The 57,099-nt window shown below is 38.4% G+C and overlaps 5 protein-coding genes and 2 long non-coding RNA genes across 12 annotated transcripts; 4 read left to right on the top strand and 3 right to left on the bottom strand.

The window, feature by feature from the left end:
* Positions 1 to 5,749: 5,749 nt before the first annotated feature.
* On the top strand, positions 5,750 to 15,579 carry LOC110713605. Of its 4 annotated transcripts, none has more exons than XM_021892055.1 (8): positions 5,750 to 6,106; positions 6,195 to 6,290; positions 11,335 to 11,636; positions 11,711 to 11,947; positions 12,063 to 12,362; positions 12,456 to 12,629; positions 15,072 to 15,341; positions 15,418 to 15,579. In XM_021892055.1, the coding sequence occupies exons 3-6, from the start codon at positions 11,361 to 11,363 to the stop codon at positions 12,567 to 12,569; spliced, it is 927 nt and encodes a 308-aa protein (XP_021747747.1). In that variant the 5' UTR covers positions 5,750 to 6,106; positions 6,195 to 6,290; positions 11,335 to 11,360; the 3' UTR covers positions 12,570 to 12,629; positions 15,072 to 15,341; positions 15,418 to 15,579. The 4 variants fall into 4 exon arrangements, with proteins under 4 accessions (XP_021747747.1, XP_021747746.1, XP_021747744.1 ...); XM_021892054.1 differs by having other exon boundaries at positions 12,452 to 12,629; XM_021892052.1 differs by having other exon boundaries at positions 5,753 to 6,106; positions 12,452 to 12,858.
* Positions 7,724 to 9,527, top strand: LOC110713796. Its single transcript, XM_021892239.1, has 2 exons — positions 7,724 to 8,503; positions 8,553 to 9,527. The coding sequence occupies exons 1-2, from the start codon at positions 7,724 to 7,726 to the stop codon at positions 9,525 to 9,527; spliced, it is 1,755 nt and encodes a 584-aa protein (XP_021747931.1).
* Positions 15,580 to 16,568: 989 nt separating the features above from the next.
* LOC110713603 lies at positions 16,569 to 17,080 on the top strand. Its single transcript, XR_002510008.1, has 2 exons — positions 16,569 to 16,622; positions 16,707 to 17,080. It is a non-coding gene; the product is annotated as an uncharacterized LOC110713603 (long non-coding RNA).
* A 4,795-nt stretch (positions 17,081 to 21,875) lies between these two features.
* LOC110713831 (tetraspanin-2-like) lies at positions 21,876 to 25,787 on the top strand. The gene is made up of 2 exons (XM_021892270.1): positions 21,876 to 22,853; positions 25,280 to 25,787. Exons 1-2 carry the CDS (start codon positions 22,344 to 22,346, stop codon positions 25,562 to 25,564), a joined length of 795 nt encoding a protein of 264 aa, XP_021747962.1. The 5' UTR covers positions 21,876 to 22,343; the 3' UTR covers positions 25,565 to 25,787.
* A 1,170-nt stretch (positions 25,788 to 26,957) lies between these two features.
* On the bottom strand, positions 26,958 to 41,845 carry LOC110713842 (tetraspanin-8-like). Its single transcript, XM_021892277.1, has 2 exons — positions 41,245 to 41,845; positions 26,958 to 27,337 (listed from the first exon to the last, which is right to left on the bottom strand). The coding sequence occupies exons 1-2, from the start codon at positions 41,749 to 41,751 to the stop codon at positions 27,080 to 27,082; spliced, it is 765 nt and encodes a 254-aa protein (XP_021747969.1). The 5' UTR covers positions 41,752 to 41,845; the 3' UTR covers positions 26,958 to 27,079.
* Positions 41,846 to 48,115: 6,270 nt separating this feature from the next.
* On the bottom strand, positions 48,116 to 49,404 carry LOC110713795 (tetraspanin-7-like). The gene is made up of 2 exons (XM_021892238.1): positions 48,892 to 49,404; positions 48,116 to 48,421 (listed from the first exon to the last, which is right to left on the bottom strand). Exons 1-2 carry the CDS (start codon positions 49,402 to 49,404, stop codon positions 48,116 to 48,118), a joined length of 819 nt encoding a protein of 272 aa, XP_021747930.1.
* Positions 49,405 to 50,062: 658 nt separating this feature from the next.
* LOC110713678 lies at positions 50,063 to 51,628 on the bottom strand. 3 transcript variants are annotated; one of them, XR_002510031.1, is made up of 3 exons: positions 51,424 to 51,628; positions 51,280 to 51,344; positions 50,063 to 50,264 (listed from the first exon to the last, which is right to left on the bottom strand). It is a non-coding gene; the product is annotated as an uncharacterized LOC110713678 (long non-coding RNA). The 3 variants fall into 3 exon arrangements; XR_002510030.1 differs by having other exon boundaries at positions 50,063 to 50,257; XR_002510032.1 differs by lacking the exon at positions 50,063 to 50,264 and adding an exon at positions 50,371 to 50,438.
* Positions 51,629 to 57,099: the final 5,471 nt, after the last annotated feature.

Raw genomic sequence — 57,099 nt, 5'->3', positions numbered from 1 at the left:
ACCAGGCCACCAAAGCCAACCTTGTCCTCGTTCCACCATACCCCAACCGTCAAATTCTCTATCCTCTGCCAACACAACCCCCATCTCCTCTTGCCTCCAAAAACAGAGCAACCTCGCATCGCAACTGTTGAAATCGATGCCTCCTCCCTTCCCACACCACCTATATTGGCCTTCCCTCCCTTGCTCCAACCCAGAAATCAACCGCTTCTCTTCCTCCAAGTTCCAAATCGATCCTAATGAGTCAGATGGGAGTGGTTTAAAGGGAAAGGGTTTAAGGTTTGGATGATTCGACGGTGGATCTGGGGAGAGGAGGTGGGTCATTTTAAGTTGGGTGGTCGGAGAAGGAGGTGGTTTAGGTGGGTTGCAGTAGTCAGCGCCAGGTTAGCGATGGTGATTGGGGTGGCTGTTTGGCTTAGTTAGTCTTTCTTCATTTTTTTAAATTTTTTCACCAATCACGTTGTGACACATTTATAACAACCTATAACTGAAGGTTATTGAAAGTTGACCGGTTTGAGATTGATAAAAGAAAATGGAGGCGAAAGTTGAGATTATTGTAGAATAATCGACGATTGGGATTATTTAAAGTAAATTAGCCGAATTAATGTTGAAATTAATAAAGTGTATTTTTTCTAAAAAAAAGTAAAAATATAATAAGAGGGGACCATTAGTGGAAAGGAAAATAGAAAGCATTGTTAAATGTTTTCAAAACAAGGAAATGGAGCAAAATAAAATACAACTACAAAAGAAAAGTGAAGCAAGTATGGTTTACACAAATTATTATATGGTTAGTCATTATAGGGCTTTCTTCGTTAATATAATAGAAGTTACTTGGTTAGTGTTACAAGAGTTACTTCGTTAGTGTTATAGGGCTACTCAGTCACTGTTATATATGGGTTACTCAATCAGTATTACAAGGGTTACTTGGTCAGTGTTATAGGGTTTACTTTGTTTTTTATAAGTGGCCACACGATGTGACAGCCACACACAAAATAGGCTGGTAATTTTAATAGCTTTCATTCAATCTTAATTATTGCCACTTGTTAGATCACCTTATCATCTTCTTATCATATAAAAATATTGACATTCCAATCAGCTTATGTAATGTCCTTTACAAATGCATTACAAAGTGTATTTTGAATCGACTTAGAAAGGTTTTACCTTCGGTGGTTTCGAAATTTCAGAATGCTTTCGAACCTGATCGACTAATGGTGGATAATTTTCTCATTGCACATGAAATGTTTTTCTATACGAATAATTCTAGGGGACAAACTTTTTCAGCAGCCTTAAAACTTGATATGAATGGAGCATATGATAGGGTCAATTGAGAATTTATGTGGCAATTTTTTCGGGCCTTTAGTTTCCCTCCATACGGGATTCATATCATTCAGCAATATGTTTCAACGGTCTCCTATCAGATTTTGGTTAATGGCAATCCTACATAGATTTTCAGGTCGATTCGGGGTGACATAGAGATGCTCTTTATTCCTACTTGTTTGTCCTCAACATGGAGATATTTTCGGCTATGACCCGTAAAGCCGAAAGGGATAACTTATTTCAAGGTGTTAAGATTTCTAGGAATGCTTCTTCTATTACACATCTTTTCTTTGCGGATGACTCTCTACTTTTCTTCCGATCCAGCCTTCTCCTTCGACATGTGAAGAAATTCTGCATGTAATTGTGACATTTAAATACAAATGATTAACCAGCAAAAATCTTTTGTTCGATTCAAACCTAATATTCCTAACGGTTATAGAGAATATTTGGCTTCTGTTTTATGAATAAAAGTCATCTATCTTTGGGTTCGTACTTGGGTCTTCCGGTGGATATTAGAAAAAGTAAATGTAAACAATTTTCACCCCTAGTGGATAAAGTTGCAAGTCAGTTAAGAAACTTTGCCTCCCTTCATCTCTCAACGACTGCAAAATTGTTAATTCTTAATTCGATTATGGTTCCTTCCCTCAACCATTTTCTTTTGGATTTCAAGATCCATCCTCGATTTGCTACAAAATAAGTAATATGAGGATCTGGTTTTGGTGGAAATCTAATCCTCGATCTAAAGGAATTGCAGCGGCATCCTCCGCTCTCCTCTTTATTCCTAAAGGGATGGGACGCCTGGGTCTTAGACATTTAGGTCTCTTTAATTTAATTCAGCCTTTATTGGCTAAGCAATCGTGGAGAACAACAAAGAATTCCCAGCTTTTGATCTCATGCATTTATCAGGGCAGATACCCTTCGCTGCTACACTGTCATTCTCTAGTTCGCACTTCCTGACCTTCTTGGGGCTGTAGAGGTTTATTGGAAGGTGTTAAAACTCTTTAGTGTCTTAAGTGGAAAATAGGAAATGGTTCTTAGGTTCCCATTCTTCAGGATTCTTAGGTGCTAGAGACATCTGTGCAGTTCAAGGATACTGTGGCTGGGTTGATTCATCTTAATATAGTGTCTTCTCTTCTTGATCCATGCACTTATGGGACGCTACTTTGGTCCATTATTTATTTCCTTCTTCCACAACAGTGAAGATTTTGGCCCTTGAAAGGCCTGCGCAGCCTATGGATGAGTTTGTATATTGGAAATTAATTAAGGATGGAACCTTTTCAACAAAGACGGTCTACACATGTTTAATTCAAAACTATGTTCTCCCTCACTCATCAAGCCTTCCTGTTTCTTCGGTTTGGTGGAAAAAGCTCTCGGCTTTACCTGTTTTGCCAAAACAAAAGCTTTTTGGGTGAAATTGCTGGATGATGCGCTCCGTATTGCAACAAAATTACATTCCAAAGGTATACCCATCAACCATATGTGCTCCTTTTATCATTCTAGTCTTGAGACAGTTGGCCACCTCTTCTTGTATTGTTCGTTCTTGCGTTATCTCTAGGTATGTGGTCCTCTAGGTATTCGGATTCCTGATGATAATCATCTTCCTTTCCCAAGTTGGTTTTCTTCTTTATTTACTTTTATGACTGCTCTTGGGGAGAGTTTGGCCTTGGATTCGATCCTATCCTTCACTTGGGCTATTTGGGTTTCCGGAAATTAACAACATCTGATTTCGAGACTCTTCTTGCTCCTCGTCAGAAGTTTTTCAAATTACAAATGACTTGCTTTGGCGTTGTGTTGCGACGAAGGATTTCAGCTTCCATTAGACAATGTTATTCCCCCTGGGTTTGGAGCTCAACTATCGTCCCTCTCCCTTCGGAGTTGTGGGGAGGAATTATTATACCTACATTGGTTCTTACTGTGGATGGTGCCCAGCTAGTGTTAAGATATATATTTATCATATATATCTTTGACCTTGTAAATATATTGTTTCCTAGATTAGTGCTAGATTAATGCCTAGAATATTTCCTATATAGCTATTCCTAGTTTGTAGCATTAGTTAGTGGCTGAACTTAAGCCCTTGTATTTTGTATAAATTGACAGTGAATGCAAAGCTATACTCACGGATTAAATTTCTTCATGGTATCAGTTGCTTAGGGTTAATTCCGATGCACCCTAACTCCTTGTTCCGCCTTCTCTTCTCTTCTCTTCTACCCATCCTCTTCTCTTCTTCATCACAGTACTATGTCGGACTCTAAGAGTTCCTTTCACCCGGCTTTTACTGTTTCTAATATCAAAAGTAACATCCCCATAACCCTTGAAATGGAGAATGTTTATTATTCTACTTGGGCGGAACTGTTTAAGGTACACGCTCGATCTCACAAGGTTCTTAACCATATCATTGCTCCGAAGAAGAAGGTCGCTGCCCCTTCAACCGATGAGGAAAAGGAGCTTTGGGTGACATCGGATGCGATGGTTCTTGGGTGGATTTATTCCACAATTTCTAAGGACCTGTTAAACACCATTATTGAACCTGATTCCACGGCCATCGAAGCTTGGGATCGCTTGCATGACATTTTTCAAGACAATCAGATTTCCCGTGATGTGGCTCTTGAACATGAGTTTTCTAATACTTATATGGAGGATTTTCCTAACACTTCGGCGTATTGTCAAAGGCTTAAAACTCTCTCCGATCTATTGAAGAATGTAGGAGCTCCGGTGGACAACAATCGGCTTGTTCTTCAATTGGTTTCCCCCTTCTCCTTGGCAGAATCAATTTCCACCTTGGGGGTGGGTTCCTCAATGGACCAATCCTCCTTGTCCATACCCAACCCAAGGGTGGGCCAAACCTCAAGTCCCAATGAAGCAGCAGTCCATTGTAATAATAGGCCCTCATCCTCAACATGCTTATGCAGTTTCACAACAGTCTTATGTTTCGACAGATATCGAATCGGCTATGCACACCATGACATTGAGCCAACCCGATCCCTCGTGGTATATGGACACCAGTGCAACTTCGCACATGACATCCTCCAATGGTAATCTCTTGTCTTATTTTAATTTGAGCAATCATCATAATAGTATTGTTGTTGGTAATGGTCATTCAATTCCAATTCGTGGTTGTGGTCATACTACTTTGCCGTCCCCGAACCCACCCTTGTCCCTTTCTAATGTCCTTCATGCACTTAAATTAATCAAAAATCTAATTTCTGTTAGGAAATCTACGACTGATAATTATGTGTCTGTTGAGTTTGGCCCTTACGGTTTTTCTGTGAAGGTTTATTGGACGGGGATGCTAATAATGATATGTGATAGTCAAGATGATCTATACCCACTCACTTCCACCTCTTCACACTCCTCTACATCGACCTTTATGGCTTTAGCTTCCTCTCTTTGGCATGATCGATTGGGACATCCGGGGTCTTCCATTTTAAAGTTTCTTAAAAGTAATAAAAATATTGAATGTACTCATTCATCTAGTTCTAGTATTTGTCAATCTTGTGTACTCGGAAAGCACATTAAGTTACCGTTTATTTCTTCTAATTCAAGTACTACTTTACCTTTTGATATTGTTCACAGTGATCTATGGTCTTCCCCTGTTTTGAGTTCTTCAGGTCATCGATATTATATGCTTATCTTGGATGATTTTTCTAAGTTTTTATGGACTTTTCCTTTAGCTAGAAAATTTGATGTTTTTGATAAGGTCTCAGCCTTTCAAACTTTTGTTCGCACACAATTTGATCGACCTATTAAAAATTTCCAATGTGATAACGGGCGGGAATATGATAACCGACCTTTTTGGGCTATGTGTGAGTCTAATGGCATGTCTTTTCGTCTTTCTTGTCCACATACGTCATCACAAAATGGAAAAGAAGAGAGAAAAATTAGATTATTGAACAATATTATCTGTACTCTTCTTGCACATGCATCCCTTCCACCATCATTTTGGCACCATGCATTGCAAATGGCAACTTATTTGCATAATATTCTACCGAGTAAGCTGCTTGAGTACAAATCCCCTCTCCAAATTCTCTATCAAAAAGAACCATCTTATTCTCATATCCGTGTTTTTGGGTGTTTGTCATTAGTAGAAAAAATGCTATTTGTAAGGCCCTATTAGTAACTGGCGTATATTATGCTAGTTACAAAAGCATCAATAGTAATCGACTAAGATAATGCTAGTTACTAATTTCGTGACATTAGTAACTGGCATAGTAAATGTCAGTTACTAATATGTAGTTTATCATTGTTTGAAGTATTATCTGTAACAGACTAAATAAATGCCAGTTACAAATATTAAGTCAAAGAAATTTTGACCCAAACGTTTGTAACTAGCTTACAAACGCCAGTTACAAATATTAAGTCCAAGAAACTTTGACCAAGACATTTGTAACTAGCTTGCAAACGCCAGTTACAAATATTAAGTCATAGAAACTTTGACGAGAAGTTTGAAACTAGCTTACAAACGTCAGTTACAAATATTATAACAATTCTCCTAGTAATATTAATAAAAGACTTAATTTTTTTTAAACAAAAAGACTTAAATATTAAAACAATTCTCCTATTAATACAAACAAAATAATTATTGCATCAAAAAAAAAAAAAGACTTAAATTTTTTTTGAAATAAAAAGACTTAAATTTTTTTTCCTTTGTTTTATCAGTTTCGCTCCAAGTTCTCACGCAGCTTTCAGTTTCGCTCCTCCTTCATCCCACAGTTTCGTGATTTTGCTCCAACAAATTCCATTTAGTTTGCATAATTTTTGAATTTGGGTTCAGCTTTATTGGTTCTATATCAAGGTATGTAATTTTTCAAATTAGGGTTCTTGTAATTTTCCCTTTCTTAAAATCAGCCCTAAAAATCGCATTAAACTTTATTGTTGATCAGTTAGCTGAGTAATTTCGATTGTGATTGTGTACTCCTCCATCAACAAAGAGCGTCTTCTTCTCAACTTTGATCTCCAACGTTTTAAGAGCCCTAAAGGTATGTAATTTTCGAATTAAGGTTATTGTAATTATCCCTTTTCTTAATTCAATAAGAGCCCTAAAATTCGAATTGAATTTCATAATTTTGACCTTGTTGTTGTGGTTGATAATTTTGATTTGATTAGGAGGTGCGGTATTTGCTTGTGTGCTGCCGATTTTATGTTTATTTTGCTTATTCTTGTTAATGGTATTACTTTGCATTATATGGGTAGGATTACTCTGTAATTATTTTGTTTGTTTTTGTTGTGAAACTTAATATGCAGTATTAGTTTACATAATGTCGGTCTGTGTGATTACCTAGTTGAACTTAATGTGCTTTGTTTATAGATATTTTGATTTGTACTATAGAATTTTTTTTTAAAGCATACCTATACCTATCTTTATTCTGAAACTATTCAATAATTGTAGCTACATACTTAGTTATTAATTAATTTTCTTGATAAAAGACTGCATTAGAAACTAGGGTGTAGTTAGTGCGATACATTGCTAAAGGTCTGCAAACATTTATCTGTGTTCGATCTGGTTCGTAATGTACATGTCATCACCTCCAGGTTTAAGAGTTGTTCCTGAGTATATTGCAGTCAAGTCTGAACATAGGATTGTGAATTGAGATAGAGCATGATGAGGGTTGAGGTTGTGGCAGAGTAGTGTCAGTTGAACAAATTTTGTTTGTGGGAAACTGGTCATTTGATGAAAGGATGTCGTGTATATCTGAATTTGGCTCTACTTTTTATTCTTATTGTATCTGCCTTCTTTAGTAAATTTCGTAAGGGGTTTTTTCCTTCCTAGTTAGTAGTAAAATGCCCTCTTTTATTGTATGAAAAATAATTTCAGCATTGTTTGTTCTATCTAATACATTAATTTTTCTTGAAAAATTAATTTAGATTAGTTTTGGTTAGGCCCAAGAAGCATGAGTCGATATTCTGAATTATTATCAAATAGGCAGAGACTATATTATATACTATCATATTTGATTAAGTAAAGCTCAAATAGTTTAATAAAGGGGGAGGGAATGAGAGCTAAAATTCAGAACTGAAATCAGAAATGAAATGCAAAACTGAAATCAGAGCTGAATTTCAGTTCTGAAATCAGAAGCTGAATTTGAGTTCTGAAATCAGAAGCTGAATTTCAGTTCCAAAATCAGAATGAAGCTGAATTTCAATTCTGAAATCAGAGCTGAATTTCAGTTCCGAAGTTCAGAACTTAAATCAGAGCTGAAATTCAGAACTGAAATCAGAGCTGATAATTCAGAGCTGAAATTCTGCTGTAATTGTATTTTGGATGGTAGTTGTTATATTTAGAGCTGAAATTCAGAATATAATGTCTAGTAGTTGTTTATGGCTGTTGTCCTATTGTAATTGTCTTTGTTTGTTTCTAATGTACTTGTTCTAATAGTTATATGCTTGCTTTTTCTATAATTTGTAGTAAGAAATGAATCGTGATTGGATGTATGTTGAAAATCGAACTCAACCCGAGTTCTTGAACGGGATTGAGGAATTTTGTAGAACTGCTATTGAACACCAAAGGACTACTATAGGAGAAAGAATCTTTTTCCCTTGTCGTGATTGCAACAATGTGAAGAAGTGGAAGGAAATTAGTGTGGTTGAAAACCATTTATTTCGCCGTGGGTTCATGGAAAATTATACCATTTGGTATTGGCACGGTGAGAAAATAATTCCTACAACTAGTAGGTCATCAATCAATGACGCTGATATGGAGAATAGAGAACAATATGATGATAATGAAAGGGATACCGATGATTTTTTCGAGGAGGATCACATTCCTGAGATGATGGATGGTTTGGGTGATCATGTGAACGAAGAATCTCGTATGTTTGAAAATGTGTCAAAGGCCGCCGAGACACCTTTATATCCAGGATGTGCAAAGTACTCTAAGCTTTCAGGGGTTTTAACATTATTTAACTTGAAAGCAAAGAACGGTTGGACCGATACAAGTTTCAATTCGTTGTTAGAAGCTTTATCAGACATGCTTCCTGAAGGGAATGACATTCCTAAGTCTACCTACTATCCAAAGAAGCTATTGTGTCCCTTAGGTCTTGAGTACACAAAGATCGATGCATGTCCTAATGATTGTGTACTTTTTCGAAATGAGTATGAAAACCTTGATGCTTGTCCAAAGTGCGGTGTTGATCGCTACAAGCGCGAGGGTTCAAACCCCAATCGCAAGAAGTGGCCACCAGAAGGTGTTATGGTATCTGCCTATAATTCCGAGGTTTAAACGACTTTTTTCTATCAATAAGGATGCAAAAAACTTGGTGTGGCATGCACAAGAGAGAAAGAAAGATAGGTACATTAGGCATCCCGCTGATTCGAAGCAATGGAAACATATTGATGATACATTTCCGGAGTTTGGTAAAGAGGCTAGGAACCTGAGACTTGAATTAAGTACCGACGGGATGAATCCTTACGGTACCCTTAGCTCTCAACACAGCACATGGCCGGTGCTTTTGTCAATTTATAACTTACCTCCTTGGCTATGCATGAAACGTAAGTACATCATGTTGTCGCTTCTAATATCGGGTCCCAAACAACCCGGTAATGACATAGATGTCTACTTGGAGCCTCTCTTGGAGGATTTGAGACTATTATGGGATAAAGGTGTTCCAATGTTCGATGCCCATACAAGTACAAATTTTACTTTGCGGGCCATGATTTTTTGCATTGTAAGTGATTTCCCGGCTTATAGGAACTTGTCTGGTTACAAAGTCAGAGGGAAAAAACCATGCCCCATTTGTGAGGACAAAATGGAACCAACACGCCTCAAGAATTTTGGAAAGGATGTTTATATGCATACTAGACGACTGCTTCGTCGAGATCACCCTTATCGTACGAAAAAAGCTGAATTCAATGGGTTCCCAGAGAAACAGTGGTTGCGTGAGCCACTTAGTGGTATAGAGTTGTGGGAGAGAATCAAAGATGTTGAGACAATTTTCGGGAAAGTTGGTAAACATACCTCTATTACGGGTCTTTGGAAAAAGGTGTCTACATTTTGGACTCTTCCTTATTGGAAACACTTGTCTGTTAGACATTGTCTTGATGTTATGCATATTGAAAAAAATGTATGCGATTCAATCATCGGGACATTATTAAATATACCTAACAAGACAAAGGATACTAAAGATGTCCGAAAAGACATGAAGCTTGCAAATATTCGACCAAAGTTATGGCCCGTGGAAAATGACGAAACAAAAAAGACATTTTTGCCTCGAGCTTGATACACATTGTCTAGAGAGGAGAAAAAATATTTTGTGAGTGTTTGTACGGCATCAAAGTACCTACAGGGTATTCGTCGAACATTAAGCGTCTAGTTTCAATGGCCGATAAGAGATTAATTGGTATGAAATCCCATGATTGCCATGTCATGATGCAAGTGATGTTGCCTATTGCACTTCGAGGTCTTTTGCCAAAACATGTTAGGCACACTATTGTTAAACTTTGCCTATTTTTTAATGCCATATGTAACAAGGTGATTGATCCAGATAAACTTGATGAAATGCAAACTGATGTTGTAGAAACATTATGCAAATTTGAGATGTATTTTCCTCCTTCATTTTTTGACATAATGGTTCATTTGGTTGTCCATCTAGTACGAGAAATCAAGGAATGTGGCCCGGTTTTTTTGAGATGGATGTACCCTTATGAGAGATACATGGGAACTTTGAAAGAAAAGGCGACCAACAAAGCACATCCAGAAGGTAGTATTGTTGGAGGTATTATTGCAGAGGAGGCTAGTAACTTTTGTTCCGTGTTCTTAACTATGGCTAAAGAAATTGGAGTTCCAACATCTCGTCATGAAGGCAGACTTCAAGGGTAAGGGACGATCGGTCGTCAGTTTGTGAAGCCTCCATCAGATAGAATCCAGAAAGCTCATCGTTATGTTCTTCAAAACCTTTCAGAAGTCCATCCTTATATAGAAAATCATCTCAATTATTTGAAAAGAATGAATCCAAGAATAGGTACATATGCTTTGATGCAAAAACATAATCATTCTTTTGTTGAATGGTTTCAAAACCAAGTGAAGTGTGAGTTAGGGCAACCAAATAATAATGTATCTGATACGATCAGATGGCTTTCACGGGGTCCTCAATTGTTTGTGAACACTTATGAAGGCTATGACATCAATGGGGATTGTTTCTACACTAGTCGCCAAGATGATAAGAGTGTACATCAAAATAGTGGTGTTATGGTTGTCGCATCTTCTACGGAATACTCAAGCTCTAAGGATGCTAGGCCTATTAATGCAACACAGTCATATTATGGGGTCATTCAAGAGATATGGGAGCTGAATTATGTTGATTTTGTAGTTCCTGTTTTCCGATGCAGGTGGGCTGACAACCGGCGAGGCAAAAAGATAGATGAACTATTTGGTTTTACTGTAGTGGATTCAAGTTGATTTGTTGATGGGGAGGAGCCCTTTGTTTTAGCTTCACAAGCAAAACAAATTTTCTATATTAGGGATAACATTGATCATAACTGGCAGGTTGTTGTTCAAGGAAAGAGAATAATTGTTGGTGTCGAAAATGTTGTCGATGAGGAAGAGTATGACCTATTTGATGATACACCGCCTCTATCTATTGGGGTTCAACCCCTAAGAGAGGGGGAAGACATTTTCGCTGATGAAGAGTATGCCCATGAGGAGGGAGAATATGTTGATACCTAGGCTTCATTTTTTATCAATCTGTAGTTCTTTTTAATTCTTTGATTAATTTGTAACTATAGTGCTAGACAATAATGTTAGATGACTATAAAACCTCCAGTTTCACTTGGATTTTAGTCTTTTGAGCTTTGACATATTAAATGGAATTTTACATAGTTCTTATATATGCGTCACAAGCTTGACTGTTTTTATTGGTATTATAACTTCAGGAATTGAAAAATAATGTCTCTGCAGGTTGCTTTTATTATTTATATTTGCTTGCTTTGTTACTTACTTGTAGGTAGAAACCTTTTATAATCTGTAAAAATATAGCTATGTTCATGTGATATTTAATTCTATTAGTTTTTGTATTTTGTTTTATGCAGACACTTCTAGATCAAGGAGCATAAATATGGCCATTCAACAAAGTCAAGAGCAAACTTCCTCAAGCCAAGATGTTGCTTTGCAAGCCATATCATCTAAGAAGAGGAGTAGGGGGCCATCAAAGGCAATACAATCAAGTAAGCCTATGGTGCTTGAACTCAATGATTATGACTTGCCTACTGGTGAATGGGAACCCGTTTATGGAAAACAAATTGGTGCATGTTCTAAGAGATTAGACATCACTGTGAATGAGTATGCAAAAATAGATAAAGTGGATCGGGAAAATATATGGGAGGAGACAAAGGTATAAACTATTCACTTACTAGTTAGTCATGTTGCTATTCAAAATATTAGTTAACTTTTTTTTTTAATCCACAGCGAATGTTCCACATTGAGGATCCAAGTGGAGAAAGGCAAAAAAGGTTTCATAGTGCTGTGGCTTCGCGATTCAGCTGTCACAAGTCGAATTTAAGGGCACGATTCATCACTTTTAAAAACCCATACCCGGCCACTTCTCCTAAAGCAAATATGAAGCCATGGGAAGTGTATGAAGGTTACTTTACAGAGGAGAAATGGAAGAGGTTCAAAATATATAGTAAATCAGCAGAATTCAAGGTAACTACATATTCACATGCACTGTTAATTAATCAAACAAAAACTGATTGTGAAGAATATGATAATGTTTAACTCTCTTTTCTTTTCTTTTTTTTTTTTAAAAACAAAAAAACAGGAAAAGAGTGAAAAGGGGAAGGAAAATGCAAAGCTAAACAAATGTCGCCATCACTTGGGTCGAAATAGTTTTCAAAGAGCTCGGATAATTTGGAATAAGCAAAAGAGACTTGAAAATAGATTTCCTGCTCTGGCAGAATCTTCAACTACTGGCAACACTTCCCAGAGCAGTACATCAACTGGTTCTATTTTTGATCGTCGGGCTCTTGAGTGGGTTTTAGCTCATGAAAAGCGGTTGCCAGATGGAACATGGGGCATCGACCCAAAAGATACGGAGACTATTCGAATTGCCAATATAGTTGTATGTCATAGTTTATCAAAACAAAGAAATCTACTGGAATTACAGATTTCTGGTCATCTAATTAACTTTTTCTATGTTTTTTCAAACAGGAAGAGAACTTGCAAAAACAAGCAAAGGAATCTGAGGAAGGAGAGTGTAAACAATCAGAGCGAGGCGTTGATGCCCTTACTTTGGCATTTGGGAAAAAGGACCATCGTGGATTTGTGAAAGGACTTGGTGGATGTGGGATTGGTGTCGGCTATAGAAAAGCATTTGGCCCGGTAAAAGGTAAAAACATGTCTAAAAGTGGTTGCTCATTACAAGAACTAGATGAATTTAAAGAGAACTTAACTCGGGAATTTGAAGAAAAATTAAAGGAAGGCATTGCAGCAGCTGTAAATTCTTATCTTTCTGATTTCATACCACACATTACTGCAATGATTTGCAAGTAAATGATGCTCAACCTTCCCCATCTTCCTCAACCAATCCAACAGAGCTAAGTCCTCGCTTGTTAGAGGTAAACCTTCATTTGATTGAGATTGAACTCTTAATTATTATCACATGAGATGAATGCAGAATTGATAATCAGAACTGAATTCAAAGTCGAATTTCAGAACTGAATGCAGAATTGATAATCAGAACTGAATTTAAAGTCGAATTTCAGAACTAAATGCAGAATTGATAATCAGAACTGAATTCAAAGCCGAATTACAGAACTAAATTCAGAACTGAAAATCACAACTGAATTTAGAGCCGACTTCTAGAACTGAATTCAGAACTGAAAATCAGACCTGAATTCAGAGCTGAAAATCAGACCTGAATTCAGAGCTGAAAAACAGAACTGAATTCAGAGCTGAAAATCAGACCTGAATTCAGAGCTGAAAATCAGACCTGAATTCAGAGCTGAAAATGAAAATTGAATTCAGAACTGAAAATCAAAACTGATTTCAGAGCTGAAATTCAGAACTGATTTCAGTGCTGAAACTCAAAACTGATTTCAGTGCTGAAATTCAAAACTGATTTCAGTTCTGAGTTACTGATTTCAGTGCTGAAACTCAGAACTGATTTCAGTGCTGAAATTCAAAACTGATTTCAGAGCTGAAATTCAGAACTGATTTCAGAGCTGAAACTCAGAACTGATTTCAGTGCTGAAATTCAAAACTGATTTCAGAGCTGAAATTCAGAACTGAAAATCAGAACGCAATTCAGAGCTGACTTTCAGAAGTGAATTCAGAACTGAGTTAAGATGGATAGTTTGTTCACCATTGTTTAGTCTTCTTAATTTTAGGTTTGTGGAGCTGGTTGGTATTGTTTGCAGAATTTGCTGTTGGAGTGGTATTCTTTTTCTTGCTATTTGATGTATTTATTGAAGATAAAAGTTAGTATTGACCTTTTGTTGTTCATACAATGGATTGTATCTAAGCTTCTTAATTTTGTATCTAAGCTTTTTCATTCATATATGTGAGAATTTAACTTGACATGTGTTAAAACAACAAAATGATTTATGATTTCACTCATTCATATCTGGAATGATGCTATTTAGCCTACAAGAAATGCAACACAAAACACAAACTAGTAGATACCACTAATGATTGCAGTAGCACAGTCCTTTTCTGGCAGTCAACTTATTGCAAAGTATATAAAATTTATCCTCTAAAATTAACAAATCTATTACAAGATCAGTAGTGGAGCCAGAATAGCATTCAAGATATTCTAATCCTTTAATAAAGTCAGCTTTTAAAAAACTCACAGTAGCATAATCTTGTAAGCATAATCTCAGTTTCATATTCATATATGGAGAGTTGGAGATTGTAGCAGGTCTAATAGATTGGATTAGGGTGCTAGTGTTTGTTAATGTTACGAGTAATTTCAACTTAATTCCTGAGTTTTATTATTAATTTGAACCAAGAAGGATGACTTTGATAAATTAAACATATGAGGTGTGACAGGGTTTTTGGAGTCTATCAGATTGGAGGTGGAACAGGGTCCAATGGATTTAATTAGGGTGCTAATGTTTGTTATTTATGAGTAATTTCAATGTAAATCCGAGAGAAATATTATTATCTGGTACCAAGAAGAATGACAAGGATATATTATGCACATGAGGTGTGAAAGTGTGTTTGGATTCTTGTTAGGTGTTGGAAGATCAGATATCATGCAAGATACCGCTCTCATATAATTAAAAGGCACATTCAAGAGCTGTCAGATTCTCAGATAGACCATATCAACATGGAGTAGGTTTGGTGTATTCTTGTGATGATTTAGCATTAAAACCTGAGACATATTAGCAACAATTTTGACATGAGCTTGTCATTGTTGCTCATTGTTGCTTCTCACAGATGCTCATTGCTGCTTCTCACAATTTACCCTTGGTGTATTCATGCTGGTTTGCCATTTCATGATGAGGGTATTTTAAGTTTGGCATGATATTAGCCAGCTTAGATTCTTTTTTTCCTTAGTTCGAAGTTCCTCTTGCTTTGTGATATATATATATTCTGCAAATACATCATACTGTGAATTTTGCGGAGGTTGTCCATTAAGTACCCCTGCCCCCTTCCCCCCTGCCTGACCCATATGTTCCTTCCAAAACCCATTTGCCAGAGGTCAATTTAACAAAACATCAGTTTTAGTACAAAGAATCTTACTTGCTTTTATTTCTCATACTTAGCTTATTAGTTGTTAACTGTAGATTATGCTTTCATGTTTCTTACGACATGATGAATTATGTAGGTCCCAACTAAATGTCGTCTTGCTTTAGTTGATGAGTTCAGTGGGAACTCAGTGATTGTGGCCGATGGAACGGCAAAACCTTGTCCTAGTGGAGTGATTCATAACAAGAAAATGAACCGTGACATTTATAGAGTTAGTGTTGACCATGTTTACAGTGATTATTCTAACCTAAATCTCCCAGAAGAGACCGATGACGGTATCACCAAGTTGGGTGAGGCGAAAGGTTATTTTTTGGGGTGGCCGGCAGATTTAGTCTTCTTTACCGATGAGGTAATTCATTGATATTCTATGTAATGATCTAAGATATTTGTAACTAAATTATATTAATATTTATCTTTTCTTGAAGGTTATGAATTTGGCAAAAAAGACGGATAATGAATTGGTGCAAACCAAAGAGAAAGTTGATAGTTGCGGGCCTATCAACTCAGAGCATTCAACTATTAAAGGCAAAGGCATAACTATTCCGGAAAATATTGTTGAGAGTCTTGGTGAACAGTGTTCTATGTTGTATTATTGCATGACTTCAGGAAGTGGAGATTATGATACTATGACAATTCCATTGAAGGCTCCATTGTTTTATCAAAAGGAAGACACACAAATTTATGTTACTAGTGATGATGTCTCTGAATTGCTACGAGGAGCATGGGCTAATATTTCATTAATCCATGTCTACATATTGTAAATACTAACATTCATTTAAGTTATTTAAATTTTTTTTACTATGAAATATATTTTATTAGATCCATTTATTATACTAATTATTTATTTTTTCTGTAAAATGCTGGTACTTAATTGAAGAGCATATCTCATTATTTCAGAAGACTAGAATCAAATTCTTGTGCCCCCAAAAAATTTCTGCAGCTAAAATTAAGAAAGATTTCCTTGAAGTCCAAATGTATTTGAAAAATGCTTTTCTTACTGAATTAAGGAAAAAGGATGCACAATGTAAATTCATTTTGGCTCCATATATGGAAGCGTATGTACTACTGATCCTTGAAATCTTTACTTTTTCATAATTTTATTATTTTAATTATGTGAATAATACGAACAAGTTTATTAAAATGTAGGAATCATTGGGTACTCTATGTGATTGATTTGCGTATGAGTCTTGTGTATGAGTTTGATTCTGTGAATAATCCGAACGCTCGAAACTCAGAGTTGTCCAAAGTAATGAAGATGTTAGTACACAACATTCGTAGTACTATGTATTCATATGCATGTGATTAAAATTTATTTTTTATTCGTTTAATCTAATGATTTTTATGATTTTTTTTTAGACCTTACAATGTATATAGGTCACACCTTAAAGGAAATGCTTTCAAAACGAGTAAGCCACAATTACTACACATAAGAATGGAGGTAAGCGTATAATTTTTGCCTTTTTGTTCTATTAGTAATGAAAGTATTATTTAATATATTAAATAATTGTACTATATTAATTTGAATTAGTGTGCTCAACAATGTGGTGGTACCGAATGTGCTTATTATATGATGAGATATATGTATGAGATAGTATCTTTCCATAGTGATTGCAAGGGTAATTTGAAAGAGGTTAGTGATGAGATATATTACGAGTTTTGGTTGATGTTTTATTTTTATAAAGTATAATATATATACACGTATTTTTTTTTTCAGGAGTATTTGGCAAGACTTGCAGCCTACAACGATGTAGAATTGGATGAGATTCGAGAACAATGGGCTAAGTTTTTTAGGCTTAATTTTTTGTTGAAAGACTAGTTATCTTATTAATCGATGTTATGATTTATCGCATTTAGCTTAATAAAATGATATAACACATTTTTATATATCTACTATAATTTTATTTAGCCTATTGGTTATTGTTATTACATTTCTAAATTATAAATCAATGCTTTTTTAATTCAAGTTTAATTGTTTTTTTGGAAATTACAGTATAATTAATTTTTTTGTATTGTATTGGTTATGGATGAATAATTCGAGTTGCGCGGAACTATTTAGAGTGTTTGTATTGTATGGAAGTATTCGTAGTACGTGTTTTGTTGGTTGAATTGTAACAGGTTATAACCCATTTGACGATAGGTCATTTGGTAGGATATACTACCATTTTTGTATTCGAATCAAATATTTAAAAAAATATATATATTTATTAGTAACTGGCATAATCTAGTGCTAGTTACTAATAGTATTTTTTTTTTTAAAAAATAAAAAATATATTCGTAACCGGCGTTATGATTTGCCAGTTATTAATAATACCCTTATTGTAACCGACGTAACTTAATGCCAGTTACAAATAGTGTACTGTTTTACTTGGAAAAATAGACTTTTTGTAACTGACGTTGGGTGATGCTAGTTACGAATGTACCCTTATTGTAACGGATGTAACTTAATGGCAGTTACAAATAGTGTGATTTCTTACCTGGAAAATAGACTTTTTGTAACTGGCGTTGGGTTATTCCAGTTACGAATAATACATTATTTGTAACTAACATGAGCCGGTTACGAATAATTTTCACTAGTTGTAACGGTGGCATTCGCAACCAACAATGCCAGTTACAAAAAGTCAATTTCGCCAGTTACAAATAGCACTTTTTCTACTAGTGTGTGTTATCCCTTTATTCCGTCCACCACTATCAATAAGCTTCAACCCCGTTCCACACCATGTGTATATTTAGGTTATCCACCAAATCATAGAGGTTACAAATGTTATGACTTATCTTCTAATAGGATCATAATTAGCCGGCATGTTGTGTTTGATGAAACGATTTTTCCTTTTGCTAAATTACACACACCAACTACACATACATATAATTTTTTGGATGATGGTTTGAATTCTTATGTGATTAATCACATGGGCAAGCCTGAGCAGCCCATTTCTTCACCCACGACCCAACACGGGTCTTCTCCCATTTCTGCTCACAGCAACCCACTCCCTTCCCCTCAATTTCTGACTGGGCCGCACACTATTTCTCCTCCCAGCAGCCCACTCTCTTCTCCTCACAATCGGACTGGGCCGTATACTCCTTCACCTCCCAGCAACCCAGTCACGTTTCCTTCCTCTCCTAACACCCAACCTGCTGGTGGGCAGAATAGGCCACAAGAGGACCATGGGCCTGCGCAGACAACCACGACCCACTCAGGGCCTACCCAACCAGTTGGGCACGGTGTTGCTCCTCCCCCACCACCTCCAATTCTCACTTCACACCCAACCATGGTCACTCGTAGTAGAAACGGTATCACTAAGCCTAACCCGAAATATCATAATTTAAATACCATGGTGTCCCCGGTTACGAAATCCCCTCTTCCTCGTAACCTAGTTTCTGCTTTACGTGACCCGAATTGGAAAATGGCTATGGATGATGAATTTAATGCTCTTATTAATAATAAGACGTGGGAGTTGGTGCCCCGTCCACCTGATGTTAATGTTATTCGTTCTATGTGGATTTTTACTCATAAGGTGAAATCTGACGGTTCTTTTGAGAGGCATAAAGCCCATCTTGTAGGTGATGGCAAAACACAACAGGTTGGCATTGATTGTGGGGAGACTTTTAGCTCGGTGGTCAAACCGGCTACCATCCGTACTGTGCTTAGCTTGGCGCTGTCCAAGCTTGGCAAATTCATCAGCTTGATGTTAAGAATGCTTTTTTGCATGGTGAGCTTAATGAGACTGTCTATATGCATCAACCTCAAGGTTTCCGTGATAAAAATCATCCTGATTATGTATGTTTGCTGCGGAAATCATTATATGGTCTAAAACATGCACCCAGGGCTTGGTATAAGCGATTTGTTGATTTTGTTACTTCTATTGGTTTTACTAATAGCAAGAGTGACAATTCTCTCTTTATTTATTGTGATGGCTCGAATGTGGCTTATTTGTTGCTATATGTTGATGATATTATTTTTACAGCTTCCTCTAATGCTCTAAGGCGTTCTATTATTGCTCTTCTTAGCAAGGAATTTGCTATGAAGGATTTGAGTCTTCTAAATTATTTTCTTGGCATTGTTGTGACAAGGCATAAGGGTGGATTATTTTTGTCACAGCGTACGTATGCTGAGGAGATTATTGACAGGGCTGGGATGAGTTTGTGCAAGCCTTCGGCCACTCCTGTTGAGGCTAAGCCGAAAGTAAGTGCTTAGGGCTCTCCGTTTGCAGATCCCACCTTGTATCGTAGCCTTGCTGGGGCACTACAGTATCTTACATTTTTACAAGGCCGGATATTTCATATGTTGTGCAACAGGTATGCTTACATATGCATGATCCGAAAGAAACTCATATGGCTGATCTGAAACGCATCGGTACGTACAAGGTACTCTTGACCATGGATTGCATTTTTATCCATCATCTATTTCTACACTTGTATCATTTACAGATGCTGATTGGGGGTGGGTGTCCCGATACGAGACGTTCCACATCTGGATATTGTGTGTTTTTAGGTGATAATTTGATATCTTGGTCATCTAAACGACATGCTACTCTCTCCAAGTCTAGTTGTGAAGCAGAGTATAGAGGAGTGGCCAATGTGGTTTCGGAGTCATATTGGCTTCATAATTTGTTGTTGGAGTTACATTTCCCGATTAAAAAGGCAACCTTGCATTGGTTTATTGTGATAATGTGAGTGCTATTTATCTTTTGGGTAATCCAGTGCAACATCAGCGTACCAAGCATATTGAGATGTACATTCTTTTCGTTCGTGAAAAGGTGGCTAGAGGTGAAGTGCGAGTCCTCCATGTTCCATCTAGGCACCAAATTGCGGACATCTTTACAAAAGGACTACCCGGGTGTTATTTGAAGATTTAAGAGATAATCTAAGTGTCCGTCCTCCTTCCGCTTTGACTAAGGGGGTGTGTTAAGATATATATTTATCATATATATCTTTGACCTTGCAAATATATTGTTTCCTAGATTAGTGCCTAGAATATTTCGTATATAGCTATTCTTAGTTTGTAGCATTAGTTAGTGGCTGAACTTAAGCCCTTGTATTTTGTATAAATTGACAGTGAATGCAAAGCTATACTCACGGATTAAATTCCTTCGCCTAGGACTCTAAGGACTGTAATGCTGGTATCGGTTGGTGTTTTTCTTTGATTGACATTGATAGCTGCTTAGGGGGTGGCTCTCGAGCTTGCTTTGCTCTTTCAGCTTTTCAAGAAGACTTGCTCGCCTATCTTTTTGCTTTACGAATAGCGCTTAGCCGTGGTTTTACCCTTCTGCAAATTCACACTGACTGTGTGGCCATTCTTTATGCTCTTGGGGACAATCATACTGGAGAGATCTCGTCTGTGTGGCTCCATTAACAACCAGAGACATTCTTCCTTCCTTTACTGTGTCTGTCATCTAAAGAAGGTTTCTCGCGATGTTGTATTCCCTACCCACCTGTTAGCGACTTCAGCTAGGAAGCGTCAGTTTATTTATTATCGTTTTGTCTGTTTTCTTTGAAGTGAAACTTTGTAAATAAAAAAATATATTGACATTTTTATACAAGGTAGGCGGTTAAAAAGAATGTTTAAATTAGACCACCATGAATGAAATGGGAATCTAATGATTGTTTAAGATCTTAAGAAATTATTGCCTATATATAAAAAGTCAGACGGTAAATTATAAGAGTATGTTCAGATTAAACCATGTGAGAGAAACAATGCAAATGTCTGAAGACCTATTACCTCCATTTCTTATTAGTTGCAACTTTGGGGTATTATTTGTGAGATATAAAATATTTTAAAGTTGCAAATAATAAGAAACGGAGGTATTATTTAAGTTCTTTTCAACTTTTTGAACATTATGAGATGGAAAAATAAATCTAATGAAGTATCAATACGTTTATAGTTCGATAACAATTGTCAAACGACTCAAACTGGTGACACTATTTTAGCAAGTATGGTGGGCTTGATTGTGGGATGGACTTAATAGCAAACCTTATGAAACTAGCTGTTAGGGTCTATTCCGATTTATTGAAATTAACTGAACTGAACTGAATTGATTGGGGCTGAACTGAACTAAACTGAATTGAATAGAGTTTAAATAAATTGTTTTTAAGAGAAGGAAATTAGGAACTGAACTGAAGTGATTGGAGCTAAATTAAACTGAACTGAAATTAAGGTGAACAGAAGACCTTCATTATTATACACATAATACTTACAAAGTAATTATTTCATACTACAAATTTCCTTTAGTAAATACTTATTTTTGTCAAAACTTGTAAAAATCATAAGTTATTAAAAAAACACACTTGATTACTTGTATAAGGGTTATTATTTCACTTAACAAATAGTCTACTTTTACTAGTCCAATTCCCCGCCCCCTATACCCTTCCATCCACTAGCTAAGATCAAGGAGTATTACTTAATTGGTTAATCGTGAAGTTAATTATAGTACAAATGTACAATACTAATTTATTTAGGTTCTTAGATTAGTTGAGATAGAGTCATAAGAAAAAGACATTGGAATCAATTCATCCACACTCTTTTAGTATTATACTCCTTAATCTTGCAATATTATATTTAGTAGGTATTTTATATTGGTTGTATCAAGACTATACAGTTTGCTCCCTCATGAATCATGTTAAAATCTTCGACAAGTTGGATTAAATTATTATGGATGAAAACTCCCGCAAATGATTGTTGTCGACCACTCATTTGTTCCTTAATTATTTATGCTTAGATAACTCGACTAATTAATTCTCATTAACATAAAATAAAGAAAAAATTTCATGTACGGACATGGAAAGGGTCATAATGACACTTAAATCCATGATATAATCTTTAAAGATAAGAACTCTAGCAAAGTTTAATTCTTAATTAGGACGTGTTTCATGAAAGATGCTGCGACAATAAACCATCATATCTAAGTAAATAGTAGTAATAGTATAAATTAACGGGATGTGGGATAAAGTTTACTACACAAAAGATAATCACATAGATTTCCTTCAATCAAAGCTAAAACAAGTTCGTTCTTTTTTTTTTTTTTTTAATTATTATTCAATTTGTTTTTTTTTTTTTTTTAAATTATCGCTCTTGGATTTTTCAGAAGTTAAAAAGAGACTTTTTGCTTAATTTATATGTAATTTTTTGGGAGTAATTTGTCCGTCGTTCTACCTTTGTCATTCTTTTGGTGTATATGTATATGTATATGTATAGCCTACGATGATCATAAAACAAACCTCACAATAATATATATATAGAGAAACAACACCTATTTCAATTCACCACCTCCCTTCTCAACTCTCTTTCTCGTAACTTCGCAAGTGTGTGGTACACAATAATCTCCTACTAGCAATTTAACAAGAAGAGTAGAAAATTATGAATAAATGGATAATCAGTGGACTGATTACCTTAAGTGTAACTACTGCAATGATCACGATTGTGTCGACGGGGTTTTGGCTATTGAACCAGCCAAGCGACATGTGCCTAGGCATCAACACGAATGCGACGTATGATGGGCGTGGAGAATTCACGTCAATTGTCTACGTTGGTGCAGGATTCGGCCTAATCGTTACGGTCTTGTGCCTGTTTGTTATGCCAATGCGCCACAATTTGAAAAACGGCGAGTCTGGTAACAAGCGTGTGATCATTGCCGTTACTTGCTTTGGGCTACAGCTTGTCCTCCTTATATTGTTTGCTAGCCTCTATGCTCTTACACAAAGCACCGTCGGTTTCGCCGAGCTTGAGAAGTGGATTTCTAGCCCCGAAAGATGGATGAACATCAAACATTGCCTTTACCAAGATAGCAATGTATGCGGTCATTTACGGCAAAAGTTTGCTGATGATACTCAAGATCAATTTTTTGCTAGAAAGTTGACTCCTATTGAGGTACGTACGTATTTGTTACACGTGATTAAGAGTTTTTTTTTTTTTTTTTTTTTTTATTATTTTTTTTTATTTTTAAATTAATTAATTAATTTATTTTTCACTTACAATACTATACTATGATTTTACGAGTGATTTCATTGATTTCCATCAATATTGTTAGAAAAGTTATAAATTTCCAAGATTGCTAGTTTTTATAGATATTCCCTATATACCATTCATGTCTTAATTTTTTTTTTAAGTAAAACCGCTAATTTTTGGCATCATTTATGGTTTTCAGTTTCCTATTTTTTTGAAAACTAAAAATCAAAAACAGAAAACAAGACAAAGATGTTTCCACTTTTCAGTTGTCAGTTTTCAAAATTATCATGATTTTAACAAGTCTAAATAATTTTTGATTCATTATGTGACATATATAATATACTTTTAAAAAACCAAAAAACAGAAAACCACAGTGATGCCAAACGAACACTAAATTAGCGGTTTACTTACTTCAAATTGATGTATACAAAACAAAATAATAGAAACCGCTAATTCAATTAGGGGTTTTCCTTTGATAAAACCGCTAATTGAATTAGCGGTTTTGTTGTAAACTAGTAAAAAAATTAAAAAATAAAACTATTGATGACGTGAACATTATGTAGGGAATATTAGCAAAAAGTGACATATTCTTAGAATTTATAACTTTTCTAAACATTTCTATAGAAATCACCCTCATTTTACTCACTTATAGATCTTTATATGTGGACAAAGGAATTACACTAATTACATGACTTGTGTAAAAGTTTAGTTGTTGTAATCCTTATTAAAAAATAAGAGGATTAATGTTGCTTTTTCAAATGGATTGGGGTTTAGGTAGGGAGTCTATTATCTTAACTTGAGCCCAATTATTATTGGAAACGATTTGGACTTAGTCACACGCAAATTTTTGGCTGAGGTCGCGCTCAGCCAGCGCTGGTTGAGGTCACGTCCAGCAAATGAACATTTACTAGAAAAAAATGATCATTTATCTCTGAACATTGAATTATATAAAAACGAACATTTATAATATAAGAGTATATAAGAGTAAAATAAATAGACTATGAAACTTAAAAAAAAAATTGTACATTTAATATTATATAACTAAACATTACAGTTATAATAAATAAACATACGGTGTTATTGCTTATTCATCAATAGTTTTTTAAGCTTCAAGTTAAATACCTTGATTTGTTCTATTCTCTTGAATGGATATCTTACAATTGAGCTATATGATTTAATACCCATTAAATAAATCAACAATATGTCTTTTTAGTAATGAACAACATGCTAATGTCTAACATTATTAATGCTAATGTTAATTGAACATACTTTATTATAAAAGCGAACAAATTTTTTTTTTGAGTAAAATAAAAGCGAACATTTTTTTTTTTGAGTAAAATAAAAGCGAACATTTTTTTTTGAGTAAAATAAAAGCGAACATTTAATACAACTGAACATACACAAAAATTTGTACGTAGTATTAATTAATAAATAAAATGAAATTTTTTTATAAGAATGAACACCATACGATATAAAAATAAACATTTATTTTATAAGAATGAATATCATACAACATGAAAATGAACATTTGCTTATTGAGAAATACAAATTTTTTGTAAAATATGTTCAGTTAGAAATGTTTATTTTTGTGATATTAAATGTTCAATTTTGACGGCGATCTCAGCCAATGCTTAATTTCGTGACACCTACAACGAGCCTTGGACAGTTGGGCTGATTCATGTCAAGTTAATTTGTCCGTTTGCCCATGAGATAATGGCCGTACTAAAACGATTTGGGCATAATTTTGTGACACCTATAAAGAGATCTATTCAAATTACTCAAATCAAGTCCAGATTGTGAGTACTTAATCATACAACACCTAAGATAGCTATTCAAATTACTCAAATCAAGTCTAGATTGTGTTATCAATAATGAAAAAGGAAAAATGAATAAAAGGGCAATATAAATATCTAGTGTCAGAAATAATAAAAATACTCCCTAATAAGTATCTAATTAGTGCTTGTTTGGTTGGATGATATTTTCCTTGAAAATAGAAATTCCTAGGCAATAGCTAAAATATGTTGTATTTAGTTAGAAATTCCTAGGAAATAAAATTTTCAAGGGAAATATAAATTCCTACATAGCATGAGAAATATCTCACCAAACCCCTCTGGGTGAGTGAATTCCTACAATACGTAGGAAGTTATTTCCTCGGAAATACTAATTCCGCCCATGATGTCAACCAAACGCTTTTGTTAAATTTTTATGTAATTAGCAAAGAAAATAACTTTCCATGATATATGATTTCACGTGAAAATTTATTTTCCATGTTGAACCAAACAAACACTTATTAAAGGTCACATCAATACCTTTTCCTTTTCTTAATATTTGTTTATTACTTAATATAGTCGGAATGTTGCAAGCCGCCGTTGGAGTGCAACTTTAGTTTCTCAAGCCCTACTATTTGGATCAAGCCATCAAACGGTACCTACTCAAATCCTGACTGCTATGAATGGGAAAATGACCCAAAGAAGCTTTGTTATAATTGTCAAGTATGCAAGCTTGGTTACGCTCAAGAATTGAAGAAAGCATGGACAATTAGTGGCACTATTGTCGTTATAGCATGGCTGTTCTTTGTTTCTGGTTTCATATTGCCAAGAATGCTTGTTAAGGAACACGAAGAATTAAGGTAGGATGAATATGTACTCCAATCCATACGATTTATGCACATGCATTTGTACAATCTCAAATCTAGTACGTAAGGTAAAATGGTACAACAATGTATAGTATACGAATACTAGTATATACATATAATTCAAGTATCATATGAATTACAATATTATGAAGCCTAAGATACGTACTCTGTAATTTTATGTTATTAATATTTATTATAATAGATACTCTGTTGAGTATTAGTTGTTTTGAAAAAAAAAAAAAAAAAAAAAAAACCCCTCATCGATTTTCTTGTTAATATAATCATGACATTTTTATATTCTAATCATCTTCATTCTGTAATATGAAGTGCTTCATATTTTTAAAAATCACTGGATTAATAATATATTGACATCAAATATATGATAGATTAAAGTATCTTATAGTCCTTAATTGAGGATTGGGAATTTGGGATAAATCATAACCACGTTGGAGAAAAACGAAGTTGACCTAGCTTATTGTCTGTATACCATTGAATAATTGGATACAAGAATATATATTAGTATAACAATGTTTGAAAAATCAGCAACTAAGTGTACTTAAAGTACAAAATTTGTTCCAAATCCTATCATGTATGTCATATGTCAATTAGGCCGTGTCTCACATTGCATAGACATATTTACTTAGTACTTCATATTAATTAATTTAGAAAAAAATTAGAAATAATAATCCTCAACTTTCATCACTTTTGTTAGAATAATTCCAAATTTGAATTATTCGATTTGGAATAATCTGAATTTTGGGAGATCTTCTTCTTTTTCTTCAATCCCAAATACCGGTATATATATATATGTGTGTGTGTGTGTGTAGTCGCAAATTAATTGGTTAAAAATATATAAAAAAAAAACTCACTCAGCCAATCCGACAACCCGCCCAGCCCAGTCAGCTCCCTCGTCGGACCGTCGTCCTTCCCCCACCACTAGAGTTGCCGCTCCAGCATTCCCTCTAAACCACCGTCCCCTCTCTCCGAAACCCCCACGCAACCATCAATAGATTAAAGCCCCTCCCCCATTTTGAGAACTTCTAAACACCACTCCTCTTACATCGAAATCCTAGCGGCTAGGGTTTTCGAGGGTGAGGAAGTGGTTGTTGGGGGGTTTTCTGGAGTGGGGGAGGGCCGGGGTTTCGAGGGTGTTTCGAATGGTTGGAGAAGTTTAAAGGGAGTTTCGGTCGTGGTTGGCAGAAATCGAATTGAAAAAGGAGGGGATTGGGGGTAGAGGTGGGTCGCAACACCGGCATAGGGCCGGGGGATTGGGGGGAAAGCGGCGCAGCATTGGGACGGGGTAGGGGAAGGGAGGGGTAGGCGCGGACGGCTAGCACTACAAGAAAATAACCTTTTCGTAGCGATTATTTTAACCTTTAGTATCGATTGTAATTGCAACAAAAAACTTTAATTCCCAATGAATAGTCATTCGATACAATATCCCCCGTTGCCTTAACCTTTGGTAGTGGTTTTCAATATCGCTGGGGTTGGCCTCAATAATCGATACGAAAAACTACATCCAATCGTGGTGACTCGTAACGTCTATTGCAGTGACTCGTAAAATTATGCATACGAAAAACCAGTGACTCGTAACGTCTTCGAGGAAACCGGCCTTACATGATCGGCAGTTGAAGCATAAGGTGTTCGGATCATCATCCCATCTATTGCAGTCATCTTCGGAGTAGTTACCATTACTGTTTGCTGGCTTTACCCAAACTTTTGGGTTTGTGTTATTGAAGTTACAATTTTCTGGGGGCTTGCAACAACCAGACTGTAAAATTCGTTAAAAAATACTCTTGATTAGTTTCATACCGAGTACTCAATTTAGATAGAGTGTCAATGCATAATTTTAAACATTGATACCTTCAAGGCTTCAAACTACAAATAGGCATAAATGTATTATATTATTATTTAATTTAATTTATTTATATATATAAATATGAGGGATACCCAGTCAATTCCCCAAATAAACAAAACTAGGTGTAAGCGATGCACGGTTCTAGTAATTATTTTATTTAATTTAAAATTGTGTATATTTATGAAGATCATTCACTAAATATATGGATAAAATTCCTAATATCAAAAGATAATTTTTTTAATTTTTACACTGAAGTTATCTTTTGTTGTTTTATTTATTTTATGTGACGCTTGAATTTAAAATCCCAAACTTTATTCACTCATTTTGCTTATGTGACAATTTAAATTTTTCATTCACAATATAAATGACAAATCTCGTTTTTTTATTGATAAAAAAAGTCTTCTACCTATGCGTTTATTTTTATTTAATATACTCGTTCTGTTTAAAATGTTAGTCTCATTTATAATCGTTTAACTATACAATATTATGGGAAATCAGTCATAGGAGATTTAGTTTTACTCGTCCTGATAATTACATTATTAAAATCAAATTTTTACAATATTTTCTAGGGAGAGATTAAAGATATTTGCGATTTAAAATTTGCATCCATACATATAAAAAAGATAATTATTACTTATTTTTTTAGAGAGATAATTATTGGGTTTTAAAAGTAATTTAAATTTTTTTTTGAAAGAAAAAGTAATCTAAATTTTAATTATTCTATATTCGTTGTTTTTACCTATGTGTCAAAATTCTTAAATCTTATTCGTCACTTTGCTTAGGTGGCGAGTAAATTTTTTAATTCTAAAATAAATTATTAATCTAATTTTACATTGGACAAAATAATACCTTTGCTTACGTGACGCTTCAAATGCTCCCGAAAAATGCCTACTTTATTTATATATATTAGATTAGATTAGATTTGTTTATCGGCGGTATAATTGTCTTTTCAAGTTGCAGTGAAGAGGTATATGCGTCTTTTCATGTACTAGTTGAGGGGTACAGTACATCTGTAATTTCCTCCTCAAACAGTAAAAGTAAAAAGCAAACAGTAATTAGACAGCTCACTAAAAGTACTGAATAAATGATTCCGCTTTTTCAATATATTTACTAAAATGCCATCAGATTAACAAAAATTCGTTTATCTGGCAGATTAACTTGTATTTTCCCTATAAATATTAAAAAAATATTCCCAACATGATATGTGTCATATATTACCCCTTTTTACACTATAAGTGTGCCAACGTTTGAACTTGCTCACAAAAAAAAAAAAAAAAAAAAAAAACTCTTTCCGTCCTTTAATTAGATTTATACTTTTAGCATTTATTTCTCACATAATAGAGAGAAGTAGGAATCTACTCAAAGGACAGAGGGAGTATTAGTTTATATAAGTGCAAATAAGTTTTAAATTGTAATAATTCGTTCACTATGATTAGTGATTATACGTCAATTAAATTTATATACAAAATAGCTTATTACCTACTGTTTGGGTCCAATTTAGTCCAATTGGGCCTGGTCACTGAATGATCCAATTAAAAGCCCAAGGTTAAGGTTCAACTCTCCAAATATGCTAAAGTCAAAAATCAACATCCTCAAAGCCATGTCAAGGTCAGTCAACGGCCCAATCAGCTTGGCCCAGCCCAACTGACTTCCGGGCCCAATCCGCCTCCTTCATTAGCCAAGGTATAAAAGCCAACAATTTGGTCAATTCTTGGTAAGACAATAAAGCCTCAAGCAACTAAACTCTTGCACAGCTTTCTCTCTCTAATATACTGACTTAAGCATCGGAGGGGCCTTCCTCGGCGTCCCCCCCGAGGCTAGTTTACGTGTATTTGTTGTGCAGGAAACCCTCGGCTCCTGCGTCGTTCGGACCGAGACCAAGTTCCCTCAAGATAAAAGGATCTTCCGAGATTCGATTGTTTTCATCCGAAACAATTTGGCGCCGTCTGTGGGGAACGCTACTAAATTTCGCGTCAGTCATCAAACACTCCGGCAGTCGCCATGACTAAGAGTGGAAAGAGTTCCAAGAAGGCTAAGAAGGGAGGAGGCCAGATTACGGTGAGGGAACGCCAGCCGGTTTATCCCTCCCCGGAGCAAGCCTCTTCCGAATCGGAGGCCCCCATTTCTCCGGAAAGGGAAGCCTCAAGAGGTCCTAGCCTCCAGGAGGAGAACACCTCGCACCACACTCGGCAGCCGGGGCCATCCCCGAGACCGAGTGGCTCAGGTGCGAGGAACTCCCCGCCGCGCCATAGCGTGCAATCCAGGTCACATCCGCGGGAGACTCCTCCCTCCGGACCCTCCACCGAGGAAGTGGCCAGAGCAGTGGCCATCTGCATGGAGTTCCTTAAAGCTCAAGGGGCTCCAATCCAGATGCCTGATGATCACCAGCCGAGAAACCTGAAAAGGAGGATCGGTCAGGATGATGGTGGACAAGTTCCACCACATAGACAGCTCGGCCAGAGGTGGCGAGGGGACACCCGAAACTCCAGTAAGGAGAGGAGGAGGAACCCTCAACCCTCTGACCACTCCGAAGCTCAGAATTCCATGGGGCCCTCCAAGGACCCGGAATTCGCCCGCCAAAGCGTTCACGAACGCTTGGGTTCGAGGGAGGTGAGTGTGCATAGCCGCCTCACCTTCCCAGAGGATACCGGACCCCACCCAACCTTGTCTCAGCCGGGGACGAAAACCACTTCCACCTCTGAGAGAGGAGGGAGCGAGGTCCCTGAGGCCGGGTACAAGGGGAAGGCGGTCATGGTTCCATCGAACTCGCCCTTCCAGAAGTGGATTCTGGAAGAGCATGTGCCAACGGTCAAAATCCCGGCACATATTACTTACGATGGTACCTCAGATCCTAAGGATCACATTGCCTCTTACGAGGGGCACATGTATCTGAACCCGAGGTCTGAGGCTACCTGGTGTAAATACTTTCCTACGACCCTCAAAGGTGTTGCCCAATCCTGGATCACCAAAGGGCTCAAGGAAGGCTCCATAACCGGTTGGAACGACCTCTCCAACAAGTTCAAGAGCAAATTCTCTACGGCCAACCGCCGAGAGAAGACCACTGCAGAGCTAATGAGTCTGCAGCAGGCGGAGGACGAGAGCCTCCGCGACTATCTGACTCGCTTCAGCAACGAGTCATCCGGAATCACAAGCCTGGATCAAGGCCTGGCCGTGTTCGCGCTACGGAACGGCCTCCAAGCTGGAAAGTTCCTGGACTTCATGGTCATGCATCCCCCGCAGACCCTGGAGGAAGCCTTGGAAGCATCGGATAGGTTCATCCGAGCCGAGGAGTGGAACAGATCCAGGTCTCAGTCTCGTCCGAGAATTGAGAAGCCGAAAGGGCAGCAGCCCGAAGTCTCGGCGCAGAGGAAAGGGAAGGCTAAGGCCTCAGAACCGTCCTCTGCTGCCGAGCCGAAGAAGGAAAGACACTTTCCCTACACGGGAAGGTACGATTCATACACTCCACTCTCCCTTCCCCGTGCTAAGATTTTCAGCACGACGAAGGACGAGGGGAGATTCAAAAAACCTCGTCCGTTGCCTCCCTGGCATCAGACGAGGGGAAAGGACCAGTGGTGCGAGTTCCATGACTCACCCGGACATCGCACCGAGGACTGCGTCCAGCTGAAGGACCAGATTGAGGATCTGGTCCGCAAGGGATACCTGAGCCAATACCTCGCGGACAGGCGCGAGGAGAAAAAAGCTGAAAAAGATTCTCGGCAGGACCTCAACTTCGCTCGGAAGAAGGATAAGGGACCTCAGGGCAAGGAGTCCCTCGACATCCTAGTTATTTCCGGGGGAATCTCGCGAGGCACAGCCAAACGCCAACTGAGGGGTCTAACCCATCAGATTCATCAGGCTGAGCTTCGGCAGTCCCAGTCACCGGCGCCGAACATCCTGTTCACAGCCGAAGACTGTGAGGGGGTGGTATACCCCCACGATGACCCACTAGTAATCATTCTGGGCATCGCCAACCGCAACGTCTGGCGGACCCTCGTCGACGGCGGTAGCGGGGCGAACATCCTCTTCCGAGGAGCGTTCGACCAGCTGAGGATGGGAGCCGAGCACCTGGACCCCGCACCCTACCCGGTGTCTGGATTCAACGGCTCTTCCTCGTATCCTGACGGGAAGATTACACTTCCTGTCACCATCGGCGAAGGCCGAGCAGCTAGGAATATCATGGCCGAATTTTTGGTCGTAGATGCTCCATCTGCATACAACGTGATCATGGGGAGACCCCTCATTCACGGCATTCAAGGAGTCGTCTCCACGTATCATCAAATCATGATATACGTTTCAGACGAGGGACGCTCCGAGAAAATAAAGGGCAGTCAAAAGAAGCCCGCCGATGCAATCACCTCAAGCCATCCACGTCTCGCCGAGGCGACCGTGGCGATGGGGAGGAAAAGCACCGGGACCGAAACGCCAAAAAGCCGAGAGGCTCAGACGTTTCGGCTAATGAAGCCCCAGACAACGAGAAATCTGATGGGGGCCAAAAGGCTGACTCCGCCTCAGAGCCGAACGACTCTGATGGCCAGCCGCGGTCAGGAAAGTCTGCTAATATTGATAGCAGGCCGGAATTCGAGGAATCCAACTCTAAGAGCATGGAGACGGATGACCTGACCGAGTCAATAGAACTGACCGTAGGAGATCCGAACAGATGTGTTAGCATCGGGTCGTCACTGGAGCCAAACACCCGTGCGGCACTCGTCCAACTCCTACGGGCCAGTGGAGACGTGTTCGCCTTCTCAGCCGCAGAAATGCCCGGGATTGATCCGGACTTCGTCTCCCATAGGCTTAATGTCGACCCCTCCAGTCGACCCATTAAGCAGAAAAAGCGGAACTACTCCGCCGAAAAGAACCAGAACATCGCAGCTGAGGTCGATAAGCTCCTAGATGCTGGGTTCATTGAACCCTGTCAGTATCCGGAGTGGCTGGCCAATGTTGTAATGGTTCAGAAGGCAAATGGTGACTGGAGGATGTGCGTTGACTTCACGGACCTGAATAGGGCATGTCCCAAGGACTCCTATCCGCTGCCGAGGATCGACCAACTGGTCGACTCGACAAGCGGGCATGCTCTGCTCAGTTTCATGGACGCATTCTCGGGATACCATCAGATCTTCATGCACCCCGAGGACCGAGCTAAAACAGCGTTCATAACAAGTTCCGGGTTGTACAATTACAGAATGATGCCCTTCGGATTGAAAAATGCGGGGGCAACATATCAGAGGTTGGTTGATCAGGTTTTCGCCGAGCAAAAAGGCCGAAACATGGAGGTTTATGTTGACGACTCAATCGTCAAAAGCATAAAAGAAAAAGATCATGTCACGGACCTAGCCGAAACCTTCGCCACCCTCAGAAAATACAAAATGAAGCTGAATCCGAAGAAATGTGTCTTCGGCGTGAAGTCAGGCAAGTTCCTCGGCTTCATGGTCAGCAAGAGGGGGATTGATGCAAACCCCGCCAAAGTACAAGCTGCTTTAGACCTCCCCGAGCCGAAGACAAAAAGGGATATTCAGCGTCTAGCCGGGAGAATGGCTGCCTTGTCCAGGTTCATCTCACGAGCCTCAGACAAAGGGCTCCCTTTCTTCAAGGCGCTGAAGCTCCAAAATTCAAAAGGCATTGAATGGGGAGACGAACAAAAGTCAGCTTTTCAGCAGCTCCGTGAACACCTGGCTCAACTCCCAACACTGGCAAGGCCAGTCGTAGGAGACATCCTATACTTATACGTGGCGGTCAGTCCAGCCACGGTAAGCGCGGTGCTGCTAAGGGAAGAAGAAAAAGTTCAACAGCCGATCTATTTCGTCAGCCACACCCTGACGGATGCCGAGACGCGCTACCCATTGTTAGAAAAAGTGGCTTATGCAGTGGTGGTGGCTGCTCGGAAGTTGCGACCCTATTTTGATTCTCATCAAATAGCGGTTCTAACTGATCAGCCGTTAGAGAAAGTCCTCGGCAAGGTTGAAAAATCCGGTAGACTAGCAAAGTGGGCTTTCGAGCTCACCGAGTTCAGTATCGGTTATCAGCCGAGAACAGCCATCAAGGCGCAAGCCTTGGCAGACTTCTTGGCCGAGTGCTCCTATCAGGAGACTCTGGATGCAAGGAGGAAAATCTGGACCGTCTTCACGGATGGGTCCTCCACCGTGAACGGTTCGGGGGCAGGGGTCGTCATCACCTCTCCCGAAGGCAAAACCTTCGAGTATGCACTAAAATTTTCATTCAAAGCCTCTAACAACGAGGCCGAATATGAAGCAGCCATTGCTGGCTTAGACCTGTGCATATCGTTGGAAGCCGAGCATGTCTACCTCAAGACAGATTCTCAGCTGGTCGCCAATCAGATCCGGGGGGAGTATGAGGCTAAAGAGCCTTCAATGGCAGCTTACCTCACAAGGATCAAATCGACAATTGCGAAGCTGAGATCTTTCGAAGTAGAGCTGATCCCAAGGGGTCAAAATGCTCAAGCGGACGCACTCTCCAAACTTGCAAGCTCAACTCTGATGTGGAGGTGCGCCGAGAAAAGAGTGTAGCCGAGAAAATATCAATCTGCTGCGCTGCACTCGAGCCGAGCTGGATGGATGACATCCTGGCTTATAAACTCAGGGACGAGCTCCCCGAGGATAGGAATTCGGCCTCCAAGATAAAGCGGACCAGTTCACGATTCCTCGTCTTCGGCGGCCAACTCCTCAGAAAATCCTTCTCCGCTCCATTATTGAAATGCGTGGGTCCAACGGATGCCGACTATATTCTCCGAGAGATTCACCTCGGCATCTGCGGAAACCACATAGGAGGGAGAACCTTAGCCCACAAAGCTCTCAGGGCAGGGTATTTTTGGCCTACAATGATCTCGGATGCAAAGAACATGGTCAGAAAATGCGAGAAATGCCAAAAATTTGCACCGGTAATCCATCGGCCATGCCTAGATCTCCAGCCAATTCTTAATCCTCTTCCATTTGCACAATGGGGGTTGGATATTCTGGGACCCTTTCCCGAGGCCCCATACAAAAGAAAGTGGCTGATAGTCGGAATCGACTATTTCAGCAAATGGATTGAAGCGGAAGCTGCTTCAAGCATATCTGAGCAAACTGTCAGACAGTTCATCTGGCAGAACATAATAACTCGGTTCGGCATCCCAAAAGTTTTTGTGTTCGACCACGGCAGACAGTTTGACAACCTGCCCTTGCGCCGATACACTGATCAATTCGGGATAAAATTGGCTTACTCCGCGGTTTGCCACCCTCAGAGTAATGGCCAAGCCGAAGCCGCAAATAAACAGATCCTTAACGCTCTCAGAAAAAGAGTAGAGGATCAAAAGTCCAAGTGGGTAGAGGAACTTCCGGGAACCCTCTGGTCACTCCGGACAACCGAGAAGGAGGCAACGGGGCATTCACCTTTTCAGCTGGTGTATGGATCCGAAGCAGTGCTTCCAGTGGAAGTGGGCTCAGAAAGCCTACGAGTGAATCTCTTCTCAGCCGAGGAAAATGAGCAGCTCATGAAAGAGTCCCTCGACTTCCTTGACGAGATTAGAGATCTAGCCCGAGAAAGGATGGCTGCACACAAGCTCAGAATGAGCAAGTCCTACAACCGAAGAGTCTATCAACGACCTCTCAGAGTTGGGGATTTAGTTTTGAGGAATGCTGCAGCTGTTCAAAAAAGTCGCATTCATGGCAAACTCTCAGCATCTTGGGAGGGACCTTATGAAATTTATCAAGAGCTTCAGCCCGGTACCTTCAGACTCAAACAAATGGATGGCACCGAGCTGAAAAACCATTGGAATGCCGATGTGCTCAAAAAATACTATGTGTAAATCCTTCGGATAGTACAATCCATGTAAGTACACTGATTTTGTTTGTAAAAAGGCCATCGAGCCAGTATTCATTCAGATTGCGTGTATTCTTTAAGTCTTTATGCTTTCTACGGTTTTTCAAAAATTCAAGGTTTCATTCGGCGCTGTCCGGGGTATTGCATAATGATGCCTTGTACCTCAGCAAGCCGTAAAACCTGCCAAAAAAGGATACAAGCCCGAAGTATTGCATAGTGATGCCTTGTACTTCGGAGAATCTGTTCCTTTGGGCAAAAAGGCCATAGACTTATCCGAAACATAGCCTAAAAAATAGGAACTGATAAAGCCCCGAAGTATTGCATAGTGATGCCTTGTACTTCGGATGAATCAGTTCCGGGTGGTAGTTGCAACTCTGAAGTATTGCATGATGATGCCTCGTACTTCAGATAAACTGCTGCCCCGGCATGGTGTTTCGGATAGTTGTTCCCTTGGATGAATTGAAGAAAGTGTCACAAGAGTACCATCTCTAGAGTGAAAACTCTCAGGTGGGAAATCAGTACTTTAAAAACAGATGTAGAAAATAAAGCAAAGTGTTCAAAGATCCTCGGCTTAGCCGAGAAAAATTATCAGCCATTCCAGAATTCAGAAGACCTCATCTTCAGATTTCTGGGGGGGCAGAGGGAAATAGAGAAATGGCACAACTGATCTAATACCCTTCAGCTCAGCCGAAGTTTGATACTTATGTCAGTTTTTTCACAAGTTGAAAACATCCGAGTACAAACGGCAAAAAGAAGTCTCAGCAGAAATGATTCTCGCTAGCCGAAGTTCTGCACTTAGCAAATATTTGAAAGATCATTCAAAGAAAGCAGTAAAGTGCGAAGACTGGTAAAGCGAAGGAAAAAATACACAAGAAAGCTGAGAAAGTGAACTTCTTTGAAATAAAAATGTTGAATTACAAAAATAGTCGGCAGCCGCCCACAAGCGGAAAATAACAGCTGCCGAAATACGTACATAAGCAAAAAGTAAAACTGCTGTACGACAAGGCAAGCTGAAGCAAAAAACAAGGCAAAAAACTCAGAAAGCGGCGAGTCTAAAGTTAAGCACATGATGAACCGCAAGATTCTGAAGACGACTGCCCGAGTTCCTATGCTTCAGCCGGGGGATCAGACTGATCAGCGTTGAGTCCCATGGTGGCCTCAGCCCCAGCAGCAGAAGAGGCGGGCTTTGCATTTTGCCGAGCCTCCCTTTCCCTCTGCTCAGCTTCCAACTCCAGTCTTTCAGCTTCCTCTTCGGCTTCCTCAGCCTTAAGAATTTCAGCTTCAGCTGGAGTGGCATACTTCATGTGAGGGTCTTCGGGATCTTGGACCCATTCAGCACATTTGGACCAGTCCAGCTTCGGCTCAGCATGAAGGCAGACCCTTCGGCACACTCTGAACCCGTTTCTAAAACCCATTTCATACTCTTCTTGGGTATAGATACGGACTTTGAGTAGAGCCTCAGCATCGGCCAACTTCTTCTTCGTCTCCTCCAAGTCTTCCTCGGATCTCTTCAGCTCATCGACGAGCTTGGAGGAGGAGCCTTTCAGCTCGGTAAACTCTTGCTGAACCTGGGAAGCCTCGGCCTGAACTTGGACCATTTCTTCCTTCTTGGCAGTGAGCTGATCCTCAGCCTCTTGTAGCTTAGCTCTTTGAGCTTCAGCAGCAGCAGCAGCCCTTGAGAGTTGGACATCCCTAGCTTGGAGCATCTCTTCAGCAGCCATTCTGCTGGCTTCAAGAGATTCTAGCTGATGCTGCACCTCAGCCTGTGCAGCAGCTCCTTGGATTCGGCTCTCGATAGCAGCCTTGAACTTGGAGACGTCCACTCCCATATGCTCCTGGAGGAATTTTTCCCCTTCCATCAGTGGGGGAAAAACCTCCATCTCCATAGCATCGCAGAAGGTTTTCAGAGCTTCGGCAGCTTTCTTACCGTACTCCTCAACCTCCTGCTGCTTCTCTTCAGCTGCTGCTTGCTTCAGCTTAGCAAGCTTAACTTCCTCTTCAGCCACCTTCCTTTCGTGCACAGCAGCGTCTACCCTATCTTGTAGGGTATCAATCAGCTCTACAGTGAGAGTCTGATTGTGCACGAACTGAAAACAGGGGCACAAGTTAAAAAAAGTAAAAAATAATAGCTGAAAGGTTGAGTTCAGAAAGAAATCAAGGCAAGGAGAATTACCTGCATCATCAGCAGTTGGTTGGACCTGGCAGGGTCAGGAACTGATCTGCTGGATTCGCCCATCCCAGCAGTGGCCTTCAGCGACCAAATCCTTGCCCTATCTACTTCGGACAGGCCAGCAAAATTGCCGAAGTAGGCTGCAGCTCCTTCTCGGTTTTGACCCCATATGAGGTCCCAGATGTGATCTGGGATTGGAATTCGGGGGGCCGAGAAACCCATTTCTCCAGAATGCAGAGTCTGGAAAGAAGGGAAGGACGACGATGGAGCTTGATTAGCTTTGGTTGTCTCAGCATCGTCCTTCTCAGAGGAGTCAAGTACTATGACCTCCTCTTCTTCAGGGGTGAGGACGAAAGCCTCAACCTCTCTTGCGATATCTGCCGTGAAGCCTTCAGCACTTGACATCACGGCATCTTTATTTCCGTGCTCAGCAGCACTCTCCTTGATTTCTTCTTGGACCCCTCCCTTAGGTTCGGGAGTCCTCTGATCCACCTCCATCTCAGGAGGTGGCGGAGGGGTCTTTTGAGGAGATTGGGGTGTTGGCTGGGGAACCCTCGGCGATCCATTGCCTTCCTCAGGTTCCCTTATTGCGACGCCGATGGTCATCGGCCTCTGCTGAAAGTCATGAGGGCCGATGATGGCCATCCTTCGGCGCCTTTTCAGAAGAGGCTGCTCGTCCATATCTGAGTCTGAAGACTCTTGTATTTGATCTTCGGGACGAACAGGAGCTTTGCCTTCTCTGTGTCTGTTACTCTCTTCAGACTGTAACAGACAGGGGGGAAGAAGAGTGTGAGTAAAAAAAAAAAAAAAAAAAAAAGAAGAAAGACAAAGTTAAGTCTAAAGGCTCACCGAGGTCTTCAGCAAAGCCTCGTCTTCTTCAGCTGCCCTAGCCGCAGCTTCTTCAGCAACTCTGGAGGACCCTTCTCCACCTTCACAAGCTTCAATAACCCGTGCAACCTCTTCGGCTGTACGGGCAGCTTCAGCTTCTTCTTCCAGCAGCTGAAACAAGGGATCTCTCTTCTTCCACCAAGGCTTCTGCCTCTGATACAGAGCAACAGCCTCAATTTGGAAGTGGGAAGAGTCTAGGTGAACCTTTCGGCGCCTTGGTTCAGTGATAGGGGGAGCCCGATCAGTTACGACTCGTTCTCGGTTGACGCCAAGGCGAGCGTAATCAATGCCGACGTTGGTCTCGTCCCGTTCTGAAAAAGAAAAGGGGAGAAGTCAATTCAGTTAGTTCGGCACATCACAAGAAAGCAAAATGAAAGAAGAAAAGAGATAATTAAAAGGCCTCGGCCCCAGCCGAAGAAGATTACCATCCCTAAACTTTCGGCTGAGGCCGACAGCTGCCAGCATATTCTCTTGGAAAACATAGTGCGTATCGGGGAGCCAAGTCTCCGGGATATGCTGCATTCGGCCGCTGCCTCCCCGGTTCGGCAGCTTGCCGAAGATGTTCTGCTGATTAAGGTTCGGGTCTGGCCCGCTATCTTCGGGAGGACCTAAACTTCCCATATCAGGATCCGGCTCGGCAAGATACCGGGGAGCGCTGAAAACGTAAGGGTGGCTCGGCTCCGTGGGTGCCCTAACCCAAATCCATTGACCTCTCCAGTCCTTGTCTGAAGAGTCGTTCGGCCACATGGTTAGGAACGGGGGCCGAGACTCAATCCGATACCACCCAGAACCATGGCTTCCGTGCCCACTCTGAATATTTGGCACTAGCCGATGGAGCTTTCTGAAGCAATGCAGGTTCGGCACGTACCTGAAGAATTTGCAGACCCATAAGTACGTCATTACCCTTCGGATGCTGGTGGGGGTCAGCTGGCACAGGGAAATGTTGTAATGGATCAGCAAGTCTCGGACGAAAACGTCCAAAGGGAACCTCAGCCCATACTGAAGCTGTCTCGTGTACACCCCCACATACCCCGGGGGTGGACGATGGATTCTATCGGATGCTGAGGGCATTCGGCACCAATATCCATCAGCTTCAAAAATGCCGTAGTGCAACTCAATTTGCTCGGCAAATCGATATTGATCGGCGTTCTCTACCCACCATGAGTAGGGGCGGTTCTTTATCATGGCCGAAGCGACTTCGGCATTCTCCCACTCTGAAAACCCAGGGAGGATATCCCAAAGGACAGCGGGAATTTCATCGTCCCGTCCAGAAGCACTCGGCTCATCCGTTCTCTGAGGAGGAGCCGAAGAAATGGGAGTCGCCCTAACCCCTTCAGCAGGGTCAGACTCTGTCCTTCGTCCATTCCAGGTCCCAATCCTGTCCCTGGGATCGGGGATTAGCCTTGCTCTTCTTGGAGCACGGGCTCCACCTCTAACTCCCCTCACCATTGACGAATTTCGAAGGAAAAAGTCGAAAAAGGGGAAAGAGTGCAAAGTCGAAGAAAGATGAAATAAAATCAAAGGAATTTACCTTGATCTGAAGCAAAAGCCGCCGATTTACGAATTGGTAGTGACAAGTCTCAGCTTCTAAGCTTAATGCTCGGGGAATTTGCGAAGTTTTGATGCGGGCTCTTGAGCGTTCTTGAGAATTCTGGGTTTGTGTTGATGAGTGAGTGGGGAGAGAAGACGCGCCTCTATTTATATCTCCAGAAATGGGAATTCAAGGAGTCTGCGTTTCAATTTCTCTCAAGCACCCCACTAAGTAACCGTTAAACACACGACCTTGCAGTTAAATCGCCCACTACCCGTCCAACTTCCGCAATTATCCACATTAACTGTTGTTATCTCATTAATCATGGGTTAATTACGGTTCAAATTCACATTTTTGGATTAACAAATCATTCACTTCCCTCCTTTTCTGATTAAATCAAACCCGACCCGTCATCCTTCCAAATCGGGTCTGGGGGGCAAGTTGTTTGGGTCCAATTTAGTCCAATTGGGCCTGGTCACTGAATGATCCAATTAAAAGCCCAAGGTTAAGGTTCAACTCTCCAAATATGCTAAAGTCAAAAATCAACATCCTCAAAGCCATGTCAAGGTCAGTCAACGGCCCAATCAGCTTGGCCCAGCCCAACTGACTTCCGGGCCCAATCCGCCTCCTTCATTAGCCAAGGTATAAAAGCCAACAATTTGGTCAATTCTTGGTAAGACAATAAAGCCTCAAGCAACTAAACTCTTGCACAGCTTTCTCTCTCTAATATACTGACTTAAGCATCGGAGGGGCCTTCCTCGGCGTCCCCCCCGAGGCTAGTTTACGTGTATTTGTTGTGCAGGAAACCCTCGGCTCCTGCGTCGTTCGGACCGAGACCAAGTTCCCTCAAGATAAAAGGATCTTCCGAGATTCGATTGTTTTCATCCGAAACACCTACTTTAATTAATTTGTTATTCAATTATTTAATTTTGAAAAACCATCACTTCTTTTAAATTCTGTCTATATATTTTTTTTACATCTATTACAACAATTAATAGTTGCTAAACATTTTTAGATCATAATATACAAGAAATTCGACATAATTCTCCGAATATAAGCAACCCACAAGCTACTTTAAACAAAATAAATAAAAAAGATGCACCAAATAAGTGCTTTATTAAAAGACATATTCAAGATAATTATCAAATAATTAATTTAAGAAAACGTTAAATATGCTTATCTAGCTTAACATTACTATTGTACAATATATTTAAAGTAGCAGCCGAAGGCATTGCCGCATTAGCCCGATTGTTGCACACTAGTTATAAAAAGTTACTCCGTAACATTTGGAAATGGTATAAACTGACTAACTAGTTTTTAATTTATAGGTCATGTTCATTCATATAACATTTGCAAAATTGAATTTTAGAAACTCGATATGAAAGGAAAAAAAAAAAAAAAGTTTAAAAATAGTACCGTCAAAGCGTGATCAATTCCTAATACATCAGCAAGCGCATTGCACACAAGTCCTTTATTCTCAACAACAACCTTCTTATAGTATTCATCCCAATTTTTCTCAACCTTGTTTTGCATCCACTTAGAGTACGACTCTACACGATACTCCTTGTACGATTGCCCGGGTATCGACTTTCCTCCTCCTTTACTGCTCACCACCAACGCGAAGATCCCTAAGCCGAGTAGGGCAAGGATCAAAGGCACCGAGCAACATATGGACTTGGCTATGGAAATCTCAGGTTTACGATACAATAAGAAATTTGTAAAACTGAGAATTAAAAGTGTAGCCCCGATCACCACTAATGTCATCCCTAGGTATCGAAAGCCCGTGCAACCGGAACTTAGATGGTAGAGTAGGCTTCCTCCGGAGCATATTGCCACAATCGATGTACAAAACTCTAGAAAAATTACAAAAGTAAAGGATAGTTGTTCACCATTTAAGTTGACTAGTGTTTTTGATCGTACCATTTTTGCTAACTAGAAACTAGTTAATGCTATTTGATGAACAAGGTTGATAGTTTGTATTTAAAGTTGAAAGTTGTAATGTGTACGCATTGAAACGTTGTTATAGGTAAGGTAAGGTAGGAAATTAAAATAAGGTATTGGCATTTGTGAAGTGTCACTATTTTTGAATGTTCAACAAATAATACTTTAATTATAAATTATTAAACAAATGATGTGTACTGAAGTAAGATATTACGCTAATTGGACTAATATAATACGTTGCAACGTAACAAAAGAAAAACCAAGAGCAATCACAAGAAATGTTTAAAGTATTAGGATAATCTCCCCAAATCCAAAAAATTAATTAAGTAGTGGATTTTTTCAGTAGTAGAAAAGTGTTTCTCTGATTTTATTGATTGTTTTAGTGGCTCTACAGTCTAGATGGACTTAAATAATTCCAAGAATGATGGGAGGTTTTATGAACAAGCTTTGACTTTGTTTTGTATAACCTTAATTGCATATGTAGGTGGGAAGCATTCTAGTAGCTTCTTGGTAGCATTAGGATTAAGAAGAAGCCTATCATTATGGGTGGAGGGCCTGGAGGCTGGCCCGACCCAAAAACCAACCAGAACAAATCACAATTTAGATTTCAACTTGTATGAATACAATAATTTAATATGATTCAAATTTAAGATTGACATGACCTTATCTGACCTCACCAAAAGTGACTCGTTCTTCTTAACCTTAAAAAAGAAAACAGTTTACTTTATTATTATACTTTCTCTCTTTTCTTAATATTTGCAAAACTTTTCTTTTCACACTTGCCAATGTACTCCCTCTGTCCCAAAAAGAACGACCCATTTGGGTCGATTACGCGGGTATTAAGGAAGTTAAGTAAAAAGAAGTAAAAGTATATTGGAAAGATAAATTTACATGTGGTTTGTAAAAAAATAGAGAGAGAAAGTAATAAAATAACATGGAAAATCAAATTTTTATATGGGGAAGCTAATTTTGCACAAATATTGTTGCAAATTGGTGGTGTTTTAATGCAAATGGGTCATTCTTTTTGGGACAAAGTTTTGGTCAAATGGGTCGTTCTTTTTGAGACGGAGGGAGTACTATTTTAATCATTAATATATTTAATTATCGATGTGTAAAAATTTAATATCATGAAAGTATAAATCGAGACAAGCTAAGTAAAATCCCACGAGTGTAAAAGTCAAACTGAAGGAAGTATAATTTTTGGATCTGTGTCTATAAGTCCATACGACCATACTAGAATAATTATGATTCTAGCAATATGAAGATTTCATTAAGAAATTAAGTGAAAACCCCAGGCACTATCAAAACCCAGAAAATAGATCCGAGAGTCCATAATGAAGTCCAATCCTAAAATTAATTGACAATGACGGAAAAGAATAGCCTGTTTGGGTTATAAACTAAAAGCCCTTTACTTTTTTGTTTTCAATGTGGGACAAACACTACTCACACTTAGACCATGTTTGGTAATTGACTTTTTAATAGGTTTTTGGTTAGCTTTTGGGTTTTGACTTTTTTAGGTGGTCAAACAGCAAAAAAATGTATTTGGTAATTGGCTTTTTAGTCAGCAAAAAGCTGGTTTTTAAGCCAAAATGAAAAAGATGCTTTGAGTAGCTTTTTTGTTGGCTTTTGGCTTGTTGGCCCACAAATTATATAATAAACAGGCAACAACCAACAATTAATTTACCAAACACTTTTATAAACAACCAATTTCAAAAGCCATTATAAACAACCAAACATTCCAGCTGGTCAAACAAGCCAAGTGAACCAGCCAACAGCCAATCGCCAACAGTCATTTGCCAAACAAGGCCTAACCAAACCATTATAATTTTAATTATAAAATTAAATGACCCTACTAGTTACTCTAGATATATATGAATTAAATTAAAAGAATAATAATTAAACAAATAAATAATTAAGTATTAACAAGTCAATTCAAAATAATTTTTTAATGATTTGTTTATGAGTAAACGAAGCTTGAAGTAAACAATACAGAAGCATATACCCGGTAAATAGTTTGCGTCATGATCAAACTTGTCACAAATATTGTCACATAAGTAGCATAAAGATAATTTTGTAACTTTAATTAATTTGCTACAAACCTTTACTTATCTATTAGGGAGTAATTTTATACAGATTAATTCTTTAGAGGGTGAGCCGTCATTAGAGGTGTCCACCGTGCGAGTCGTGCGAGCTGGGTTAGGGTTAGGTGGGTCGCGGGTTGGGGTTTCATGACACACGGCACGACACACGTAGGGTAGGGTGGGCCGGGTCGTGGGTTGGGTCGGAGAAGTTGGACACACCAGGGTTAGGTTCGTGGGTTAGACGAGTCGTGGGTGGGTCGAGCTGGGTTTGTGGGTTAGACGGATCGTGGGTGGGTCGAGCTGGGTTTGTGGGTTAGACGGGTCATGGGTGGGTCGAGCTAGGTTCGTGGGTTAGACGGGTCAAGGTGGGTTAGTGAGTTAGGGTGGGTCGAAGGGTGGGTTAGTGGGTTAGGGTCGGGTGGGTTTGTGGGTTAGGTGGGTTAGGGTCGGGTGGGTTAGTGGGTTAGGGTCGGGTGGGTTTGTGGGTTAGGTGGGTTAGGGTCGGGTGGGTTTGTGGGTTAGGGTCGGGTGGGTTCGTGGGTTAGGGTCGGGTGGGTTGTGTGGTGTTTTAATTTTTACAAAATTAACAATTTGATGGCTTGCTCTTAATTAAGATGCCTACGTATCCTTATATTATAAAATAAGGAATCAAAGCCAGCGTAGTTCTTATATTGTACTTCTTTTGAAATTTGGGGGGGGGGGGCTTGGACCTATCTTTAGAAAACTAAAATTTAATTTTGCAATTAAATTGTAATTTTCGAAAAATAAGTTGCCTACGTATCCCGAAAGAATCAAAGCCCACGTAGTTCTTAGCGTACCTGATTTAGACTTTTCTAGCCACCCATGTTTGTTGCATCATCATCCCCGGAAGCTGCATCATCCGTTGACGACTCCAATATCATCACAGGATCATCTTCATCGTCTTCGTCTTCCTTTAAACCTTGAGTTCTTCTTTCAGCTTGATCCCAATCTTTCTTACAAACACAAATTTGAATGCTTTCCGGAGTTAAGCGAGATCTTTTTTCATCTAACACTCTTCTACCTGCACTAAAAGCAGACTCGGAAGCAACAGATGAAGCGGGAACTGCAAGTATATCTTTTGCAATTCTCGCCAATATAGGAAAACTTTTTTTATGTTCTTGCCACCATTTTATAATTTGAAAGTTGTTGTTGGTCTCATGTTGATATGACAAATAATCATTAATAGCAAGTGTTGAAGAAGATGATGATGAGAATGATGTAGATGCTTTGTGTTTTTTTTTCATAACTTTATCAAGAAAACCAAATCTAGAATCGGAAGTGCTAGTAGTAGTTGGTGTTGCCAAATCAAAACCATAAATAGATGCATAATGATCATAAAGGTCTCCCAAAACAGATTTGCATTTGTTAATATATTCACTAACATCATAATCGATACTTAAACTTGTATAATAAAATTCTAAAAGATTTTCCAAACCTTCAGCTTTGACACCGGGGTCAAGAATAGCAGCAATTCCATAAATGATTGGAAATTCACTAAAATAAGTATGCCACTTACGTTTCATGCTATCAAGAACGGGACGAAGTCCATCAATCTTCATATGCTCTTCGATGGTGTGAACAACTTTAACACACTCAATTATGACTAAATGAACGTTAGGCTCATAAATATAAGAGAAAATATGAGTTGCACTATCAAAAGCATTTAAAACATCACGAACAAAAGAAGCATTAGTCCAATGACTTTCGGTTATTAACTCAGTAGGATCAACACGAGTCTCATTGTAAAGTTGGGTCAAAATATCACGATACTTTATAGCATCACTCAACAACTTGAAAGTAGAATTCCAACGGGTAGGGGTATCAATAGACCATTGTCTTTTCTTAAGACCTCTCTCTTTACACATAGCTATGTACTTTCTTCTAACTGACTGAGTAATCCTAATCCATTTTATAACTGTTCTAATTGGGTTTAGCAATGGTTGCAACTCAGCGAGACCCTCTTGAACAGACAAATTCAAAATATGAGCACAACATCTAACATGCAAGAGACTACCACCCAACAACAAATTCAACTCGGAGTCATTTTTCAAATAGTCAATACACTTTGTGTTTGCAGTTGCATTATCAAGAGACAAAGAAAAAACTTTATTATTCAAGTGAAATTCTTTTAAACAATCCAAAATACGAACTTTGATGTTAAAACCGGTATGCCTTTCTTCCATAGCTTGAAAACATAGTATACGTTTTTGAATAAACCAATCATCATCCACCCAATGAGCAGTAATGCAAAGAAAAGGTTCGCCAAAACTAGAAGTCCATGTATCACTTGTAAAACTAACACGACCATCAAAAGTACGAAATAATTCAATCAAACCACTCCTATACTTATAATAAGAAGTTTGTGTATAACGTCTTAGGGTATTTCGGGGGACACGAGTAAATGCAGGTTGTAATGCAACTTTATTAAAATGCTCAACGTTTGCATTTTCACCGTAACTAAAAGGGTATTCATTAGCAATAACTAAAGTACTCATTTCATCAATCATTCTATCTTTATTATAAATGAAAGGTGTACCTCCGCCGGGTTGGTTCATGTATCCACCCAATTGTGTTTGGACGCCACCCCCCGAAGGACGGGGGCCATTTTCGAACAAGTCGTGTTTATTTTGCAAATGCCGACTCAAGGTTCCGGTTCCATCTCCCGTTTTCCAATTATATGACTTGACATTTGCACCTAGCGCCTTGCAAACTAGGCATGTACACGTGAACCTCTTTGGTTGACCAGGTTGCCATCCCGGGGGTGTGACCTCAACTCGTTCAAAATGTTTCCACACCCAAGAAAAATGTGCTCGACCTCTACTTTCACCGCCACCACCTTTCATAAATCAAATTATTAAAATTAATTTTTAAATGCTATTCATGAAAATAAGCTTTTAAATTTTAAATATTTTAATTATACTTATTTAAACGCATTTTTCATGGTAATTAACTAATTGTAAATCATAGAAAATTGGAAACTAAACTAACTTTATAATCATTAATAATAGTTTTTTTAAATATTCATAACAATAAAAATTTAATTAGAAATTACCTTGAGATGAAGGTTGAGATGTTGGTTGCGATGGAGGTGGCATAGTTGAACTTGATGATTGGTGGGACTCGTGGGAGAAATGTTGTGGTGGAGACGTTTGAATATTTTGCCTATCTCCTAAACCATAATCTCCATATTCATTGACAAATTGGTTTAAATTTTCCGTATTAATTTCATACGAAAAATTTGCACCACCACTCCTTTGGCTACCACTTCGACCACCACTTTGACTCCTTCCCATTCCTCCTCTTGAGCTCATTTTTTTTTTGTATGATTACTAATTATAATATGGAGAAGAACTTTTTTTTTTTAGAATCTTAAGAATACTAATAATAATATTAAGGAGATTTTTTTAACAAAAATATAACTCTATATAACACTTGAGAATTTGAGAACAATAAGAATTTTTAAGTAAGAGAGAAAGAAAGCTTGAATATGTGTGGAAATTTGAGTGAAATGGAATTGGTATTTATAGGAAAAATAGAATGGATGATCATACACTTAAAAAACTAGCCGTTAGATACAAAAAACTAGTCGTTAGATACAAAAAACTAGCCGTTTTTTTTTTAAAATGGATGTTAGGCCGTGCGGGCCGTGCGGGTCGTGCGAATTGTGCGGGCTGTGCGGGCCGTGCGGGTTGTGCGGGCCGTGCGGGTTGTGCCGGCCGTGCGGGTTGGGTGGGTCATGCGTGCGGGTTGGGTGGGTCATGCGTGCGGGTTAGGTGGGTTGGCTCGTGCGGGTTGGGTGGGTCATTCGTGCGGGTGGGCCGTGCGGGCTGGGTTGTGCCAGGTGGGTCGGGTTAGGTGGGTTCACGGGCTAGGTGTGTCGAATTAAATGAGTCAAAACGGGTTGTGCGATTTGGGTCGAATCAAACGGGTTAAACTGAGCTGGGTTGAAATGGGTTGTGTCGAAAATTTTGGACCCACGACACAACCCGGATTAAATCCGAGCTGTGCCGGGCTGTGCCGGATTGAAACCGGGTCGGACCCACGTGACCCACCAGCCGTGCGAGTTAGGGTGGGCTGGGTCCAACCCGGCCCACTGGCCACCTCTAGCCGTCACTATTAAATCATAGTCACAACACCTCTAGCACACGTTCTTATTACATTGTACCCATTATTAAATAGTCGTTACACCACTAACATATAACGTCATAAGGATTAGTCATGCCAATTACGATCGAAAGATGTGCTTATATCCTTGAATAATTTTCAGATGAACGATCTGATCTGATACCTATAACAAAGCAAACTATACCGAGCAAGACTAGTAAGCCTAGTATGATCACAACCAAAAAAACCCCAGTGAAAAACCAATGAGAAGTTACATCTTGGAGAAGAGCAGCTTTGCATGATTGGCAATCGTAGCATAAGGTCTTTGGATCATTGTTCCAGTTGTTGCAGTCTACGTTGGAGTAGTTTCCACTCTCCGGCTTTACCCAAACTGTTGGACTTGTGTACTTGAAATTGCATTCTTCTGGTGGTTTGCAACAACCTGACTGTTGATCATCGAAATTAAATGTTTCAATTTTCAAAAGAATGTTCAATATCCCGATTTTTTTTTTTTAATTTATTATTTTCAATAATGCGCACTTTTGACTTTATTTTTCTGAAGGCTTACTACATCTAGACAGTTGACTTTATTAATAGATTTGACCATGATAATCAAAATTCGATATATGTATAAAGATGGGTATCCAATTTAGATTTTATAAGCGGATCATCAAATTTAAACGGAGAATTTCCTATTTCTCATATTGAAAAACAAAATTTGTTTCTCATGAGGGTATTTTCGTGAATAAATCAACAACTTTTTCATTACTGTGGGCTATACAATTGAATAAAGTTAAATAAAGTTATTGTTTTATTTACGAAAATCCCATGATTTCTCACTATGAGAAATTGGGGCATCCTCAATTTAAGCCACCTCTAAGATCAAATATTTAGAAAAAGAAAAGTATGTACTCACCTCATAAGGGAACAAATTACGTTTGTGGAATTTATCAAGAGAGTCCTGCTTATATTTCTTATCAAATTTGTTGCATATATGCTCTTTATTTACAATAACCTTCTTATAACATTTTTCCCAATTATGTGCATCATGAACCTTATTCTGCATCCACTTAGAGTACGACTCTACATAATACTGCTTGTACGATATCCCAAGGATCGATTTTCCTCCCCCTTCGCTGCTCACAGCCAACGCGAATATCCCTAAGGCGAGAAGGAGAAGTAACATAAATGAAGACAAGCATAACGATATTGGTAAATTGTGATCGCTTGAATCATCAGGGACATTCGCGCAGTAGAGGATAAACATCATACAGAATCCGATAATGAAGAGTGTTATACCGAGGAAACGAAAACCAGGGCAATCTGAGCCGAGATAATGAAGTGAATTTATTGATAATATTAATGTGATGAAAAATGAAATTCCTGCTAAACACAACATACACCCTCCTGCTGCCCTTAATGAACTCATCTTTCACAATTCACAACTACAAATTTTGTACTAAGAATTTTCTTGTATAGATGATTTGTGCCGTGCAATACGGTGTATTCGGGGTTATATATATAGAGCAGATTATTTCAAAAATCACATAAATATAACATTTTTCTTGCCTTTAAAAAAAAAATGATTATTTTATTTAAGGCCGGCGAGACCAATTATATTGGAGATAGTAGCACTACAAGATATTATATCAAAGAGGGCAATTTAGGTTCAAATTTCGCCCTCTTAGGCAAAGAGGGCGATTCTAAAATCGCCCCCAAGTCGCCCTATTAGCTTCAAAGGGCATACAATTTTTTCACCCTCTTTGTTAAATATCAAAGAAGGCAAAATATTTCGCCCTCTTTGATCAAAATCAAATAGGGCAAAATTTTCGCCTTCTTTAATCAAAATCAAATAGGGCAAAATTTTCGCCCTTTTTGATTGAATCAAGCAAGACGAAAAGGTTTTTTGCCCTGTGTAATCAACTCAAACAAGTCAATTCATATTGCCCTCCTTGCTCAAAATTTGCCCTATTTGATCATATTTTAAAAGGGCAAAATCAAAGTCGCCCTCTTTGTTCAATTTTTTTTTTTTTTAAAAAAATAATTCTAGGTGCTAATAGGCATAAATTTTCTATAATAGATGCTAATAGGCATAAATTTTAATTTTGTCATTATATATACAAAAGTATTAACCAAGTTTTCTATAATAGCAAATATTTAATAATATTTAATACCAAATATATACAAAAGTATTAACCAAGTTGTCTATCAAGCAATCTTCTCATCCTTGCAACCAGCCTTTTGGTGTCCTCCATCCCCAAAACATTGACTTGATCCCCTAACTGCAAACTTGACAAAAACAAGACTAATGTAAATTAATAAAGAAACACTAGAGTATTACATTGCTACAATACAGATCATTTAAAGCAAAAACCAACTGATGACATACACATCAAGCAGGCTGTTGTCGATAAGCAGCTTTTTAAGTTCCAAAGCAATCTTGATTGCTACATGATTAGGTATCTAAGATAGTGTAGCAAAATGCAACATCAAAATAAAGGTTATTAAAACAATTATTCAACATCAAGAGCTCAAACATGGTCTCTAATCACAAACAAAACTGCAAGACTGGCATTTTACGCAATATAACCATAGTGATCCAACAGCTATTAGACAAAACAGAGATGCTTGCAAAAGGTAGTCTGCTACACGAGCACTGAAACATATTATATCATGAGAATTTTATCAATTAAGAGGAGCCTACAATTTGAAAATAATACCAGCAGAAGCAACTAAATGCCTGATAACAGTTGTCTTTATAAAATTTGAAAATAAAAGAAATAAATATCACTACAACATACCACTCTTACTAACATCCAACAAGATAGGGCGGCTGTAAAAGTAGGATTAAGGGGTAGACTGAAGTTCTGATGCACAAACCGATATACCATTCCTTAGGAGTGGTAATTATAACCTCAAAAATATATGCCTTCTGGAGATCAAGCAGTTACTGAATTCACAAGGCTCCTTAACCTCCAATTGTGATACTGGGTGCTTAGTTACCATATATGGTTCAATACACAGAACAGAACCACCTAAAATGGTTTAATACACAAAACAGAACCAAAACAAAAAAAATACATTTCAAATTACCAAACATCTATATAGCTATAGTCTTGAACCACCTATTAACAACCATCACCACTTCACATAAACAGAACCAACACAAAATAGCAATTAAAATCCAGCAATCAAGGATAAACAAATACCACACACTCCGGGAAAGCACAAGTCTTAACAAGGTATCACTTGAAAATTCATCCAAAAGGCAATTTTATGCAAAGAGTGAGCTTGAAAATATTACCTCTATCAAGTATCACACTCCATGACTTCTCCTCGGCCTCATCGTCAAACTTCCCATTTTTATGCCTTACAAGATAAAACAAAGTCAGAATTTTAAAATAAAGAAAAACAAAGCGTTCGTGCATTAGACAAATATTCAATATACCTCTTTGACTTCTCCCATAACTTTAAATACATGGGATCATCATTAGCTTGGGATGAGGTGGTTACATTTAAACTAGAACCATTGATTTCGATGACCTCATTCTCATTTTCACAAGCTTGTGCCTCAAGTTCCTATCAAATCACATATATACACTTATTAATTTCAGCAAGATCAATCCATTTAGGAAACAATAATAATCAGAGCAACAGAACCAGAAATGTGGGCCAGAAGATCATCTGATGTAACCACCAGAAATGATGTTCATGTGCATTCTTTATTAAGCAAATAAAAGCTAACCAGCTACTGATATTTCCCTTCAGGAAATAATAAACCATTGGTGAAATAATAAAATGCTGAAAATCATTGGTGCAAGAGTTGGGAACAATGTATAAACTTGATAGCAATTACAAAAACATACAGCTATTCAGAAACTAGAACATTAACTAGAAATACAAAAACATCAATAGTAACTAGAAATACATGGACGACATAACCAGCATCAATAACAACAACAATAGTAACTAGAATATCTTCAACATCATTCCTGAACAATCAATTTAGAAAATGACAGTAGTGTACTTAACATTATTGAATTGATCCTAATTTCCTGTACAATAATATAAGCTTGGTCGAATGGCCAAATTCAGGTTGAAAATTAATGGAAACTGTTATTACTATAGATAATACAGAGTAAAAGAATTAAGCTCCAATATTTGCACCAAAACATCATATGATCGTACTCAAAACTGTCATAGATGCTTACTCATAGATGAAAACAACATGAGCTTCACAAATGTACTGCTCCTAGGCCTCCTACATGTCAAAGATACTACCTACGATTCACTGATATTGTATCAAAAGGCGACGATTCTAAAAGGCAAAGGTTAATCTAAGAAAGCAAAATCTTCAAGTTTGAGCTTGGCCTAGCACTATAGGGAATAAAATCAAGATTTCTTCAGTTGCTTCTTTTTTTATCAGTTTATACATTTGTACTTTGGTTATGTTATGTCGAAAATTCAGAATATACTTCGCATAATTTGTCCTGCAATTCAGCACTTTAGAATGCTCAAGGTTTATTGATTCTATTAACCATATATAATAATCAAATCGAATCACATACCTTATTTTACATTTAAAGAGATTTTCTTAATCCAGATTTCCCAATCAAACTTCAAATTATTTATCGATCCTCTAAATTTCTTATTCTTTACAATATCAATTAGTGCCATTTTGTTTATAATTTTGAGGAAATCTGCCCCATTTCTAAATTAGATAGGAAAAATGCCAATGCTACATCACCGAAAAAATCACAATTCGGCAGAATAATCATAATTTCTTACAATTACACTGATTTGTATTCATTTTTACAAATATTTCGCCCTCTTTGCTCTAAAATTAGAGGGCAAAACTAAAATTCCGCCCTCTTTGTTCTGATATATAGGACGAAAACTAAATTCGCCCTCCTTGCTTTGAAATAGAAAGACAAAAGTAAATTTCGCCCTCTTTGCTCTGTAATAAAAGGGCAATTATAATTTTGCCCTCATTGATAGCAACTAACAAGACAAACTATAACTCGCCCTCCTTGACCGATTAAAGTCGCTCTCTTTGACCTTTTTTCTTGTAGTGTAGCAGTCAGCATGAGAGTAAGCTCAAGCAAGCCACAGCTGCACACAGGGGAGTCAAGTTACAGAACAATTTCTAGAATGTTATAGAATTAGTTTGTTATTATTCTTGCCATGTAATCTTCCGACGTGGCAAAAGTTTGTTACAGAGTTTGTTATTGTAATAACAAACTCTCTCTTTATTGTTCTTTTCTATATATATGGGTTGAGTCCCTAATTTGTATTCATTTTTACAAATATACAAAATCAATAAAAAGTTTCTCTGAAAGTTTATTTAGCTCTGAGTTCATCTTCAAGCTTTAGCAGATTTCAATGGCTTCTCTGAAATTCATCATGGTATCAGAGCTAAAGTTCTCCTGGTAGTTTCTGATTTTTCCGCAAGTTTCTTTGATTGTTTCGATTGTTTCAGATTAAGTTGAAGTAAGTTTTCGTTCAGATTTCAACGTGAGATTTTCTACTTGATTTTGTCCTGTTTCTTTTGCTGATGTTGTATGATCGACTGTTCTGTTGATTTTGATCTTGTTTCTGCTGAGAATTTCATTTTGTATTTTGAAGATTTGATCAGAATTTTGTGTTCAATTTGTTGCTGAGACATTAGGTTAACCTAGATCCTCCAATTTCTTCTTAAATCTCTTGAAATGGCTGGAAATTTGAACAATGTTGTTCTTCCTTTGAATCAAATTCCTGCTAGCATATACTATATACATCCTTCAGATGCTAATTCGATTCAGTTAGTATCATTTAAGTTTGGAGGTGATGGATTTACTAGCTGGAAACGTGCTATGCTGTTGACTCTCTCAGCCAAAAACAAAGCAGGTTTTGTTAATGGTGCATATGTTAGGCCTACAGATGTTACAAGTGAGGAATACAAGGCCTGGGAGAGGTGTAATGATTTGGTGTGTTCTTGGATTTTGTTTAATCTGGAGGAGAGCATAGCTAGTAGTGTTATGTTCATGAAATCTTCTAGAGATATTTGGTTAGATCTTGAGGAGCATTTTGGATACACTTCTCTTGCTCAAATCTATGCACTTGAACAGAAGTTAGCAGAAATTTCTCAAGGATCCCAGTCTGTTTCTGAGTTTTTTACTGGTATCAAGTCTATTTGGGATGCAATTGATGAAGCTCAACCGTTGCCATATTGCACATGTAACAATTGTACATGTAATCTGACCAAAAGAGTTTTTGAACATCAGCAGAAAATGGTAATGAAGGTTCAATGGGCACTCAAGAGGGGGGGGTGAATTGAGTGTTAAGTAATCGTTGGCTAATTTTGCTTCTTTTCGGATTATGTGTGAGGAACCAGTTGTGCTGGTTCCCGTACGCAGCGGAATATAAATAAGCAATAAAGAAGACAACAAATTTAACGAAACAAAGCAATAAAGAACACAACAAATTTAACGAGGTTCAGCCAACTCAGGCCTACGTCCTCCTATCCTAAGTTCTTTATTGATCTACTCCGAAAAACAAAGACAAAGAACACTCTGCTGTTCCCTACTCCGGGAACCAGCAAACCCCACACTCTACTCCGAGTGTGCTCTCGACTTACACTCGTAAGCCCAATGTGTTTGAACTCACAAACACTCACCCAGCCTTTAACCCCTTTGTTAAAGACTCAATACAAGAATCAAGAACTCCCCTTTGATCTCACTTCTACGAAGCTAATTAAGAGAAAAAGTTTAAGTACTAGAATGCTCTTGTATATGACTTGATGAATGGGATTAGTGCTTAAGTATATGCTCTCAAATAATTGCTCTTTTAATTTCTGGAGAGGCACACGAAATATGTGAAATAAGATGAGTTTATATAAGCTTAGATTCCTAAAACCTAGTTTCCTTAAATCACACAATCTTAGAGAATAAGATATAATGTAATTTTAGGAAAGTTTTTATCTTATTTGATTTAATCACAAAGATAGAATCAATTAAGATAAATACTCCTAGTTTTTAGGTAACCAAGAATATTTCATCTTATTTCCAGCTGCACAAAATATTTTCAAAATAATCTTTTCGAAAAAATCTTTTTGTAAAATCTTTTTCCAAAACGGCAGCTCGAATACAGTGAACCTGGTTCCCCGACCTGGTTCCCTGAATTGAAACATGTTATGAAACCTGTTCCAACTTTGTACCAGATTTCATATCATACTTCAATATACTTTTAAGCACTTATATAACCCAAACATGCAAGCATACTACGGAGCATATTACATGAAAACCTAGATAACATATTAAAGCATAAATCGTCTTTTCTTCATGTAATCTTCAAGACTTGAATCTTCCTTGAATACTTCTATTATGAGCAAACAATCTTTCTTCGAAATATCTTCGAAAGGCTTCTATGCTCCAAGTCTTGGAATCAACTCAACTACTGCACATGTAACATGGTTAATGCACAATAAAGAGTATGTGACTGCTTTACCACGTAGCAACCATGGAAACATTACATACTGGTTCCCTACCAGTACATAACACTTTTATCATATAACTGTTCCCTGTATAAAGACAAGTTAGTTCAATAAGAAAACTCATGTAAGTAATAACTTGTCTGGGGAAACAGTGTTCTATGTTAGCTGGTTCCCCCAACTGTATCGAACACTTTCAAGGAACTGTTTCCCTTAGCTGTTTGTCATCATTCAAAACTATCAATCAAAACCTAAGGGACTCAACAAATTCCCCCTTTTTGATGATGACAAACTTTTGAAGTTCCTGAACCTGTGAACATGCTCAAAAGGAAAACCGTCAAAAACTTCAAGGACTCAAGACAAGGACTCAAGACTCTTTGGAACAAGTCAGTTAGGCCAACTGGTTCCCTAAACATAAAATAGAAAATACGAAATAAAAAGACTCAAACTGACTCAATCTAAACTAGCTAAACCTTAGGCTTCAACTTCAGACTACTTCCCCCTTTTGGCATCATTAAAAAGTATCCACAAGTAAAAGCAATGTGCACAAGTTAATGTGCTTATCCATACAATGGCATCAACCACCATTCAAGCATTATGCTGCAAAAAGAGATTAGTCAAACAGTTCATACCATAGCAGAGTTAGTAGTTCATACAAGCCAACAAAGTTCAACCAAAGAAGCCCAAATCCATCCAAAAAGAAAGTTCATGGAATGGAGAGAAGTAGACAGACCAACAAAATCAGTTATTTTAGAATAAACATGAGGGTGAGGAAACAAGAACAGAAACAGCATCACTCCTCATCATCATTCTCGTTCCCTTCCTCCTCCTCGAACTTTGCAACATCTTCTGCATCATTATCTGGTTCCTCTTCATCCCACTCAACCTTGTCATCATGCTCTACTTGAACCAATCGCATTATCTTACTAAGCATATTCTCATGGTTCTTCAATCTGTTTCAGAACCACTTCCTGACCTGCTGGTTCTTTTTTTTTTTTTTTTTTTTTTTTTTTTTTTTTTTTTTTTAAAGAAAGCATGAGAGATATGTACAGATTCAGAATGTTCTCCTTGTTGCATAACGAGTGCAAAACTGTTCTCCTTGTTGCATAACGAGTGCAAAACTAGCATCACATCAATCAAGCAAAGAGGTTCTTGCTGGTACCCTTTTTCTCTTGGTTCCTGGAACAGCGTCAATGGACTGTTCCTCCTGCACCTTCTCAGTGAACTTCTTTAATTGAGTTACTCTACTTCGTACCATGGTCTTAGCAGTGGGTGTCTCCTCATAATAACCAACAACCTCTATTTCATCCTTTTCACTCTGACTTTTCTGAATTTCCTCCAACTTCGGGCTTAAGGACATTTATGCTTCCTTCTGATGTTCCCCCTGAGACTGAGCTGGTTCCTTGAGTGAACAGTAACCGAATGAACAATGATGAATTTAAAGCATACGAGAGAGAGAAAGAGAATTTCGAGTGATGATGATTGATGATCTGCACAAAGGGTTAGTGTATATTTTTAACAATGAAGCACAAAGAGAGAAGAAGGAAAGAAAAGAGTTAGTTGAGCCAATAAAAAGCAACTGTAAAGGATATTTTTAAATTGAAATCAAAAATTTGGTAATTATCTTTTACCATAATTATCTCAACCAACTATAAA

Source organism: Chenopodium quinoa, unplaced genomic scaffold (assembly GCF_001683475.1).
Source record: "Chenopodium quinoa cultivar QQ74 unplaced genomic scaffold, ASM168347v1, whole genome shotgun sequence".
NCBI classification, from domain to species: domain Eukaryota; kingdom Viridiplantae; phylum Streptophyta; class Magnoliopsida; order Caryophyllales; family Amaranthaceae; genus Chenopodium; species Chenopodium quinoa.
This window is presented reverse-complemented; position numbering and strand designations above follow the sequence as displayed.

What these genes read in the sequence shown, in the direction of transcription:
- LOC110713796 (XM_021892239.1), top strand. Translation starts at nt 7,724, where the DNA reads ATGAATCGTGATTGGATGTATGTTGAAAATCGAACTCAACCCGAGTTC. An exon ending in GGCCACCAGAAGGTGTTATG is followed by an intron (nt 8,504 to 8,552) that starts GTATCTGCCTAT and finishes TCTATCAATAAG; the next exon opens with GATGCAAAAAACTTGGTGTG.
- LOC110713795 (XM_021892238.1), bottom strand. Translation starts at nt 49,404, where the DNA reads ATGAGTTCATTAAGGGCAGCAGGAGGGTGTATGTTGTGTTTAGCAGGA. An exon ending in GTAATTTGTTCCCTTATGAG is followed by an intron (nt 48,422 to 48,891) that starts GTGAGTACATAC and finishes GATGATCAACAG; the next exon opens with TCAGGTTGTTGCAAACCACC.
- LOC110713831 (XM_021892270.1), top strand. Translation starts at nt 22,344, where the DNA reads ATGAATAAATGGATAATCAGTGGACTGATTACCTTAAGTGTAACTACT. An exon ending in GAAAGTTGACTCCTATTGAG is followed by an intron (nt 22,854 to 25,279) that starts GTACGTACGTAT and finishes TACTTAATATAG; the next exon opens with TCGGAATGTTGCAAGCCGCC.
- LOC110713842 (XM_021892277.1), bottom strand. Translation starts at nt 41,751, where the DNA reads ATGGTACGATCAAAAACACTAGTCAACTTAAATGGTGAACAACTATCC. An exon ending in GAATTGATCACGCTTTGACG is followed by an intron (nt 27,338 to 41,244) that starts GTACTATTTTTA and finishes CGAATTTTACAG; the next exon opens with TCTGGTTGTTGCAAGCCCCC.
- LOC110713605 (XM_021892052.1), top strand. Translation starts at nt 11,361, where the DNA reads ATGGCCATTCAACAAAGTCAAGAGCAAACTTCCTCAAGCCAAGATGTT. An exon ending in GTAAATCAGCAGAATTCAAG is followed by an intron (nt 11,948 to 12,062) that starts GTAACTACATAT and finishes ACAAAAAAACAG; the next exon opens with GAAAAGAGTGAAAAGGGGAA. An exon ending in TTCGAATTGCCAATATAGTT is followed by an intron (nt 12,363 to 12,451) that starts GTATGTCATAGT and finishes TTTTTCAAACAG; the next exon opens with GAAGAGAACTTGCAAAAACA.